Raw genomic sequence first — 72,089 nt, 5'->3', positions numbered from 1 at the left:
TCAAGCTTACATGTTGAGTCTTTTACTCCATATTGCTCTCATGTCTATTACTTACTGATTTTTATTCCTTACATACTCAGTACATTATTTGTACTGACATTCCTTTTGCCTGGGAAAGCTGCGTTTCATGCCCGCAGGTCCCGTTACATAGGTTGAGAGTCCTCCCTGTAGGCTATCAGCTCAGCGGAAGGTGTTGGTGCACTCCTTTTGCTCCGGAGTTACTATTTGGTCAGTATGATTAGGACATGTGTTGATTGGTATGGCGGGGTTCTGTCCCGGCCTTTATGATATTTATGTACTCTTAGAGGCTTGTAGACATATGTCATGTATATGAAAAATTGTATGGCCTTATCGGCCTATGTTCAGTGTACGAGTAATCATTTTGGCCTTATAGGCCCGTATGTCACATGTATAAGTTTTTATATCAGATTGGGTCGTATTATATTGTGTATTCTCTTATGTTTATTCTGGTTAGCCCTTGACGACCCGTTTGGCCTGTTTGCCAATGATAGTATGATAAGAAGGATATGTAACATTGGTACTTGGTTGAGTAAGGCATCAGGTGCCCGTCGTGGCCCATCGGTTTGGGTGGTGACTCCCCTATTGTTTATTTCCGCACGTTGTACTATTATTTCATTATGTTTTCTTTTGTTGAACTACAGTCTCTTATTTTACTATTATATTCCCCTGCTTTATATATTATTTACCAGTGGGCTTGACCTGACCTCGTCACTACTCGACAGAGGTTAGGCTTGACACTTACTAGGTACCAATTGTGGTGTACTCATGCTACTCTTCTGCACATGTTTTGTGTGCAGATTCAGGTGCTCGTTATCAGGCACATTATCAGTGAGTCGAGATAGCTTTGGAGACTTCAAGGTATATCTGTCGCATCCGCAGACCTCGGAGTCCCCGTCTACTCTTCCCCATGTAAAACACTTCATGTATTTCCTTTTATTAGACTCTAGAGTTTAGAGATACTATTTTCTTTTTGTAGTTTGTGACTCATGACGTTCCGGGTTTTGGGAAAGCTGTGTACGTCTAGTATTTTGGTTATTGTACATGCCGAGTGACATTGTTATTGGTTATTCAGTATCTATTGCAGTTAACTGTTAAGTTTTTCTTCCATTATTGATATTTCCACAATCTGTTAGGCTTACCTAGTCGTAGAGACTAGGTGCCGTCACGACATGTTTCGGAGGGATGTTTGGGTCGTGATATCATGATCAGATTTAAGAATATTAAATAAGCATAATAAACTGTTATAAGAACTTGAATTACATGATTAGCCATAATTTTCTCTTGTTCATGTAAACATTCATCCGTATTTTATTATTATGTACTAGTGCGCTTTGATCATATCATCTCATATGCATATGCATGAGTTGGAGAGTTGCATATTGAGAAAAGTTGAGAATTTTGACACGACGGACATTGCGAGTGGATATGGGTCATTGATTATTGATGGTATTATGATTGAATTGGGTTGCACACTGCAACGATATTATGATTGGATTGGTTATACGCTGTATTATGAATGGATCGGGTTGCACGCCACAATAACATTTGGATTTGGATTCATCCCTTCAGAGTGAGGTGATTACCTATGTTATTTTAGGCCTTATGAGCACATGCACCCAGATTAGGTATTAGTTTGGACACTTGACCAATGCCAGGTATGTGGATTGAGCTAAAAGGTATTGAGAGTAGATCAATATCATTCATTTTCACCTTAGTCTCATGCCATAGCTTTTATGTGATCGTTGAGAGTAGACCAGACCGGTCATTTTGATTATTTTCATTTTCATTCGGTGGTTCGAGGCCGCGAGTAGCTTCATATGATATATAATGACTTGCATGTATGGTCGGTTTCAATTTTTGAGTGGTTCAGGATTAATTTGGAAGATTGATTCTCACTTTAGAAGTTTTAAGTTGGAAGAGTTGATCAAGTTTGACTTTTGTGTATTTGATCTCGGATCAGAGTTTTGATGGCTCTGTTTGGTCCGTATGGTAATTTTGGACTTAGGCATTTGTTCGGATGTGTATTTGGAGGTTCCTAGGTTGTTTTAGCTTGAATTGGCGAAAGTTGGATAGTTGAAGATTTAGAAGGTTGATAGGTTTGACTGAGAGTTGAATTTGTGGGTATCATGTTCAGATTGCAGTTATGGGACTTGGTATACGTCCGTTCTATTGTTTGGGACCTATATGCAAAATTTGGGGTCATTCCGAATTGATTTGATATGGTTTGACATGAGTTTTGAAAGTTGAAAGTTCATTAGTTCATTAGGCTTGAATTGAGGTGTGATTCGTAGTTTTGATGTTGTTTGTTGTGATTTGAGGCCTTGAGTAGGTCCGCATTAAGTTCTAGGATTGGTTGGTATGATTGGACGGCGTCCTCGGGTGTGTTTCAGATGAGTTCCTGATCAATTTCACTCATGTGTTGGATTGCAGATTTTCTGGTGATCTGGTGCTCAACGTGATCGTGAAGTGTTATTTGGGAGGTTGATTTTTTGGTCATTACGTTCGCGATGAGATGGTCACGTTCGTGAAGCATTGATGAGTTGTGGTCATCGCGTTCGCGCCCATGCGGTCGCGTTCACGTAGAGTGAAGACTTGATGGGGCCGCCTGGTTGTTGGCCTTCGTGTTCGCGTGTGGTTTGACCGAGTTCGCGGGTGCAAGTCCGCGTTCAAGAAAGAGGATTTTTGTCGAGTTGATGATTTGTTCTTCACGATCGCGAAGTAGGTCCCACGATCGTGAAGAGGATCCCTTGGCAGACATATATAGTACTCTATTTCGAGGGCTTTTGTTAGTTTATCGCATTTTGAGTTATAGAGCTCAAATTTGGACGATTTTGGAGGGGATATTCATGATATGAATTTGAGTAAGTATTATTGACTCGGATTTGGTTATATTTCATGATTCCATCTTTGTTTTTGGCATTTATTTGATGAATATAAGTGTGGAAAATTGGGGTTTTTAGTAAAATCTTCTCTAAATGCAATTTTTGATGATTTGAAGGTCGATTTGAGGTCGGAATTGGATGAAATTGGTATGGTTGGACTCACATTTGAAAGGGTGTTTAGAATTGATGAATTTTATCGGGTTCCGGAGTGCGGGCCCTGGGTTGACTTTTTATTCTTGTTTAAGATCGAAGCTTTATTATTCAGAATCATTTCCTATGGCTTGCATTCATGATACTAAGTTACTTTGGCTAGATTCGAACCGTTCGGAGGTGGATTCACGCAAGAAGGGCTTACTAGTGGATTGATTTAGCTTGTTTGAGGTAAGTATCTTGCCTAACCTTATGTGGGAGAACTTTGCCATAGGATTTGGTATAATTGCATTATTTGTACTATGTGAATGACGTGTACATAAGGTGAGGAGTGTGTACATATGTGCGTGTTGGTTATGACTAGATTTGACACGAGGTTGCTCTTATACCTTTGTCTTGATTGAGAAATCTTTGTTTACGTGATTTCACTTTGGTTGTTTACTTGAGTTTATATTCCGTGATAAAGATCATGTTTTAGGATTGTGATTCCTTATTTGGCCAAGTTGGGCGTTTGTGAGATTCTTGCTAATTTGAGTTAGCTTTCATGCTTATATGTTGAACACTCCTCCACACTTCTATATTATTGACATGTCCTTGTGCACTTTGTTGATAAGTTGTAAGCGTATATCGTGATAAATCTCTGATACTACTGTCTTGTGAAATTGTGGCACATGTGAACATGTTGTGTGAATTGATTATTGATGTGCAGAGCATAAATGTGGCATTTCACTGTTGCTGACTGTGCGAAGAGATACGTGTGGCTATTGATATACTGTTTAGGTGGAGTGATACGAGTGGCTATTGTGTTACGGTCTAGACGGAGTGATATGGGTGGCAATTGTGTTATTGTTAGGGCGGAGTGATACATGTAGCTATTGATATATGTTGTCTGGGCAGAGCGATACGGTTGGTAATTATGATATTGTGGACATGGTGAGATAAGGGTTGCTATATAGGGATGTTATGTGATGGCCCGGGGGCGTGTTGTTGATGAAAAATGAGTATTCTGGTTGTTGCTTTTGACTTCCTTGTGTTTGTCATGCATATTACATGATTTGTTGTGTTGTTTCCAATGTGCTACTTGGTGTCTCTGGTATTACTTGATAATTTGAGCTGTGATAGTACACTTGCACATGCATACACTATAACATATCACTTATACAAGTTCGGGAGTATGAAACATGGTGTTTATTGATCATGTACGTGTATTCTTGTATATATGCTCTCTCTGTGATATGGTTTGAACTGGTAGCCTCTGACCACGCTAGGCGGATCGTGATATTGAGGTCGTAACGACACTAGGCGAACTGTGATATTGAACTTGTGCTCACGCTGGGCGGATTGTGATATTGAGCATGTGACTACGCCGGGTGGATTGTGATATTGAGCTCGTGACCACGCTGGGCAAATTGTGATATTGAGCCTGTGACCATGACATGCACTTTATGATATTGGCACGTGAGTTTTTCGTGCAGCACGTGAGTTGTCCGTGAGGTTGTGACTTATGTTGGGGAACGAGGTCTTTGTCGTGCAAGGATGATTGATAATGTGGGCACAAGGTGCCGTGTGTGTGTGATTCTATTTGATGGCTTATTATCGGAACGGGACCATAAATTGTTCTAAGTGGGTGCCACTTAATTGATGAGATTCCAGTTATTGTTTTTCGTTATTATTTCTTTTTGCCGATTCTTGATATTATTGCACAGGTTATTTGACTAGTGAGTGTCTTGACTTGAACCTTGTCACTACTCCACCGGCATTAGTCTTGATACTTATTGGGTACTGACCGTGGTGTACTCATACTACACTTCTACATATTTTTGTGCAGATCCCAGTATTGGAGGCAGCGGGCCCATGCAGAGTTAGCTTCTTGACCGAGAGGATTCAAGGTAGATATGCTCGATTGTCGCAGTCCCTTGGAGTCCTTTTCTTATGTTTATACTATCAATTCTCTATCAGCAGTTGTATTTTTGTTTTGAGATATTTCTATGTATTCAGTTAGAGTTCGTGACTCTATACTACCTAGTCTTGGGAATTTATTGTGATTATCGCCATGTTGGCTTGTATCATCTTTAGATTTCGCATTTACATTAAACTCTGCTTCATAATATCATGTTTTATTGGTTTGACTGTTGTAAGTGATCAGTTTACCTAGTCTTAGAGACTAGGTTCCATCACGATCCTTAAGGTAGAATTGTGGGTCGTGACAATTATAATTTGAAAGGAATTTAGATATGTGACATCGTATTTTATTTCCTTTGATTGGAAAGCACGCCTAAATTTTTAGTTTTTCTGCGCCTTTACCTTTATGCATATTTGATAATACCATGCCTTATTTCATGTTTTACTCATGCTCTCACATGCTTATTGGATTGTTAGTAAGTATTAGTGTCGACCCCTTTCCACAACTTCTTTGAGGTTAGACTTGATACTTACTGAGTACATGGTTTTGTACTCATACTACACTTCTGCATATTTTGTGCAGATTCTGAGGCAGGTGCTAGTGGTACCCCATCCAGATGCTTAGGAGATTTGCTTGGAGACTTCGTGGAGCTACTTGATTAGATACACAACACATGGAGTCTCCCTTCCTTATTTTTCCAGCCTTGTCTATTTACTTCCTTCCAGATAGATGTTATTGTATAGTTGAGACAAATTTACTCTTGTTAGATGTTCATGATATTGTGACACCGGATTTTGGGCGTTTGAAAGACATTTGTGATCTTGTTTAGACCTTGTCCTTGACTTATGCATTCATGATTTGATTTTTAGGCTTATTCTGCTTTCATATTTATATCATAACTCTGTTAATGACTTAAGAATTGACTTTATTATTGTTGTTAAGGGTTGGTTTGACTAGCAATCAGGTTAGGCGCCATCACGACATTTGGTGGAATTTTGGGTCGTGACAAATATTGAGTCAACTTGAAGGTTGGAAACTCATGAGGAGTTACCGATAATGTGTTCTACACCTAGAAACGTTATGTTCTCTAATTACGAGAAATGAGTCTCAAATAATCTACGAGACCCATTGAATAAAGCATAAACATTAGAAAGGAAAATAATGTTATCGTGGTATATATATATATATGACAAAGATATAAGTGTGTCAGTTTACTTATGCGAGAGTGAACCCCGAGGGGAAGGTTCAAGGAAAATGACACAGCTAAGGATAACAACTTCATGAAAGTTGATGCAAGAATATGAAAAGTAGAAATAATATGACCCCATGAGTTAGCGTAAGTACATTTTTAAGCATAAAGAGAAAATATGAAGGTGTTGTCCCATGAGTCATTGTGAGTTTACTCAACTAGCAGTCCTTATAGTTGAGCAATAATTGTTACAAGATAGAGTATAACTCCTTAGCAGAAAGTACTAGAAGAGGTTACCATATTTTGCATGTTGAGTTCTATAGTTAATATTGTTATGACCACAAAAAATCAGGTTCCATACGGAAGCTAGTAATGCAAAGCTTGAACGACAATAAATCAGACAACAAACGAGAAATATACCAAAAGAGACACAAACATTCAACGTGGTTCGGTCAATTGACCTACATCCACGGCGGAGATGAGCAATCCACTATATTAAAGAGAGTACAAAATATCGAGAGAACAACCTCATGAAAAGGCAAACACAAGTGACACACTAACACTTGTCCCGTAAAGTTCTCCCCCTAAACACGACTCTCAAACCCCATATGGCTACATTGAGGATGTTATTGAATGAGAAGGACAGATCTTCAATTTATAGAACTCCAAACATTTTCCTACAAGAAAAGGGACTAGCCAAATATGGAAGAATTATATTTTCCTTCTAGGAAAAGAAAAATCCAATTATGGTAAATATATTGTTCTTTCCTTCATGAGATAGGAAAACCAATTATGGTAAGAAAATCTGGACAAACACCTAACAATTCTCCCCCTTTGCCTGAATTTTCTGATAAAATAAATTTGATCCACCTTCTTCATATAGCCTTCAATAGGTCGCATCTCCAAGTCTCCACCACAAAGTTTGTCTCTACATGAGTAGCACTCCGGTCAAATTTCTCATATAAAAGGTGTTGTCCTAATTTTCTTACCATATTTGATTTTCCTATCTCTTGAAGGAAAGGGCAACATATTTACCATAATTGGTTTTTCCTTCTCGTAGAACGAAATTATAATTCTTCCATATTGGCTAGTCCTTTTTCTGGTAGGAAAAGGTTTGGACCTATAAATTGAGGATCCTTCCTTCTTATTCAATAGCATCCACAATGTAGCCATATGGGGTTTCAGAGTCGTGTTTAGGGGGAGAACTTTACGGGACAAGTATTAGTGTGTCACTTGTGTTTGACTCTTCGTGAGGTTGTTCTCTCAATATTTTTTACTCTTTTTTGTATAGTGGATTGCTCATCTCCGCCGTGAACGTAGGTCAATTGACCGAACCACGTTAAATATTTGTATCTTTTTTGGTATATTTCTCTTTTGTTATCTGATTTATAGTCGCTGAAGGTTTGCTTTGTAAGATTCCGCATGACACCTGAATTTTTCGGTATATTATTCCTCAGCTATTACTTATATAGTCTCCCAATTAGTGGTTCTACAGCTATCCAGTTTATCAGTATTTAGTTATGCAACAATGAGTTCTGTAATTTTCAAGTATATCACTATTCATATGGAAACAATTGATGGCTTTGCAATATGATGGTAGGATTAAAATATGAATTTTTGGCTACATTCTGCCTTCCATTTGCTATTCTGTAATTGTATTTGAGCTTAATTGTGACTGAATATACTTATTACGTAATTTGGGGTGCAGGACTTAATTCTGAGCAGAGGAGTATTTTGAAGCTAAAACAGACACGTTGAATCTTAAAGTCTGAGTAGAAGTCCATTTTATTCATTCCGGATCGAGTTTGAAGTTCAAGGACCGAGTCTGCGTGTAAAAGATTGAAGAAAAAAATTGGAAGTAGTGAATTTAGCCTAGCATGATGCAAGGGGCAATGCCCAGCGCAAGACAACAAGGCAGTTCGGTGGCAGACTGGAGTTTTGCAAGGCTTCTGATTTTCTCGCTTAACGCAACACCTCGGGCGTTGCCAGCCACGACGTAATAAGCAAAAAGGAGGTCAGGCAAAGTAAAAATGACCCCTCAAATTTTCCCTCTTAGTGCGACCCCTCAAAGCTATCTTTGATATTTTTTATGTCCTTGAACTTATTTGTGATGAATTCCTCAATTTTTATGGAGTAGTTTTTCCCTAGAGTTTAGACAGATAGGGTGTTTTGAGCATTATTGTCACCACCAAAATTGCATCTAGTTGAGATTTATAACACAATTCCACCAAAATGGCACCAAACCCGACCCATTGATAACACAATTCTAACAGAGATTTATAAATAATCATTAAAGGAAATAACTAAACGTACATATAATACCCCAAGGATTAGTAGTACAAGTCATGAGCCTCTAAAACTTAGATTTACAAAGCTGGTATGATAATAAATACAACATCTATTTAGAATATACAGAAATAGAATACGAATCTAAAATAACCAAGTACAAGTGGTAGCTATATCCGGAAAACAGGTACATCTTCAATGCCAGCTTCCTCCATTCACAGCAACTCAGCTCCAAAATCTATACGCAAAGTGCATAAGTATAGTATGAGTACAGCACGACTCTATGAATTGCGGTGTGCAATCCGATCCAAATATCAATCAATTGCGGTGTGCAATCCGATCCAAATATAACTCACAACACGACTCTATGACCCACATCAGTCATCAACTGCTCTAATCTCAATGGCTTACATCTCATTGATCTCAGCCCAAACAGCATCACATAACAACAGCATGTGATATGACAAACAAATAAAGTATAGAGACTGAAATATAACATGTGGGTAAAGAATTATGAATGAGAATATGAATACAATTAAGGCAAACAACTCAAAACAGTAAGAATAACCCTATCATGTATCAAACAAATAAATACATAGCTTAACATGATTTCTAACATGAATCATAGCGCAATTAACCATACAAGTAGAGAAAACATGGATATAAAGAGGCATGAAAGCAAACAAACCTTTTAGTAGCCTAAACTCTACATGTATCATGAATACCCTGGTGTACGCATACACGCCCGTCACCTAGCACGTGCGTCACCCACAATGCATCTCAAATATCATAGTTCTCAGGGATAATTATCCTTATATACAAGTTTAGATAAGTTACTTACCTCGAACAATCCAAAACAATACTCTAGAAATGCCATTCCGTGCGAATCAACCTCTGAAAGGATCAAATCTAGCCATAGAAACTAACTCAAACAATAAAGGTCGAATCTTTAATTATATGCGCAAAGTCAACCCAAGCCCTTACCTCAGAACCCGACAAAACTTACAAATTTTGACAACCATTCGAATTCCGACCATACTAATTTGATCCAATTCCGTCTCTAAATCGATGTTCAAACCCCAATTATTCATTTTAGAAAAGTTTTGAAAAACATTCCCAAATTCTCTTTTAGATTCACCAATCAAATGCCAAAATCAAATATAGAATCATGTAAAATAATCAAATCCGAGTAAAAAATACTTACCCCAATAGAAGTGGTGAAAATCTCCCTAAGAATCGCCCAAATCCGAGCTACAAATCTCAAAATGTGATAAAAATGACTCAACCCTTGAATAAATAAGATCTGTCCAGGCATCTCCACATTTGCGAACCAAATCTCGCACCTGCGCACCCATATTTGCGAGTAAAAGCTTGCATCTGTGACCTCAACTTACCCGACCTAAACTGCATCTGTGTAACAAAACCCGCATCTGCAACAACGTAGATGTGAACACTCACCTCGAGCCTCAATCTTGCATCTGCAGTCAAACTTTCGCAAACACGATCTCGCGCCGGCGATTCCTCACCTGCAGAAGTGTAAAACCTGACCATGCCACAACCTCGCAGAAACAACTCAAACCTCGCAAAAGTTCTGCGCTCCAACATGCGCAGATGTAAAACACAAGAACCAACTCTGCCTAAGACATGGAAATGATCTAAAACTCACCCTAGGCCCCCGTCCAATCACACCAACTAATATCAAAACACAACACAAACTTACTCGAGGCCTCAAACTACACAAAATAACATAAAACCACGAATCGTACCTCAATTCAAGCTTAATGAACTATTTCAAAATTTTAAACTTCAAACTTAAGCCGAGCACATCTAAACAACTTGGAATTACCTCAAATTTTGCAAACAAGTTCAAAATAACATAACGAACTTATTCCAAGTCTCAGAACAATAATCTGAACGCGATAACACCGAAGTCAACTTCCGGTCAAACTTATGAACTTTTCAAATCGTCAAATTGCCAACTTTTGCTAATTAGAGCCAAAACCCTCTAGCAACATCCAAATGCCAATCCAGACATACGCCCAAGTCCAAAATCACCATCCAACCCTAATAGAGCCATAAAAATCCCGATCTGAGGTCAAATACAAAAAAGTTAAACTTGGTAAATTCTTCCAACTTAAAGCTTCTAAAATAAGAATCATTCTTCCAAACCAGTCCCTAACCACTCGAAAACCAAAACCAACCATATACACAAGTCATAATGCATCATATGAAGCTACCCAAGAACTCACACCACCGAACGAAATGCAAACTTAAAATGACAGTTCGGATAAGTTATTTGTGGATTTAAATTATGTTCAATTGTTTGAATTTGTTTATGGAGTTTTGAAATAATATTTTTATTAAAAAATAATTAGTTTATTTAATCGAAAGAGGAATATTTTGGTGATTATCTTTGTATTATTTAATTTAATTTAATCTAATGATTCTTGTAAGTATCGAATGAGCTTCTTGAATTATTAGTTAAAGCAAGAGAGGAGAATACTCGCAAGATATTTTCTAGAGATTAATACATTAACGATTTTCTCGTATATCTTCATAATCCTTTATATTAATTAGTTAATCTTATAAAGTTTAGGTTCATTAGAGAGAAGAATCTTAACCTTATAATTAAACTAAGCTAGAGTTCTACACTACTCCCCAAGAGATTTACATTGTTTAACACCTTTTAATTCTGGAAACTTAGGCTTCTACCCAATAATCTGTCATGACACAAAATTCCTACCAATCGGGATCGTGATGATGCCTATCACCGCTTACTAGAAAAGCCAAAACATAACAGATAGAATACGAAAGGAATAGTAATTTACGACTAGCAGCAAGATAACTAAATAAAGTAGAAGAAACTCGAAAGGTACATATAATAAGTCTAGAACCAACAACTACACGAACCATCCTAAGAAGTGGGGTCACAAGTATATGAGCTTCTAAAGTTTACTACATACACTATTTTAAAAGGAAATACAACATTGTCCAAAAAAATGGGATCAGTACAAAAAAAATAGGAAAGTGACTCTAAGGCCTGCGAACGGAATACAACTCTACCTTGAATCACCGCATGTTGCTAAACACCTCTACGGAATCCGCTGGTACCAATATCCGGATCTGCACAAGAAGTACAGAAGTGTAGTACGAGTACAACTGACACTATATACTCAGTAAGTGTCGAGCCTAACCCTGACGAGTTAGTGACGAGGCTAAGACAAGACACCTACTATAAACCTGTGCAGTTATATCTTTCAAGAAGTAACAAAATAACAAATAAAGAATCAAATATAACATTAGGATAGGGACATGTAAAAAGGACAACAAATAGAAACAATAAGTAAAGAATTACTACGTGATACTCTTTCCAAAATAAATGACAAAGTCACAAGTCAAGTCCATATTTCAAATATCAAAGCAAAGAGCAAAGAAATAATCAAAATTGCACATTATCGCCCTTCGTGATTTTACTCTCATCCTCACATAATAATAATAAAGCAAGTGCGCGGCATAACCCTTTGTACTTTTACTCTCATCCTCACATGATAATAATATAAAAGCAAGTGCATGGCAACACCTTTCATGCTTTTACTCTCTTCCTTATATAATAATATAAAAGCAATTGTACTTCATCGCCTTTCATGCTTTATCCTCACGTTCACTCAAGAAATTTTATCATTATGCAAACAAGGTACGGCAATACCCTTCGTGCTTTTCACTCTTCCTCACCAAGAAATCACAACAACACAATACCAAGTAAGGTGGAAAGCAAATTCAACTTTAACAATGGCATTTGAACACAACTCGTCATATGAGAATCTTTCAATAGTTAGTGCCAATAACCAACCAACAAATTTCACGACCTCAACACCCAATATCATAACGGTCTCGACGTAAAATATAACATGAAAGCGAGTAATCAAAGAATTAGCAATCTATCTAAAGCATGGAAGATATAATACCCAAAATAACATGGTACAAGTAAGGATAATTCAACCCGCATGCTTATCCCATGGCCAACGCATATATACTTGTCACCTTTCATATATTTCGCCCACAATACATAATTGACATAGCAAATAGACTTTAATCGACATATTTTCCTTAAATTAAGGTTAACCAAGACACTTACCTCTTTCTGAAACATAATCAACAATCCAAAACATCTTTTCCTTTAGAACAAGCCTCAGAGCCAATCGAATCTAGCCAAATATCGTTCAAACAATTCAAAACAAGCTTTCGAAATAACCCACGAATGCAAAATGATCAATCTTTAACATAATTGAAAAGGTCAACAAAAATTAACCCGGGTCCACTTGATCAAAATTCGAGGTTAAGACCAAATCCCGATTACTAATTCTCCCTCAAGCACAGATATATGATTTATTTTGAAATCCGACCTTAATTCAAGGCCGATCATTTTACAAAATTCCTAAATTCTACCCAAAACCCCTAATTTCTATTTTGAAATTCATAGATTTGATGATAAAATTCATGAAAAAGTAATTGAAGTTGATTGAAAACAAGTTAAAGTTACTAATCAATAAATTTGGGAAGAAAATGCTCTCCAAAAATCACCTCTATGGAGTCTAGGGTTAAAAAATAGTATAAAAATGAGCTAAGTCCCAAAATCTCCACATTTTACCCAACTGCAGATATCGCAATTATGAACTACTATTTGCAATTGCGATATTCACAAAATCAAACAAATGTTCGAAAAAGCGAACAACCTCTAAGCCTTCAGTTGCCTCATTTGCGACACATACTTTGCATTTGTGAAAAGCCCACCAATCACAAAAGCGACATTGCCTTCGCATTTGCGAACATTGCCTAGTTTAGTCCTGAACTGCAATTGCAATAGTGCCATCACAAAAGCAATGCCTTCCAGCTTGCAAATGCAACAACCTCTTCACAAAAGCGAAGATCACAATCCCTTTCCCAGTCATCGCATTTGTGAGCCTGACTTCGCAAAAGCAGGACTCGCACTTGTGAACAGATCATTGCAATTTCAAGACCTGCAGGCCAACCACACCAGCTGATGCATCAGCTATCCAAAACCATGCGCAACCTATCCGAAACTCACTTGAGCCCCTCAAGCTAAATCCGAATATTTGTACAAGTGTAATAATAGCATACAAACTCACTCGTTACCTCAAATCATTAAAATAACATCAAATATCAAGAATCGATCATCAAAACTCAAGATTTTCAAGTTTAAAACTCAAATATTTCCAATTTTTCGTATAATGTGCCGAAACGATCTCGGGTCACCAGGGACCCCAACCAAATATGCGTAAAAGTCCAAAAATATCATATGAACCTACTAGAATTGTCAAACCACTAATCCAATGTCGTTTACCAAAACGTTTGACCTTGCTCAACTCTAGTTGTTTTTAATGTCAAAAATCATAATTTCTTTAAAATTTCATATTTAATCTTTCCAAAAATGATACGCACTACGCACACAAGTCATAAATCATCAAATAAAGCTATGATAGGTCTCGGAACACAAAAATGAAAGCTAGTACTCGAAACGACCTATCGGGTCATCACATTGTCCACCTCTTAAAGAAACGTTCATCCTCGAACAGATATAGAAATGTACCTGGTCTAGTAAAAAGGTACGTGTATCTACTCCTCTATCGGACTCAAACTACCACGTAGCCTCCTCAATCGGCTGACCTCTCCAATGCACTTTCATAGAAGGAAAAATCTTAGATCTCAACTTTCAAACCTGCTGGTCTAGAATAGCCACCGGCTCTTCCTCAAAGGTCAAATTCTCATCATGTTGTACCGTAATGAAGTCTAAACATGTGACCTATCTTCATGGTACCTCCGGAGAATTAAGACGTGAAATACTGGATGTACCCACGTTAGGCTAGGAGGCAATGCAAGCCTATATGAAACCTCCCCAACTCTCTCCAAAATCTCAAACAGGCCAATAAACCTCGGGCTCAACTTTTCCTTCTTCCCAAACTGCATAACGCCTTTCATAGGCGGCACTCGGATAAGAACCTTCCCACCTTCTATGTGACGAGCACAAAACACAATACGAAATTGATGCTCGCTAGCCAAAGATAGTATAGTTTAATTATTGTCTACACATGGATTAGATTTAAACAATGTTCAAGTAATTCTAGCTTAACGCTATTCAGGATGATTAACACTTTGGTTGGGATAATTAATATAACGACCCGACTGGTCGATTTGAGTATTTACATTTTGTTCGATCATTTGAAGTCTTAAGTAGCTTTGTATGATGTATTATGACTTGTGTGAATCATCGGTTTTAATTTTCAGGTGATTCAAAATTGATTTGGAAGAATGATTCTCAACTAGGAAGCTTTAAGTTTGAAGAGTTGACCAAGTTTGACTTTTGAGTATTTGACCTCGGATCGGAGTTTTGATGGTTCCGTTAGGTTTGAATTATGATTTAGGACTTAGGCGTATGCCCGCATTTACATTTGGATATTTCTAGAAGGTTACGACGCTAATTGGCGGAAGGTGGAAATTTTAAGGTTTGAAATATTCATAAGTTTGACCGAGAGTTGATGTTGATGATATCGGGTTCGAATTATTATTTCGGGAGTTAGAATAGGTTCATTATGTCATTTGGGACTTATGTGCAAAATTTGAGATCATTCCGGATTAATTTGATATGGTTCGACATGAGTTTTGGAAGTTGAAAGTTCATTAAGTTTGAGTTGAGGTATGATTCATCGTTTCGATGTTGTTATGTATGATTTGAGGCCTCGAGTAGGTCTGTATTATATTTGGGGACTTGTTGTTATATTCGAACGGGGTCTTGAGGTGCTCGGGTAAGTCTCGGACGGGATTCGGATCATTTTGGAACTATTTGGTTAAGGTTGGTTTGTGGCAGGATCTGGTGAGATCGCACCTGCGGAGGTCTAGGCACAGGTGCGGTGCCCGCAGGTGCGGACAATGGACACAGGTGCAAAAATGGGCTGAGTTTGGGAGCACCGCAGATGCATGTTTTTGTGGCGCACCTGCGAAGGCGCAGAAGCGGGACATGGCGCAGGAGCGGAACAAGTCTCGCACATGCGATGTCTCAGAAGCGGAAAATCTTTGCACAGGTGCGAGAGGTCGACTGGTAATTGGATTCCGCAGAAGCGTAATTTGTGTCACAGAAGCGACGCAGAAGCAGCTCATTTATCGCATATGCGAAAAGGTCTGGGCAGAATAGTATTAATTCGAGGGTTGGTTCATTTGTGTCATATTTTGAGTTGGGGAGCTCGGTTTTGGGCAATTTTGGAGGCGATTTTCACATCACGGATTGGGGTAAGTGTTCTCTACTCGATTTTAATTATATTTCATGAATCTATCTTCGTTTTTGGCATTTAGATTATGAATTTCAAAGAGAAATTTGGGGGTTTTGTCTAAAATTTCATAAAGTGAATTTTTGAGTTTTGAACATCGATTCAGAGTCGGATTTGAGTGAAACTAGTATGGTTGGACTCATAATTGAATGGGTTATCGGATTTTGTGAGTTTTGTCGGGTTCCGTGGTGCGTGCTCGGGTTTGACTTTTTGGTTGACTTTGGGCTTTTGATTAAAGATCCCACCTTTATCGATTGGGTTTGTTTCCTTTAGCATTATTTGATGTTGTTGAGTTACCTTTAGCTAGTTTCGATCCATTCGGAGATTAATACGCGCGGGATGGCATTTCTATAGTATTGTTTTGCTTGCGCAGCATTGGATGTTGCTTGTTTGAGGTAAGTAACATATCTAAACTTGGATTGGAGTGTGTTTAACCTTGGGAACTGTGTTATAAGAGGTGTATTAAGGTGACGCACATGCTAGGTGACGAGCATGTGGGCGTGCACCGAGGAAATAATGATTTTAGTTGACTATTAGACTATGACCAGATTTGTTTTGATGTTATACCCTGTTACCTCCATGTTCTCCCTACTTGTTCAATTATATGAGCTATGAATCATGTTAGAAATCATATTTCGGCTATATGTTTACTCCGTTGAGACCCACCGAGTTCATTTCTGTTGTCGAGTTATTGGCTTACATTGCAATTACACATTCAGTCACATTCATTCATTTGCATATAATATCTCAGTCTCTGTTATCAATTGTTGTCACATAATGTTATCATTGTTTGGGCTGAGTGGCATGAAATTTGTGAGCCCGAGAGACTGGAGAGATTGATGACTGAGTAAGGCCAAGGTCCTGATTGTGAGTGATGATTATAGGATCGGGTTGCACGCCGCAGCAGGCCATATTGGCTTTATATATATTATTATTATATGGATCTGCATGCCGCCGCATGCCTTATAGGATTTATTATTATGGGATCGGGCTGGACGTCGCAGCAGGCCAGATTGGCTGTATATTAGCGCTTAGGCAGGATCTGCCCCTCCAAAGTCTGACATACCAGCAGTGAGCGCAGGTACGTACAGTGCTGAGTGACTGCGTGTACTGAGTGATTGAGCGTGATGAGTGGGAGTGCGAGACAGTGAGATTGAGTACTCTGAGAGTGTGATTACATGAGTTCATCACTGTGATGCACTATATTTGACATGCATACTTGACATACATGCATAAAGATGTGTTTCCTCATGCTACACGGTTTGGTGACATTTATGATTTCACATGCACATTGACATGTAGGCATAGAGATGTACTTTCCTCATGCTATCTGAGAAAGAAATATCTTATCTTTTGTTGAATGTTTTTGGGAAAAATCACAGTTTTCTGGTTTACTCATACTTTGGTGATTTCGGTGAAAGATTTGGGTTTTACTGTTATATCTGAGAAGCATGCCTATTTTCCGTAACTGTGGACGAGATGAGCATTATATCTTTGAGTTATTTCTTGTACCATTTTTATTATATTGCTATGAGTTGTTGTTGGCTATTGGTGTTGGACCCTCACCGTTGTCCAAGCTCGCCACTGCTTTCAACCTAAGGTAAGGTTTGTTACTTATTGAGTACATGGGGTCGGTGTACTCATACTACACATTTGCACCTTGCGTGTAGATTTAAGAGCCGATATTGCTGTGTATGGCGGGAGCTGACTTTGAAGATGAACTTGCGTTTCGGTTGTAGCCGCCTCTTATTCATGGAAGGTTTATATTTATAAAAATCTTTTTATATACATTTCAAACATATTGTGTATTTATTTCATACTAGCTTTGTAAATGCTAAATCTTAGAAGCTCATGATTTGTATTATCAGTCCTTAGGGATCCTTTGTATAAAAGTTCAGTTATATTATCATTATTATTCTCAGTAGATCTCTTTTGAGTTGGATTATTGTTAAATTGGCTTACCTAGCGGGTTAAGTTAGGTGTAATCACGACTAGTTAGATTTTGGGTCGTGACAATTAATAACTAAAATTAACTATGAAAACTAAAAAAGTAGCAGTTGATCACAGAAAGACAAGAATTGAGCAACATCAAAATAATCAACTGGAGAAATAAGGGTCATGATAGGATAGGTGTAAGATAGCTATTTGGGATCTAATCCTAGTTCAATTCACTCTAAAGTTATAATGATTCTCACGAATTCACTCGGTGATTAGTTCAAACATGTAGCCAAGACTCCTCTCTCGATTAAATCTTAACTCTATGAAGTGAACTATATAAGCACTGTGAAAATATGCAAGCATGCATTAATGGATTAGTCTTCAGGAAAATGTCTCTCGAATATTCTCCTAACTTGATTTAATCAACAATTCAACAAGCTCTTTCGATTACTTAAAAGAATCACTGAATTAAACCAAACACTATAATGCAAAGATAATCACCAAAATATTCCTCTTTCGATTAAATAAAGTGGTGAATAAAGTTACAAATAATTCAAAGCTCCATAAACGAATTCAAGCAAAGAACTAGAGTTAAAATCCACAAATATCAATCAAAACACCATATCCGTCAAACCCTAAGGGAAAATAATCCATAATAGTGGAGAAAGTCATCACAATTAGAATTAAAGAGTAATAAAATATCAATCTAACGTTACAATCCAAACTTTTTTATTGAATTGATGAAAATTAAAGATGATGAAATCGTGTGTCTTGTAGTCTCCAATGCTTTGCAAAAGCTTCCAAGGTCAAAAGTCACTTCAAAAATATCTTTTTGGTGTATTTATACCATGTAGGAGCAGGTCTGGATGAAACTACCCTTTCCAAGACAAAACAGGAAAAATACTTTGTAAATACTTCATAGGCGCGGTGCACTGCCCCACGCGATATGCCAATGGAGAAGTTCAGAGAGTGAAGCCGCAGCTGTGGTAATTTTCCAGAGTAATTTGTTTTCTTCGCGTTTTGATATCCGGACTTGGTTCTCGACCCCCGAATGCGGTCCCGATTTAATTCCTTGGGCTTTTACTCAGACTCCAAAGCTCTAAATTATTTTTTTTAGCTCCAAATTATCTTTTCAACTCGGAATCAGTTCCTGCAAGGCATAAAACACGTAATAAGTGCAATTCACTATCATTTAAGCTCAAACACCCCTAAAATGCAGTAATTAGAGTGCAAACTATGGCTAAAACATGGGTTTCTAGCCTACCATCAACACCCTACACTTAAACCATTGCTCATCCTCGAGCAATCAAACTACACTTCACATAGAGACGACCTTTTCAAGCCATTCTCCTAACTCATCATGCCAAGAATATTTAAAGCAGATTAAGCACCATATCGTAACATCCTAGCCTCAAGACTTAACTCCAAAGCACCACGTATATTTCACAACCTGCTCACTTACTCTAACATAGAGGCCAAAGACATTACCTTTCCTTCACAAGTTGTGTGCCCTCAAACAAACAATAGAGAGTAGTTCCACACATAATAAAATTCATAACAATTAGGAACTCAAGATATAAAGAATTAACTCACTCTCAAAAATAAAATTCATGTGACATAGAAGACGTACCATAAGCTTGCCCGTAGTGTATCACTCTACTAATTGAGCTTATTCAGTCATGAATCAAGTAGGACTTAATTTGGTTGTAATGTAGGCTGCGGGACAGGTAGGATACATATAGATAATAGTGAATACACCTCCATGAGCACTTTAATACACATACATTAACAATTCAAATACCACACTTATGTTGAACCAAACCCCAACCTTCACAACATCAAAACATCAAGCTCCCAAATTCATTAAGCACAAACAAGATGAGAACTACCACTAGAATGGAATTAATATTTTTTCCTAATACATACACAAACTATATTTTTTTTTAAATATTATTCTAATTCCTTACACGTGGCTCTCACAATTTTTCTCAAACAACCTTTATCCTTTTTCAATAGTTCTAGTCAAAAACCCAACCATACCTCCATTTAGCTTTTAACAAACTTATAACTATTTCAAGTGCTCAAGAGAGGCAAAAAACAGTTAAAATAAATGGTCAATTCAACAAACGGGTCCAACTTGTAATGTGGTTGCCAAAGAAGTAGGATTACAGGCTCATAGGGGCTAACTAAGATACACAACAATCAGGCGAGTCACAAAGATATAATTGGTTCAACAAAGAAATGCCTATATCACTTCCTAGGCTGAACAAGACTACCATTTTGCGTTGCAAATACACTGGGCAAGTTCCAGACATCAACTGACATGCACAGAATATCAACTAAATCCTCACACACACATTGGCACATAACTCACTTAGGACCGGATCTATCCCGACTCTCTAGTCAAAGCAGTTAAGCAACAACAAAATCAAACATTTTAAGACCCTTATACATGAGTCAAGAACTGAGCCTACGCATCATAACTAAGACACTCACTACTCTCAAGGCACAACAAAGTCAAGAAAAGTCATCTCCATTTAATACCATAGCACAAGACTTCTAATTTCCTAATAAAAGAAAAACTAACTACACCCGGTTCAAAAGAAGTATCCTTGGAAAAGAACAGTGGCACAAAGAAAAACCAAGGGGGAATTGTTACACTACATAAGAAAAAAAAAATTATCGACTTTGATCCCTCAAGAAGACAGTCGAGGAAATCCATCGTCGGGAAAAGTCAAAATATTTTTTTTCAAACAAAACAAACAAACAAACGCATATATACATATTTACATCCCCCGACCCACACTTTTGTCAAGCCCCAAACTCAAGGAGCGCGACCGGCGCTCAACCGAGAGAACCCGGTTGAGCAAGCCTATTAGACTTCCTTCTACCCAAACTCATCCATGAATAAAGAGGAGATGTACTCCATTAATCAATCACTGAAAAGATTTTATTAACAACTTCCTTTTCATTTTTATTAGTAGCTTCATTCATAATTTCCAAGTACCAACATTTCTAGTTCAATTCCCAACATCAACCATAACCCACAACCTGTCTACGGAGCCTCTAAGTACAATTGAAGAGTAATATGGAAATACCTGCAATAAGGCCCCGGCTATACCTCAATCACAAAGTACATGAGAAACAAAAGATACATGACCCCGAAATGAATTGGGGCTCACCAAATCTGCTGAAAGGAGTGTACTGCTATCACTGATAAATGCCACCTGCTGTAGAACCACCTGCATCCATTAATGATGCAGCGCCCCCGGCAAAAGGGACGTTAATACTGTTGAATAGCACTAGTATGTATAGCTAGAAATCCTCTTTCAAAATAGAATGCTCATATGATCTATACGTGGAACACATAATATAATGTAATTGAAACAACCTGTACAAACAAGGACAACAAAAGGGGCACCTATTATCTGCATTAATAATGTGTCTCATTAGACCGTCCTTAGTGTTCACATATCATGTTATACACTTATGCATTTCATAGACTGTCCATAGTGTCTATTCATATCGTACAGCCACACCTCTTATACACAATGCACCTATGTGTTTCATAGACCGTCCAAAGGATATCATAACATAATGTACCTTTGCGTTTCATAGACCGTCCACAGGATTTCATAACACAATGCACCCATGCATTTCATAGACCGTCCACAGGATTTCATAACATAATGTACCTATGCGTTTTATAGACCGTCCACAGGATTTCATAACATAATGTACCTATGCGTTTCATAGACCGTCCATAGGATTTCATAACACAATGTACCTATGCGTTTCATAGACCGTCCACAGGATTTCATAACACAATGCACCCATGCGTTTCATAGACCGTCCACGGGATTTCATAACACAGTGTACCTATGCGTATCATAGACCGTCCACAGGATTTCATAACACAATGCACCCATGTGTTTCATAGACCGTCCACAGGATTTCATAACACAATGTACCTATGCGTTTCATAGACCGTCCACAGGATTTCATAACACATTGGAAACAAAAGTATAAATACGTACATCTCATAACCTTTCACATCACATATCACCTAATTCGTACTTTCAACCACTTACAACATTATTATTTCATTGGCTCTCTTGTCCATACATATGATTCTTTATTCATGGCGCAATGGCCGTATTTTATATTCCACACTTTCATTTCTTCCCTTTCATAGATCATCATCATAATTATCAACAAGTAGAATATTCTGAAAATCACAACTTTAAGTTCATTAGTAATGAAGGCTTTAAACATAATCGATTTCTTTCCAATAAATGGAGTAAAATGATTGGCAATCGAAGCACACATTAAAATCATAAAACAATTTCCACTCACGAATACGTAAGAATGCAAAGCACATTGAAAATTACTTACAAAGCATAACATTAGCTAAAACAGCCACATATGGGCATCACTTGAATTCATAAACTGTTAGCCGATTATATTGTCGAAGTCAATTTTGGAATAGTTGAGTCAAAACTCATTTCATAATCTTTCTCACATTATTTTATTACATCGGCACCATTGGCCACAAGTATACCTTTCACTATTGGCACGTTGGCCACACTTTATATCCCCAATTCACTGATTTCACTTCCAACCATCTTTATAGGTTATTAATAATAGGACATTCCCAATCAAGACTTTAGGTACATATATGAGCAATTAAGAGTCTTAAGAATATTGAGATTTTCTCACACAATTTGGCATACTAGCTTTCTTTTGAAATACGATTCAAGCCACAACATTTTAATACTCAACCTATACTTTGAAACTCACGGAAACATTATGGAATTCAATTTCAAGAGAGAAATTTTAGCCAACATACCTCAATTGAGCTTTCCTTAAATTACTACAACGTTCCGGAAATTCTAGCAATCCCAATCTCTTAGATGAAGAACTTGTGGGTTTTCCTTATTAATCTTCCAAGATTTGAGCAAGACTTGATGAATAATTAGCCTAGGGTTTTCCTCTCTCTAAAACACTCTCCCTTCTCTCTAAAACATCAGATTATTGCTCAAAACTAACCCAAAGCGTGTATTTAACGAAGTAGGGTCGGGTTTGAAAAACCCAAAAATGGAGCTCCGGAATAGGTTTTGTTGTCGCATATGCGACCGCCTAATGGATATGCGGACCGCATATCGGTCGCATAATTACAGACCAAAATGATCAAAAATCTGCCCGTGTATGCGGTCCGCATAACTGTTATGCGATCGCATAATGCACCGCATAACAGTTATGCGGTCGCATAGCCGACCGCATAATTGCCCCCAGACTGGCCCTTCTCCTGCTCACTTCTGCGGCCATTATGCAGCCTACAGAGTGATTAGGCGGTCGCATAATGGACCGCATAAACGCGCTTTTCTACCAAAAAATTTTCTTTACTTTTCGGTGCATTGTTCAACCTAAAAAGTCCGAACCGTGGCTCGCAAGCTCACCGCGAAGATTTTATACCATCCTCAAACACGTAAGCCTACTCCGGCACCACGAAACCTTGAATTCACTTGCGAAATTTATGAGGCTTTACACTGAAATACTTCAAAATTTTCCGGGGTGTTACATTCTCCCCCGCTTAGGATCATTCGTCCTCGAATGAGGGTCAAAATCCGTCATTAGCATTCAATGTGGTTCAACTATTGGTTCACACACACCAGTAGTTTCAAAATTTGGCTAACTCCCTAAATTTCCAAAAATTTTGCCAGTGTCTCCCCTGTAACTGTGTCTATCCACCTGCCAGAGTAACACCAAAACAATTCCTAACAACACATCCACAACTTGACAAAACATCACCATGTATAACAACATCACTAATCTCATCATTACAGGCATTATACTATCAAGAGTGGTATGTGGATATGAGCTGCACATATTTAAATCATAACACACAGAAGTACTTTTCAAATCACAATCAATTAATTATACACTCAAGTGGAAACATTTTAATTCCTTAACACTTTTGCCCCTCCATGTGGTCTCCTCGACTTACAGACTTCGCCATAACACGTTAACGGAGACAATCTCAACTCCCAGACTTTTCTAACAAGGATAGCAAATAGTTTCTCCTCACAATCCCATTATCCCTTATCTTCACCTTATTAGACATAGACTCATGAAACATCGGGTACACGGAGAACAATAATAGGGAAATATCGTATTCATAGTTTAGCCTATTTCATTTCAAAATTCCATAAGGCCTAATGTGACTTCACATACTTTACCTTTATTAATAATTCACATAGCATCCTCATGCAAAAAATATTGAGAATAACCCATTCACTTTCTTTAACTCTAAATCTCCACGCCGAACACCCAAACTAAACCTTTGGCAACCTCCAACAATTTATCTAAGATGTGCTAGCTTGACTATGACCATAAAATTTTCTATCCCATATATTTGATCACAGGATGATGCTTCTTGTTTGATATGCCTGAACCTACAATACTCGATAGATTTGCTACAACCAGGAACAACGATGTTCGAGATTTCGCTGGAAATATTCAAGAATCCATCAACGTGCTGAGCACGGAATTTCAGGAGGTTATATCCTAAGAGACATGAAGGTTACTACCAAATAGTGCTGACATTGTTAATCATTGTGATGACATCATTTATTCGACACATGCGGCATAGATTTGCCTAGTAGGCATTGATAATGCATGGACCATGTTCATGATTCTGAGATTTAAATAAATGAGTCATTTTAGAAATGTGGCATATGGGAGGTGTAATCAGAAGGATAAAGACATTAGTGTCAGTTATTCTTGGAAAGCTATGAGCCATGAAGAGGACAACAACAATTGTTTCATTCCATACGTGCCTTGTTTGGCAATAGTAGGCCTCAAAGAGAGATAACACTTATGTGATACCAGCCGCCTCCTGGAGTGTAGGGAAAAATCAGTTTAACTCGAAATGAGAATATTCTAACACCCTGAATGTGATATGGGTTTTAAAATACATGAAGTTGCATTATGCTCTTAACAGTAACTAGCAAAAAGGAATCTCTGCCACAAACCTACGAGGATGCAAAAGAAGTTGAGCACTTGGGATATTATTATCATTTTGACAGCTTAACCCTTCACAATAGTTGATCCTATATGAGAGGACTAGAGATACAACGAATCTGCCTTTCAATTCAACATGCTCATGATATGTGTTAGAATCTGAAACATTCACGAGTGAAACCACATAGCTATGATATCCTAATATTAGGGTTGAGGGACTTGCTTGCTGTCCCTTGACTGTTGGGGCAGTGCCTTAGCTGGTGGCCCTTGACTCCACACCCGAAACATTCATCCGTGCCATGTCGGCACACCCCCAAATGACGCCTCCCACACTTGGGACATGGGGGCCTTTGCTGCAGCTGAGATTCCCTATTTGACTGGACCTGCTGATTAGACCCATGGTTGCCTTGCTTACCATGGCCCCACCACTACTGATCATTCCCTGATGGTAGTGCTCTAGCTGAAGACTGAGCAATTGGCTGCACGGGTCTGGATGACACTCTCCTATGTAATGCATTTCCACCATTATCCCCACTGTATGAGCCACTAAGGTTGCCCGTGGATCGGGTCTTTTTGTTATTATCTAGCTCTCTCTTTCTTTTTAACTTTCAATCCTCTGTAGCTTGAGCAAACGCCACCATTTTTCCATAATTCATATCAGAATTCAAGGCAGCCGTAGCGGCCTCATTAATTACCAAGGGACTAAGTCCTTGCACAAACCGGCGCACTCTAGCCTCCATAGTGGGCAACATGTAAATAGCATACTTGGACAGGTGCGCGAATTTCATATGGTACTCCCATACATTCAGGCTACCTTGCCTCAGGCTCTCAAACTCAGCGGCACGGGCCACCTTAGTTTCAGCAGGCAAGAAGTGGTCAATGAAAGCATCGATAAACTCACTCCACCTTGCCGGAGGGCTCCCTTCTTCACGGGACTCCTCCCATAGTTCAAACCAAGAATACTCTACCTCTTTTAGGAGGTAGGAGGCCAATTCCACTGCCTCTATTTCAGTAGCACGCATAACTCTGAGAGTCTTGTGCATCTCATCAATGAAATCCTAGGGATCTTCCTCTAGGTTAGTACCCGTGAACACCGGAGGATCCAACTGGAGAAACCCGTTCACCCTGGAATTAGTAGAATCCCCTGGCTGACTGGAAGAAGTGGGGGCAACATTTGACCTCTGGTTCTGGGAAGCCACTATTTGTGCCAACATCAGTATGGCTCCCCTAACATCAACATCAGAAACACCAGAATCGAAAGCTGGAGCTGGAGGTGGAACTGGAATACCAGTTGGAGGAACTGCTGCACCTTTAGTAGGTTGAGGGACAGGTGCAGTCTGATCAGTTGTAGTAGAATCGGGTAGTGTAGTAACTGGAGGAATATCCTCACTTCTTGGGTGCTCACCCCACATCATCAATTATATGATCAACTGCCACTCCTGGGGTGACATTGGCCCTTTGGCCAGTTCTTGCATTCTTTTTAGGCGCCATATACTGAAAGTTAGAGTAAGGCACCAGTTAATGGAGGAACAATCTTACAATCAGCTTTATCGCACTATCAAGAACATGAAAGAAGGGTATTATTCCTAAATGCCCATGTAGCATCCTAATTATAGATGTGGTCGACAACACACAGATAATAAGGACTCTACTAGACACGGCTCCGAGACATCCTAGGACATTTTAAAACCTTAGGCTCTGATACCAAGTTGGTCAAGCCCCAAACTCAGGGAGCGCGATCGGCACTCAACCGAGAGAACCCGGCCGAGCAAGCCTATTAGACTTCCTTCTACCCAAACTCATCCATGAATAAAGAGGAGATGTACTCCATTAATCAATCACTGAAAAGATTTTATTAACAACTTCCTTTTCATTCCCATTAGTAGCTTCATTCATAATTTCCAAGTACCAACATTTCTAGTTCAATTCCCAACATCAACCATAACCCACAACCTATCTATGGAGCCTCTAAGTACAATTGAAGAGTAATATGGAAATACCGGCAACAAGGCCCCGGCTATACCTCAACCACAAAGTACATGAGAAACAAAAAATACATGAACCCAAAATGAAGTGGGGCTCACCAAATCGGCTGAAAGGAGTGTACTGCTATCACTGATCAATGCCACCTGCTGTAGAACCACCTGCATCCATTAAAGATGCAGCACCCCCGGCAAAAGGGACGTTAATACTGTCGAATAGCACTAGTATGTATAGCTAGAAATCCTCTTTCAAAATAGAATGCCCATATGATCTATACATGGAACACATAATATTATGTAATTGAAACAACCTGTACAAACAAGGACAACAAAAGGGGCACCTATTATCTGCATTAATAATGTATCTCATTAGACCGTCCTTAGTGTTCACATATCATGTTATACACTTATGCATTTCATAGACCGTCCATAGTATCTATTCATATCGTACATCCACACCTCTTATACACAATGCACCTATGCATTTCATAGACCGTCCACAAGATTTTATAAAACAATATACCTATGCGTTTCATAGACCGTCCACAGGATTTCATAACACAATGCACCCATGCATTTCATAGACCGTCCACAGGATTTCATAACACAATGTACCTATGCGTTTCATAGACCGTCCACAGGATTTCATAACACAATGTACCTATGCGTTTCATAGACCGTCCACAGGATTTCATAACACAATGCACCCATGCGTTTCATAGACCGTCCACAGGATTTCATAACACAGTGTACCTATGCGTTTCATAGACCGTCCACAGGATTTCATAACACAATGCACCCATGTGTTTCATAGACCGTCCACAGGATTTCATAACACAATGAACCTATGCGTTTCATAGACCGTCCACAGGATTTCATAACACAATGTACCTATGTGTTTCATAGACCGTCCATATGATTTCATAACACATTGGAAACAATTTACAAATACGTACATCTCATAACCTTTCACGTCACATATCACCTAATCCGTACTTTCAACCACTTACAACATTATTATTTCATTGGCTCTCTTGGCCATACATATGATTCTTTATTCATGGCGCAATAGCCGTATTTTATATTCCACACTTTCATTTCTTCCCTTTCATAGATCATCATCATAATTATCAACAAGTAGAATATTCTGAAAATCATAACTTTAAGTTTATTAGTAATGAAGGCTTTAAACATAATCGATTTCTTTCCAATAAATGGAGTAAAATGATTGGCAATCGAAGCACACATTAAAATCATACACAATTTCCACTCACGAATACGTAAAAATGCAAAGCATATTGAAAATTACTTACAAAGCATAGCATTAGCTAAAACAACCACATATGGGCATCACTTGAGTTCATAAACTGTTAGCCGATTATATTGTCGAAGTCAATTTTGGAATAGTTGAGTCAAAGCTCATTTCATAATCTATCTCACATTATTTTATTACATCGGCACCATTGGCCACAAGTATACCTTTTACTATTGGCACGTTGGCCACACTTTATATCCCCAATTCACTGATTTCACTTCCAACCATCTTTATAGGTTATTAACAATAAGACATTCCCAATCAAGACTTTAGGTATACATATGAGCAATTAAGAGTCTTAAGAATATTGAGATTTTCTCACACAATTTGGCATACTAGCTTTCTTTTGAAATACGATTCAAGCCACAACATTTTAATACTCAACCCATCAATTGAGCCAACATACATCAATTGAGCTTTCCTTAAATTACTACAATGTTCCGGAAATTCTAGCAATCCCAATCTCTTAGATGAATAACTTGAGGGTTGTCCTTATTAATCTTCCAAGATTTGAGCAAGACTTGATGAATAATTAGCCTACGGTTGTCCTATCTCTAAAACACTCTCCCTTCTCTCTAAAACATCAGATTTTTGCTCAAAAATGACCCAAAGCGTGTATTTAACGAAGTAGGGTCGGGTTTTAAAAACTCAAAAATGGAGCTCCGGAATAGGTTCTGCGGTCGCATATGCGACAGCATAATGGATATGCGGACCGCATATCGGTCGCATAATTACAAACCAAAACGATCAAAAATTTTCCCGTGTATGCGGTCCGCATAACTGTTATGCAATCGCATAATGCAACGCATAACAGTTATGCGGTCGCTATGCGACCGCATAACTGCCCCCGGACTGGTCCTTCTCCTGCTCACTTCTGCGGCTATTATGCGGCCCGCAGAGTGATTATGCGGTCGCATAAACGCGCTTTTCTGTCAAAAATTTTCCTTTACTTTCCAGTGCATTGTTCAACCTAAAAAGTCCGAACCGTGGCTCGCAAGCTCGCCGCGAAGATTTTATACCATCCTCAAACACGTAAGCCTACTCCGGCACCACGAAACCTTGAATTCACTTGCAAAATTTACGGGGCTTTACACTGAAATACTTCAAAATTTTTCGGGGTGTTACAACTTTAAATTGTGGCATGTCCCCATGATGCCTAAATATAAAGCAAGAAGTAAAGGAAACTCCCCTGAATCATCTAGTTTGGGTCTGATAGAAGTCGGGATCTACTTTGCACGCCCGACCTAGTGCACACATCCATGCTGAAAGTTTTTTCTCTGCCTTCTTTGAGTACACCCTACACTTATCATGCTTACTCTCTCCATCTCGTTCTTTTAGGGCCCCTATTGCTCCTTCCATCTTGAAGACGACCCTTTCTTTTCCCACTTTGAGCATGAGTTGCCTTTCTTGAATGTCCAGAATAGCTCTGCCAGTAGCCAAGAAGGGTTTTCCTAAATCCAGAGGGAACTCCCTATTCTCTTCCATATTTACCATGATAAAATCTAGGGAACAAAACTTTATCCACCCGAACTAGCACATCTTCCACTATTTCTTCAGGTATGATTGTGGTCTGATCCGCAAGCTACAAGAACACATGTATATATCTAATTTCTCCAATCTCTCCCTCCAATTTCCTGAAAAAAGACAAAGGCATAAGAGTAATAGAAGCACCTGAACCGCACAAGGATATTTCAAACTTAGTACTTCCTAAAGAGCAAGGTATAGTAAAACTACTTGGATCTCCACACTTTCGAGGGAGCCTATTTTGCAGAATGGCATTACAATGCTTTGTGATCTTGACAATCGATGTCTCTTCCACTTTCCACTTGTTGGACAATATCTTCTTCAAGAACTTAACATAAGTTAGCATTTGAGAGAGCACCTTTGTAAGTGGTAGATTAACGTGCACCTGCTTGAGCACATCTAGGAAATGCCCAAATTATTTGTCCAACTTATCTCTTCTTTGATTTTGGGGAAAAGGTAGAGCATGTATGTATTTTCTTTTCTCAGTCTCCTCATTCATTAAATTCCCATCCTTCTTCTTTTTCTGAGCCCTAGTCTTCCCCTTCTTCTTCAAACCATCATCTACCCTCACTTCACTTTCTTGAATGTTGTTATTTTTCTGCTCCTCCACAGTCTCTACATGTCCTTCAATCAACTCATCCTTTTGTTTTGCCATGGGATCCTTTAATACATACTCACTCCTCAAAGACACCGCATTTATTGTCTCTTTTGGATTTCTTTTAGTATTAGCATGGAGAGTTCTCGGAACCCTCTCATATAATAGATTCGTAAGTTGCCCCACCTGTCTTTCCAAGTTTTGGATAGTTGTGCCATGTTCACGATTAGCTTTGCCATGCGTTTCAAGCCTTTTGTGAATCCTCTTTATTTTCTCAGTTGTCATAGGTGTTTCTCAAACTTCGGTTCGTAGCGTATAACTTCCTTTGAAGAAGATCGAGTCATACACCAGAGAAGTTAGACTTGTATCCTGCACACGGAAGAGAAAAATCCTGAAGAATAAAATAAAATTGGTTCCTGAATTAGCACCAAAAAACTATTTTGAACACTATTGATTGCCAATCCCTGGCAACGGTGCCAAAATTTGACGAGCGCAAAACACAATACAAATTTGTTGCTCGCTAGCCAAAGATAGTACAGTTTAATTATCGTCTCCACAATGTTTGGATTTAAACAATGTTCAAATAATTTCGCGCTTAACACTATTAAGGATGATTAACACTTTGGTTGGGATGATTAATAACTAATAAAACTAAAACAAGTAACAGTTGATCACAGAAAGACAAGAGTTGAGCAACACCGAAATAATCAATGGGAGAAATAAGGGTCATGATAGGATAGGTGCAAGATAGCTATTTGGGATCCAACCCTAGTTCAATTCACTCTAATGTTCTAATGATTCTCACGAATTTACTCGATGATTAGTTCAAACATATAGTCAAGACTCCTCTCTCGAATAAATCTTAACTCTACGAAGTGAACTAATATAAGCACTATGAAAATACGCAAGCATGCGTTAATGGATTAGTCTTCATGAAATATCTCTCGAATATTCTCCTAACTTGATTTTATCAACAATTCAATAAGCTCTTTCGATTACTTAAAAGAATCAATGAATTAAACCAAACACAATAATTCAAAGATATCACCAAAATATCCCTCTTTCGATTGAATTAACTGGTTAATAATGTTGCAAATAACCCAAAGCTCCATAAATGAATTCAAGCAAAGAACTAGAGTTATCCACAAATATCAATCAAAACACCATATCCGTCAAACCCTAAGGGAAACTACTCCATAATCATGGAGAATGTCATCACAATTAGAATTAAAGAGTAAGAAAACATCAATCTAACATTACAATCCAAACTTCCATATTGAATTGATAGAAAAATGATGAAATCGTGTGCCTTGTAGCCTCCAATGCTCTCCAAAAGCTTCCAAGGTCAAAAGTCCCTTCAAAAAAATCTTTTTGGTGTATTTATACCATGTAGGAGTGGGCCCAGACGAAACTACCCTTTCCAAGCCGAAACAGAAAAAATGCTCTGTAAAACTTGCATAGGTGCAGCGCACCATGCGCCGCCCCACGCGGTGTGCCAGTGGAGAAGTTCAGAGAGGGATTTCTAACGGACAGCAGCACAAATGCACTGACGCGCCGCCCCATGCGCATCCCCACCGACACGGCTGTGCTAATTTTCCAGAGTAATTCATTTTATTTATGTTTTGATAACCGGACATGGTTCTCGACCCCCAAACGCGATCCCAGTTTAATTCCTCGGACTTTTACTCAGACTTCAAAGCTCCAAATTATTCGATTTAGCTCCAGATTATCTTCTTAACTTGGAATCTCTTCCTGCAAGGCATAAAATACATAATAAGTGCAATTCACTATCATTTAAGCTCAAACACCTGTAAAATGCAGTAATTAGAGTGCAAAATATGGCTAAAACACGGGTTTCTAGCCTACCATCACCATGTAAGCCACATCTCGAACCTTTTGGTCCGCATAACCCTTTTGCTTGGACTGAGCTGTAAGAAGACACTCCTGAATCACTTTAACCTTTTCCAAATCATCACGAATCAAATCAATTCCCAACAATCTAGCCTCACCTCGATCAAACAAACCAATCGTAGAACGACATCGCCTCCCATATAAGGCCTAGTACGGAGCCATCTGGATGCTTTACTGATAGCTATTGTTATAGGCAAACTCTGCTAGAGGTAAAAATTTGTCCTAGTGACCCCCGAGATCGATAGAGCATGCCCGCAATAAGTCCTCTAACATCTGAATAGTGCGCTCGGAATGTCCGTCTATCTGAGGATGAAATGCGGTACTCAGACGTGCCAAACTCACGCTTCACAGCTCTTCAAAAGTATGAAATGAATTGCATACACCAGTCCAAAATAATACAAATGGGTATGTCGTGCAAGCGGATAATCTCCCAATTATATATCTGAGCCAACCGCTCTGAATAATAGGATGTCATCACCGGAATGAAGTGTGCGGACTGAGTCAACGGGTCCAAAATAACCCAAACAGTGTCATATTTCCTCAAGGTCCTTGGTCAGCCTACCACAAAGTCTATAGTGATACAATCCCATTTCTACTATGGTATCTCCAATCTCTGAGTCAGCCCACCCGATTTCTGATATTCATACTTCATTTGTTGATAATTAAAACACCGAGAGACATGTCCAATAATGTCTTTCTTCATCTTCTGCCACCAATAGTGCTATTTCAAGTCATGATACATCTTCGTGACACCTAGGTGAATGGAATACAGTAAATTGTGAGCCTCTTCAAGGATCACCTCTCTCAACCTATCAACATTCGGAATACAAATTTAGCCTTGAAGCCGCATAACACCATCATCCCTAATCACGACCTCCTTAGCACTACCCCATTGCATTGTGTCATTCAACACCAACAAGTGAGGATCATCAAACTGGCGAGCCTTGATGCACTCCAACAATGATGAATGGGCCACAACACAAGCAAGAACCCGACTAGGCTCTAAAACATCCAACCTCATGAACCAGTTGGCCAAAGCCTGAACATCCATGGCTAATGGCCTCTCTACTGCCGGTAAAAATGCCAAACTACCCATGCTCTCCACCTTCCTACTCAAGGCATCGACCACTACATTGGACTTTCCTAGATGATATAATATGGTGATATCATAGTCATTCAATAACTCTAACCATATCTGTTGTCGCAAATTAAGATCCTTCAGTTTGAACAAATGTTGGAGACTTCGGAGGTCGGTATAGACCTCACTTGGAATGTCATAGAGATACTGCCTCCAAATATTGAACGCGTGAATAATGGATGCCAACTCCAAATCATGCACGGGGTAATTCTTTTCATGAACCTTCAATAGACGAGATGCATAGGGAATCACCCTATCGTCCTTCATCAATACCGTGCCAAGTCCAATACCCGATGCATCACAATACACGGTATAAGATCCTGAACATGTGGGCAACACCAACACTGAAACTGTAGTAAATACAGCCTTGAGCTTCTGAAAGCTTGACTCACACTCACTAGACCATCTAAAAAGAGTACCTTTCTGGGTCAACTTGGCCAATGGGGCTGAGATAGATGAAAACTCCTTCGGGAACCAGCGATAATAACTTGCCAAACCCAAGAAGCTCTGAATATTTGTAGCTAAAGTAGGTCTAGGTTAGTTTTGAACTGCCTCAATTTTCTTAAGATATGCCTTGATACACTCGGAAGACACAACATGACCCAAGAAGGCAACTGAGCTAACCAGAACTCACATTTCTAAAACTTGCATATAGCTGAAAATCCTTCAAAGTGTGAAGTACAATCCATAGGTGTTTCTCGTGCTCCTCTCTACTGCGGGTGTAAACCATAATATCATCAATGAAGACATCATGAAGGAATCCAAATAAGACTCGAACATTTGGTTCATCATCAATCCTGGGTAACCGATACTTGTTCTTGATAGTGACCTTGTTCAACTATCGATAATCTATGCACATCCTCATCAATCATTCCTTTTTCTTAGCAAACAACACTGGCACATCCCAAGGTGAAACACCGAGTCTAATGAATCCCTTGTCAAGCAAATCCTGTAACTGATCCTTCAATTCTTCCAACTCAGCTGCAGCCATATGATACGGTGGAATAGAAATAAGCTGAGTGCCCGAAACCAAACCGATGCAAAAGTTGATATCCCTGTTTGGTGCTATACCTGGAAAATCTGTAGGAAACTCACACCTCAGGAAACTAGCAACTAGTATTGAATCCATAAAAGGAACCTCCACACTATAATTACAGATATAAGCCCAATATGCCAGACACCCCTTCTCGACCATACACCGAGCCTTCAAATATGAAACCACTCTACTAGTGGAGTAACCAAGAGTCCCTCTCCACTCTAATCTAGGCAACCACGGCATGGCTAAATTCACAGTCTTGGCATGACAATCCAAGATAGCGTGATACGAGGAAAACCAATCCATACATAGAATAACCTCAAAATCTACCATATCCAACAAGCTCCTCTATTCTTCTTACTTGAACCGGGCCTTTTTCCTTCATTTTCTGAAGTTGGGTTTCGGACGATGATAACTGGGCTCGAGCAGTTTCTTTCTCTGCAGCAAAGCGGTCCATACATTCTTTCCACCGCAAAGACACCATTTTTATCACGTCGACCTCCTCACGAAGCTTCCCGATCATCACGATTTTTTGCTGCAGCTGTGAGACCAAAATATTAGCTATCGTTCCGGTATCAAGCCCATAGGCTTTCAAAAGCATCATTATCTGCTCAGATAAATTGATCTGATCTCGATAAGCCTTGGCCAGCTCAGCTCGGAGGTCTTTTATTTCCTCTTCTCTCTGCCCTAAGGAAAGTCTAAGGGAGTTCCTCTCATCAGTAGCCCGTTTTAGGTCGGCCTTGTATCGATGCAGCTCATTTTGGGATTGAGAACATGCTTCTCGATGAACTGCCGCTGACTACAAAGAAACAAGAAGCGAAGTTAACGAAAAGTGAACATAAAGGTAGTACCGGAAAAATAATTTTAAAAGCTCACCTGATTCAAAGCCTGCCACAATCCATGAAAAAGATCCGATTCATCACTAGCACCGGCAATGTCCTCAATGCCGGTAAACAGGTCATGAAAGGGATCATCTTCATCGTGAGGCCTGTCTAGATCGAGGGCTCCCAGAGCTTGGGCTTCCCGAATCACCCCTGCAGTAAAAGCGGGAAAGGTAGGCGAATCCTCGATTGTTGCTGCCCCAAATGAATTGCCTGGAGCATTCTCCTCAGTTCGAAGGGGTTCGAGGGCCCCTTCGGTCATATCCCCTGCCCGTTGAATCTGATGAGATACATATTCGATATCCGATAGTTTGGGGACTCTACCAGAATCCTTCTCCGGTATATCCTCAGTTCGAGGCGGAGCCTCATGAAGCACGATCCAGCCGCCGATGAGGCATCGGTGGTTCTCTTCATTCAGACCGCCAGCGCGGACTCATCATTTTCTTCTTCTTCTTCATCTTCATCCCTTAGGCGCATAACGGATTCCACGGTCAAAGGAATGGCATTCTTGTTCGGCTTATGAGCCATCCTCTTCTTCGGTTTTGGATCTTCGGGAACGGAGGCTCTTTTCCTTTTATTTTACTTCACCGGCTTTGGGACAGAGGCCGAAATTTCTTCCTCGTTAGACAAGGGCCTCAAAGCCGCGTCTTTACCCAAACCTGCATATGGAAAACCTTAATAAAATGTTTTGAAAACCACCTCGTTCGAATCATCAAAAAGTATGAGAAATGGGCCTACCATGATTTTTGGCCTCCCACCGATCCTTTGACAAATCACGCCATGAGCGCTCGGCGTATGTGGAGGTCGAAACAAGAGCTCGTACCCAGTTCTTGAGATCGGGAACTGCTCCGGGCATCCAGGGAACCGCTACATCACAAAAGGAGGAGTGTCGATGAGAGAAGAAATGAAAGAACAAAGTAGAAGTAACAGCAGGATCACACTTACGTTTCATATTCCACTCCTCGGGAAAGCGCATCTTTTCAGTCAGAATCAGGTCCGAAGTCCTTACTCGAACGAACCTGCCCATCCAACCCCGGTCCCTGTCCTCGTCAATACTCGAGAACAGAGCCTTGGTAGCCTGATGCTGAAGTTTTATTAACCCTCCTCGAAAACATCGAGGACGGTATAATCAGATAAGATGGTCGAGGGTGAACGGCATCCCCTCGATTTTGCTCACGAAATATCGAATCAGAATAACGATCCACCAAAAGGAAGGGTGGACCTGGCCTAGGGTTATTTGGTATTGACGACAAAAATCAATGATAATGAAATCGAGGGGACCCAACGTGAAAGGATAAGAATACACATTCAAAAACCCTCTCACGTGCGAAGTGATATCTTCGTCAGAAGAAGGAATCATTATTTCTTTTTTATCCCAATTGCAATCTTTCTTTAGTTGTTGGAGGTACTTCTCGGTTATCGAACATATATACCTCGATACCGATTCACATCGACCAGAGACCAATGAGCCTTTATCGACCTTGAAATCAGAAGTAAGGACGCACGCCCCGGGAACGCACTCCTCAGGCCGTGGTTCTGCCGGCGTATCATCGGTGGCACACTGTGAAGATGAAACTTTCTCTTTCTTAGGGATGGTTTGTGACGTTTTCTCCATTTTCGAGTTCAGAAGTAAGGAATAGAGAAAAGTGACAAAGATTTGGTAGAAGTGAAGAGGGGCTTTTGCAGAAAGAAATCACAGATTTACTGGTAAGTTGGAGAGTACAAAGAAGGACTTGGGAAATTTTGAAGATAGAAGATGTGAAAGTAGTAAAGGATAAAATAAAGGGTTATTTATAGGTTCAAGCGATGGCGGTTCAGTATCAGCGGTGGCCGACCACCGCCTTACATGCATTAAATGCCTTGAAAGACTAAACCGACAGGACAGCTACCAGATACGTCATGGTCGAACCCGATGGAAACGTCAGGTTATAATCCGATCGAGCCGTTAAAAAATCATATCGTTTCTCACCACATTCTTTCTGAGAAATGAGGGGACTATCTGTCTACGGTCGAAATAGATTTTGGCCTTCGCTCATCCGATCGAGTTCGAACGATGATCTATCGAAGTAAGATCCCGAAGGTGGAACAAACTAACCTCGAACTCGGGGAGGCCGATCTGTATCGGGGATCCATGTCGAGTTCGATATCATTATCAAGCTCGAATCCAAAACGAACCATGATGCAGAGTAGATCTATCATGCTTATAATCCAGAGACCAACCAACATTGACCTCGAATCAATTCGAGAGCTCGAGCCAGGATTGGGCTTGAACCAAGATCAAGAGCTCGAGTCGAGATCGAGCTCAAACCAAAATCGAGGGCTCTAAGAAAAATCGAGCTCGCAGACAAAAGGCGTTGCAATCCTACTAGAGAGAATCTTGGCAGAAATTGTGGAAAAACTGACTTATCATGGGTCTCCCACTGAATGTTTATTTTATTATGCTTAAAGCCAAATCCCTCCACTATAAAAGGGCTTGGTTACCATTTCTGTAGGACAAGTTTTTCCTCAGGCTTACATTGTAATAAAAACGTTATATTCTTCTACAGTAAAGAATCGTTCTTTCAGATTTCTTAAATCGATTCTATTTGTTGAGTCCTAAGATTCATTTTTCCTTACAACCTTATCTACTTCGCATTCTCTGCAATCCATATTTACATTTTTATTTATCCTTACAATTTGTATTAAGTTACGCCACATATCCTCGGAACTACGTATAAATTCAACTTTATCCAATTTTTCGGGTAAACAACATCAAAAGGAGAAAATGTTGTCAAGGTTTTTAACGAACATTATAACCTGAATCGCGCAGATGAACATTATTTATTTTGAAGATGCAAGTCAAAAAACGGTAGATGAAATTCACAATGAATTAAACTCGGATTCTTTATAATTATGTGTGTTTTATAACAATGCTCAAAGACAACAAGTCATTACAATATGCTTCTTTGGATTCTTTTTAGGTTTTCTGGTTTTTATTTTTTTATTTTTTTATTATACTAGTCGTGAGCAGTGGCGGAGCCACATTCAATTAAGGGATGTCAATCGACACCCCTTCGCCAGAAAATTACATTGTATTACTAAATAAATTTTTCTGTTTTATGTATATTTACAGTACGTTGACTCTCCTAAACTTTTCGGTGTATCTATTTTTTTTAAATATTTTGACACTATTTGATGAAAATTCTGGTTCCGCCACTATTCGCGAGTAGTCTCTAAATTCAAAAGTTCCGACTTGTTTTCTACCTGACTTATATACGGTAAAAGGCTAATCGCAACCAGTGTTAATTTATACCAAATCGATGTACTTTACCAATGGTCTATCATATACTATATTTTCTACTTTGTGCCTAAATTGTTTGGAAATTCGCGAACAGGTCCCATACCATATGGGTCGTTAAATTGAAGATGGGAGGACAGGGCCATACTTAGCAGTTAGCAGGCCTCTTTTGAAACCCAATCCAAAATGAGTTTGTTTAGACGCATTTTCTTACAAAAGAAACATTTCAATCTATGTAAAGTAGAAAAGAGATTTTTGAAACTTGTATTTTAAATATACTATAATATTTTTGTGGTAACTTGTATTTTAAATATACTATAATATTTTTATAGTCATAAGACTTCTAAAATTTTAGTGTTACAGATTTCATAACACTTGTATGGCGTTTGTGTGTCTATAAAGCTTTTCATTAAATGTAAAATAATTTTTTTTAAGTTAAATTACTTTTAATATAATAGAAACGTATCATTCTTTTCTAAACGAACTAATAATGAAATAGTGTCACATAAATGGAGGGGATAATACTTAAAAAAGGTTTTCTTTAGTCTTTTATAGCTTAGTGATAATTCTTTAAAACTTATTACATAAATTGGGACCGAGGGGTACCATTCAAATACATTTTTATTGGTCAAAGCTTTTCAAAAGGATTGTTCCTGGAATTTGTTTTTAAACAAAAGCTCAAACACCACTTTACTCTTCTACCATGTGATCAGTAAATGCACATCTTAAAATAAAAATCTCGAAATTCATAGACCAAGATTGTTGGATCTTCAATGTGCATGTATACTCAGTTATATATGCACGTGTTTGACGAGTCATTGACAGTGGGCTGAATCTATGATTTTGTAATTTGCTAGCTAAGCATATGATTAAAACATACAAATCATTTAGTTTTCGAGAGATATGATACCTGTAAGATTTTCTTACGTTTATTGGTAGCCCAATAAGTTTAAGGCTCATAATTAATATTTAATTAATGAGCAAATTTCATCCGTTCGATCGGTTACTTGATGGACGTACCAGATTAAATGAGAACCTCTATAAATTTGTCTTCTCTCCACCCATTAGGGTTACCGTATTTTATTTTCTCTCTTCCCTCACTAAAGTTGGCGGTAACGAAAGCTAGGAAAATGGGCGAGAAACCAATTTGAATTAACGCTTCCGCTTCACGATGATGGCTTACGATTCAGGTATGTTTTCTGTACGATTTTGTGTAAGATTATCATGTTCAAGATCCTGGCATCAATTAAAGTTTAAACATGTGGTATCACGAGCCTGGATTGTTTGAACTGATAATCTTCGATTATAAAGATATTAATTCATGACGTATGTGATGCACCATTAAACTGGATAAAGTTTTATGCTTATAGTATATATAAATTCTCTAATAAGGAATGTTATTTTCTAGAACCAGATTCTATAAAATTACATGGTCGTTGTGTCTTTGAGATTGCTCTTAACAGAGCAAGTGACAATAGGGACACTTGTGCCTATGTAGTCAGTTTACTGACTTTGATCAACCCAAATAGATAGTATTAGCAAAAAGTCCTCGGCGGCTTGATTCTGTTAGGGTTGTTTATGATTATTTATTTAATAAATTAAATAAATAAACAATCAATGAAGAATGAATACATTGAATATACGTCGCTTTATGTTCCTGTTTTATAAACGCCGCTGCATCTGGGATTGAAATATTAGGTATTGATGTTGTTACTAAGTTATCCCATTATGTCCCTGTTTTATAATTGCGGTCATGGAATTATGTTTGTTTCTTTAGGCTATTTTTTTTTAATATTCGGGCCATTGATTATTTATGTGTGTGTTTAAAGTTACATAGTTTGTTAGTCACCAAAGTGATCAAACTAGATTGTTTAAAGTATTCACATGCATAAAATCTTATGATCTCTATTTTGTGTGTGCACTTATGTTATATAGTTTGTTAGTCACCAAAGTGGCCAAACTAGTTTGTTTATGAAAATATGCATACATAAAATTATAGTTTATCCATGAAATTAATGAAATGCTTATAATTAAAAATTAGTGGATAAATTAATTTTCACTATTGCTAGAACTTAAGGATTTACCCAAAGGTGAATCAATTATTCTATGAATAGTGAATATGATGAGGTAAATTAATATTCTTAGTCAAATATATATTGTCTGTCCAAAGATGGCATATATATTTGGTTAAAAATATTTAATTACTTATTAAAAACTAAATGGCATTTAAATTATGATAGTGTGTCGTAGTATTTACTCAAAGGAGAATTGCGATATGCTTTAACTGTTTTGTTGAATCCATATTGATTTGTGAGCATGTATTATCTATTTTGCAGTTATTCCTTTTCATTCGCTTGCTTCGTCTGTTACTGTGTTCAACGGATTGAACTTTTCTGAATGGCGTGAACAAGTTTAGTTCCACTTAGGTGTGATGGATCTTGACTTGGCTCTGCTGAATGATAAGCCCGCTGCCATTACTGATTCGAGCAGTGCGGATGAGAAGTCTTTCCATAAAGCATGGGAACGCTCTAACAGGCTAAGCCTTATGTTTATGCGAATGAATATTTCCAACAACATTAAGAGTACTATTCCATAAACAGAAAGTGCCAGGGAATACCTGAAGTGTGTGGAAGAACGTTTTCGTTCTGCAGATAAGTCTCTCGCTGGTACACTAATGGCTGAACTCACGACCATGAAGTTTGATGGGTCACGTAGTATGCAAAATAATATCATCGAGATGACTAACATTGCAGCAAGACTTCAGACCTTGAGGATGAAGGTGGATGACTACTTCTTGGTTCAGTTTATTCTGAACTCGTTGCCTCCTGAGTATGGACCTTTTCAAATTAACTATAACACTATTAAGGATAAGTGAAATGTTAGTGAATTGTCTAGTATGTTTACTCAGGAGGAGTCAAGACTTAAGAAACAAGGGAGTCATTCAATTAACCTCATGGGTCAAGGAGTTGGTAAAGGATTTAAATTGAAGCCCAACAAGTTCAAGAAGAAGAAAGCACCTGCTAAAGCTCCACAGGATGCTAAGAAGGAACATAAGGCAGATACGTGTCGTTTCTGTAACAAGGAAGGACACTATCAGAAATATTGCCTGAAACGTAAAGCTTGGTTCGAAAAGAAAGGTACAATTAGTGCTTTTGTATGTTTCGAATCAAATTTAATAGAAGTTTCTAATAATACTTGGTGGCTTGATTCTGGTGCAACTGCTCATGTATCTACTACGTTGCAGGGATTCCTTACGATCCAAACTACAAATCCAAATAAGGATTTCTTGTTCATGGGAAATCGTATGAAGGATCCAATTGAAGGCATAGGGACTTATCGTTTGATCATGGAGACTGGACGTCACCTTGATCTATTACAGACTCTTTATGTACCTTCAGTTTCTAGGAATTTGATTTCTCTTTCAAGACTTAATATTTCTGGATTTGATTTAAAGTTTGGAAATGGATGTTTTAATTTAAATAAGAATGCTATTTGTTATGGTTCTGATTTTTTTAGTGATGGCTTATATAAATTGAAACTCGATATTAATTTTTCTAAATCCCTTCTTAATGTTCAATATAATATTGGAATTAAACGTAGTTCACTAGATGAAAGTTCTGCTTACTTGTGGCATAGACGTTTGGGTCATATATCCAAAGAAAGGTTAGAAAGATTAGTAAAGAATGAGATTCTTCTGAATCTAAATTTTACTGATCTTACTATATGTTTGGATTGCATTAAGGGAAAGCAAACCAAGCATTGTAAGAAAGGTGCCACAAGAAGCACCCAACTTCTTGAAATTATACACACCGATATTTGTGGACCCTTTGATGTTCCATCTTTTGGTGGAGAGAAATATTTTATTACTTTTATCGATGATTTTTCACGTTATGGATACATTTATTTGTTGAAAGAAAAATCTCAAGCAACAGATGCTCTCAAGGTGTTTGTTAATGAGGTTGAAAGGAAATTAGATAAAAAGGTGAAAATTATTAGGTCAGATAGAGGTGGTGAATATTATAGAAAATATTATAAATCGGGACAATGTCCGAGTCCATTTGTAAAGTTCCTCGAGGAACATGACATATGTGCACAGTATATTATGCCAGGAACACTTCAACAAAATGGTGTTGTAAAAAGGCGTAATCGAGCATTTATGGATATGGTTAGGAGCATGATGAGTAATTCCTCATTACTCAAATCATTGTGGATGTATGCTCTTAAAACCGCTGTATATTTATTAAACAGGGTTCCTAGTAAGGCAGTTCCAAAGATCTCTTTTGAACTGTGGACAGGAAGGAAACCTAGTTTAAGGCACCTGCATGTTTGGGGTTGCCCAGCCGAAGCTAGAGTTTATAATCCACAAGAAAAGAAATTAGATTCTCAAGCAGTAAGTGGTTACTTTATTGGTTACCCAGAGAAATTTAAAGGGTATGTGTTTTACTGTCCAAATCATAGTTCGAGAATTATTGAAACCGGTAATGCAAGATTCATTGAGAATAGTCAAGTTAGTGGGAGTGTTGAAAAGCAAAGTGTGAAAATAAAAGAGGTGAGGGTCAATATTCTACTACCCACGAATGTGCCTACGTCCACACAAATACTAAATATTGTTTCAGTTGTTGAAGAACACTTTGACAACACCGAGCAACATTTGGATGAAACACTTCGTAAAGAAAGCGACTCACAAATACCTGACACAAATGAACCACAAGAAATGCCATTAAGAAAATCTCAAAGGGTTAGAAAATCGGCTATTTCGGATGATTACGTGGTTATTTGCAAGAGTCAGATTATAATAAGGATCCAGTTTTATTTTCACAGGCGATAGAAAGTAATGAGTGTGACAAATGGATTGATGCCATTAAAGAAAGAGCTAAAATCCATGGAATACAATAAAGTCTGGGATCTCGTTGAGTTGCCAGAAAGTTCTAAAAGAATCGGGGTGTAGATGGGTCTTTAAGACCAAACGCGATTCAAATGGCAATGTTGAACGATACAAAGTTAGACTTGTTGCCAAGGGTTATACTCATAAAGGAGGCATTGATTATAAAGAGACCTTTTCACCGGTCTCAAAGAAAGACTCGTTAAGAATTATTATGGCTTTGGTGGCTCATTATGATTTAGAGTTATACCAAATGGATGTGAAAACTGTCTTTCTTAATGGAGACCTCGAGGAAGAAGTTTATATGGACCAACCAGAGGGTTTCGAAACTAAAGGAAAAGGTCAAATAGTGTGTAAACTGAAGAAGTCAATATATGGACTTAAACAAGCCTCACGACAATGGTATATAAAGTTTAATGATACCATAACATCTTTTGGATTTGTGAAAAATACCGTTGATCGGTGTATATACCAAAAGATCAGTGGGAGCAAGTTTATATTTTTAGTCCTATATGTTGATGATATTCTACTTGCTGCTAATGATTTAGGCATATTGCGTGAGACTAAAGATTTTCTCTCTAAGAATTTTGAAATGAAAGATATGGGTGAGGCATCCTATGTGATAGGAATAGAAATATTTCGTGATAGATCACAAGGATTATTGGGGTTGTCTCAGAAAGGCTATATCGAAAGAATTCTAGAGAGATTTAATTGAACAATTGTTCAGCAGGAATTGTTCCAATTCAAAAAGGGGACAAATTTAGTCTCATGCAATGCCCTAAGAATGATGTTGAACGAAAGGAAATGGAATCAATTCCTTACTCTTCAATTGTTGGTGGTCTGATGTATACTCAAACTTGCACAAGACCGGATATTGGTTTTACGGTCGGACTGCTGGGAAGATATCAGAGTAACCTAGGAATTGATCACTGAAAAGCTGCAAAGAAAGTTTTGAGGTACCTGAAAGGAACGAAGGATTACATGCTCATGTATATGAGATCCAAGCATTTGGAAGTTGTTGGATACTCGGATTCAGATTTCGCTGGATGTATTGACACTAGAAAATCCACGTTTGATTATTTGTTCCAATTAGCTGAAGGAGCAATATCGTGGAAGAGTGCCAAAAAGTCTGTCATTGCTACATCCACGATGGAAGCAGAATTTGTGGCATGTTTTGAAGCCACAATTCATGCATTATTGCTGCAAAACTTTATTTCAAGACTTGGGGTTGTCGACACCATTACCAAGCCGCTGAAAATTTACTGTAATAATTTTGCAGCAGTACTCTTCTCCAAGAATGATAAGTACTCCAAAGGTGCCAAGCATATGGAATTAAAGTACTTTACCATCAAGGAGGAAGTTCAGAAACAAAGAGTGTCACTTGAGCATATTAGAACTGATCTCATGATTGCAGATCCGTTAACGAAAGGTTTACAGCCAAAGACATTTAAAAAACATGTACATAGAATGGGTCTTGGCTGTATTTATGATTGATGTATTTATGATTTTTGACACTCTGAACTCATTTATATGTTTCTGATATACATTAATGATTTTCTGTTTCTCATAATGGTGTACACATTATTGTTTTGAGATACTACAGGATAAGTCTCAATGAGACATTATTGTGGACCATAAAATTTTATAGCTTATGGACCTGATACAATAAATTACTAATATTGTAGTATATGGCAGGGAGTATGTAGACAAATTATATATAACTGCCATAACTCACATTTACTAGTTTATCGTAGTGTGGTATTTATGATGGACATTATAGAAGAGATTTGTTTATGCGCAACTAATGTTCCTATATTAAATATTAATATTATGTGATTATTGGACCAAGTGGGAGAATGTAAGATTTTCTTACGTTTATTGGTGGCCCAATAAGTTTAAGGCCCATAATTAATATTTAATTAATGAGTAAATCTCATCCGTCCGAACGGTTACTTGATGGACGTACCAGATTAAATGAGAACCTCTATAAATTGGTCCTCTCCCCACCCATTAGGGTTACCTTTTTTTTATTTTCTCTCTTCCATCACTAAAGTTAATTGGCGGTAACGAAAGGTATGGCAAGGGGCGAGAAACCAATTTGTATTAACGCTTCCGCTTCATGATGATGACTTACAATTCAGGTATGTTTTCAGTACGATTTTGTGTAAAATTATCATGATCAAGATCCTAGCATCAATTAAAGTTTATGTTAACAATACCCTCATTCACATTACCAAATCCAAAGTGATAATCCATCTAACACTACACTCAGCATCATGGTTTTTGCCTTGTTTGGTTGGGATTAGCTGATTTAATCCATTCTTATAATAATATACTCTATCAATTGTATATCCATATATATATCTGTTTGTCTCGTACAGTAGATCAATTAACTGTGCTTCAATCCTAAATTAATCGACTTTCACTATCATAATTAAATTATATTGACAATGTGGTTCTTCTTCTGTATCTGGATGAGTATACTTTGTCAAACTCGCTTTAATACTATATTTATCCGTAAAACGTTACAGTTGAATTTATACGTGGTTTCTAGACAAATGAACTAATTTGATCCTGAAAAATTACAATAATTGAAGAGTAAAATTGTACTAAGCTTTGTATAGAATATGGTGTAAGTTTTGCCAGAAAATTTCGTGTACTTTACAATGATAACTAGGCTCACTATTTATAGTTGTGTCTAGGGAAGGAGGTCCTAGGATCGTGCCCTCCTTTAATGTCAATTATGAGGGTCATTGATGAAGATGTAACGGTGAACATAAATGCCAAATTCTCTGTAACGGGTCGTCGCTCTTAATTCTGCGGAATATTCTTTATTAAATGCTACCGGGCGCAGAGCATTTAATACACCTTTATGAACGTTATCCCTCCCGGTGACAAGCGAAATGGCTGCGTTCGATTTTCGGCCATCCCCGTCTAGGGTTCTACGTGTCTTTCCTTTAGATGACCACGTGTCATATCATATTTTACCATATACATACTACCAAAATATTGAGGCGCAATAGATATATAGGATCCCTCCATCCTTAATAAGATGTCTCAGGTTCTAGATATGATAATGAAAAATAATTCTGAGCGCTCCCCCTAATGAATCTTACGCATCACATGTCTGAATTAAGGAGATACCGAATACCAGGCGGCGAGAAACCATTAAAAAAAATTCACATGAATGGAGTTTTGCCATCTACATATCAATCTCTTTCAGCAAAAAATTTCTTGTTTCCCCTTTTTCCAAGAAAGTTTACCACACTCACCCTTTAAATGGCCCATCTTTTCGTTTCTAAGATAGAATTCCATATACGAACAAAACCTCAAATCAATCATTGAAAGCTTCCAATACGTTTCTATGGTCTATATTTGTTAAACGTGCACGAAACCAAAAGTAGAGAAGTAGGAATTATTTCGTTTATTTGATAATGAAGTAGATAGAAGAGATAACAAAAATGGATGGATATCTTTTCCGAATAAAGTATTACAATCAACTATACCTTAATATATAAACTAATTAGGACAATAAACATCTTTTTTAGATCGTGGAAAAATGAACGAACGAAAAATGCATATTTTATTTTGCTTTCTTTCTAATTGTACAAAAGAAATAAAAGTTGAGTACCTTATATGAAGATATCAGCCACTTTCACTCTTCTTCATCCTCCTAAAAATTCATTTTAGCTAATTTATGACAAGTATCGGCAGATTTCCATTAAGATATTTTCACATGCTTAAAATTAGAAAAGACATTGGATTCATACTTGGAGATATTCTTTACAAAAAAAATAAGTTATAAAAATAAAACGTCTTGCAAATTTGATGTTAGAAAACTTAAAAGTAAAGTGAGTTAAAATATTTTGCTTTCTCTATATCTGAAATTCTGAATCAAAGGCGAGTCAGTGAGTTTCTGAGTTAACCAAGAGCTTTTCTTAATGTGATGTCAGGTGGAGCATATAAAGGTGGAATTTAGTTCAGATCGTTTCCATTAATTAATCCCATTGAATTTTTTACTAACTTGGCATTGCTTGATGCTTCTGTATTTGATAACGCAATAAATAAGGTGCGAAAAGTGGAAAACAGATTAGATGCGGAAATAAAAAATCATTTTCTCATGTTTATAATTCACAAATGTCACGCTCCGAAATTGGAGCGGGACGTAGCACTCAACTTACCTACTCATCAAGCGAATCCTGTTCTAACTAATTCAATATGTTGTTAGGCTTATTAAAACAAGTATAATACGAACAAGTCTCATATCATAAGTATCAGAAAAACTGCTAACGAAAGTGTAGAAAATAATATTTGAAAGCTAATCTGCCAATGACAGACTAAAACTAAAAGCAATGTCTTTGTGGCATCTCCCCTAGAATGATATAAATATCTAAATAAGTGAAGGTCTGTAAATAGTCAACTGCCACCGGAAGGAATCAACCGAGTCTATCTTATACTAGAACCACAAGAAGTCTGGAATTTAGCCACTAGCTTCGTCATCTCTGCACACTCAAAACCCCCATCACACGATGTGGCTGGTCCAAATGGGCTAAGTATATCCAAGGGTACCTAATAAGTTTTTTTTATCACCCCTAAGCAAAGAACAACACACTTTATAGGTTATTTCAGCCCTAGACTTACCAAACACGTATAAAAGCAAGACTAAGCTTATTTTTAGGGGGGACGCCATTTTGGAGGGAGAATACACACGAGCAACATCTGGGAGCGAGGAGATCTCAGTTTTCTTCATCTTTTCTTAGTATTTTCAATAATCCAACACTTATGAATTTGTTTAATACCATCATGAGTGGCTAAAACCCATAGTTTTGGGGTTGTGATTTAGCCATGAATATTGTTGTTTATACGTTGACTTAACCTTGATTATAATTCATCAATATATGGTTGTTTCTCTAATTCTGTGATTAATTGCTTAATTGTCTGGCCAACAGTTAGATTCTATTTACTATCTATGCTATGCTTGGGAAAGCCATGTTTAGATTAGAGAAGAATTGAAGAGAGCACGATCTTAACTTTGAGGGGGTGGATGAGAGGGAGGGAGAAGGGAGGGAATTTGTTGTTAGGATATGAATATACCTAGTCACCGTGCTTAATTAAATATCGTAATCTTAATGCGTTCTTAATAGATTGATTTCATAGGAATATATGCATTAATCTATTTTGAAGAGGTGAGTAGTACTTCGGGAGAAGCTACGAGAGCAATTGTTCGATTAATTAGCAACCATGAGTGAATTGTATGAAAGGGATAGTTAACTAAAACACAATAAGATTGGTGAATCGATCACAACCCTGGAATATTTGTCTCTACTAAATACACAATACCCATTTTGTTGTTTGATAATTTAGTTACTAGTTATAATTATTGTTTAGTATAATCACACCTTTGAACTCGAATTGACTCGACTGAATAACAATCTTGGTGAATTTAGTGGGTAGTTAATATAAGTCTTTGTGGGTTCGACATCCGACTTATCATTTTATTACTTGTATGACCGCGTATACTTGCGTGTGCGTTAGGGAGCAACGGAAAAGTTATTTAGACTTTCAGTTATTTAGAACAACACACTTTATAGACTAAACAATTATAATAAGGACATAATAAATATAACTTAAGCAATTTAATAAATTAACATTGAAATCTAAAAGACTAATTGTAACATGAAATCTAAGTTAAATTCTAATAACGGATATAACTGAGTTTCTTTATTCTGAAAACTTTATCTAACAAACAATAGCGTCTATGAGTATGAGGATGGTTGGCCCATTTCCGTCTCCTACAATTTTTACACTCGAGAAGGTTGGCTACTTCTTCCAAACACATAAATATGAACAAATCATGGCACCTTCAAGTGCGAAGATAATTGTCTCATTCATTAGCCCTGTCGGCATTTACACTTGGGTAGGTTAACCACATCTTCAATCTAAATCTAAACATGAAGCACCTGTAAGTGTGGTGTAGCTAGTGCGGGCCACTGTGACAATCATATCCGAGGAGGTTAGCTACTTCTCCATATCGTATATAATCATGTATATCTAATATGAGCTAGATCGAAATGAATGCAAGTAATATCATAATAATAATAATAAAATCAAACAAGAGATGTAATTACTTCTGATATTTTAAGCTAGTTGAATTATCATGCAAGGCAATTTAATTTTTGTAAGATAATATGTACCATCAACTATTTGATTTATACCACTTAAGCAGTCGAGAGTCGAGAGTCGAGATTTTTCAAATAGCAATACGAACTTTTACATTTAAGAGCAATCGGTCACTTTCTTGTAAAGCAATTTTCTTTTTAAGCATTTTTGTTACAGTCATCTTCTTGTCAAGCCCATGACTTAGAGAGTGTAAATTCAACTTACCTCTAACCGGAATTTCAACTTTCTCCTTCAACAATCCTCGTAGACCACACTCCAAAAATTAATATTTATGGAGTTTAAAACTATTAACTTAATCAATCTTATTCAATTCACCTTCTCCCTCAAGTTCATATTCAGCCATTAATTGTCTCCCATCACTTTTCACCCATAATTCTCATATGTTTCATAATCTCTAGTCATAATCCGTCGTAAAGTTGCTAACTTTAATACTAGGAAGTAACGAAGCTTACCTTGAACAATGGCCTCCACAATTCCTAGGTTTTGGATATTGAAATCTCTTTGATTATGTGACGACCCGAAAGATCGTTTTGAGTGCTAGCTTCCTTTTGTGTGTTCTGAGACCGCTCATAGCTTTGTTTGATAATTTATGACTTGCGTGCGTAGTCCGTGACATTTTTCAGAAATATTATATGTGAAATTCTAAAGAAAATGTGATTTTTGCCTTTAAAACGACTAGAGTTGACCAAGGTCAACGTTTTTTGTAAACGACCTTGGATCGGTATTTTGACGATTCCGATATGTTCGTATAGTATTTTTGAACTTGTATGCATGTTTGGTTGGGGTCCCGGATGACCCGAGGCCATTTCAACGCATTATGTGAAAAATTGAGTTTTAAACTTAAAAATCTAGAGTTTTGATGATCGATTCTTGATATTTGGTGTTATTTTATTAATTTGAGGTAGCGAGCGAGTTTGTATGATGTTATTACACTTGTGCGAATGTTCGGATTGGATCCTGAGGGACTTGGATGAGTTTTAGATGGGTTGCACATGGTTTTGGATAGTTGATGCATTAACTAGCGTGGTTGTCCTGCAGGTCTCGCAATTGCGATGACCTGTTCGTAATGCGAGCCCCGCTTTTGTGAAACCAGGCTCGCAAATGCAATGACTGTGAAGGGGACTGTGATCTTCTCTTTTGCAAAGAAGTTGTCGCATTTGCGAGCTGGAGACATCACTTTTGTGATGTCATTGTTGCAATTGTGAATGGGGACTTGGCTGGCCAGCCTTTGCAAATGCGAAGGCAGTATCGCTTTTACGATTGGTGGGAGTTTTGCAAATGCGAAGTATGTGTCGCAAATGTGACAACTAAAGGCTCTGAGGCTGTTCGCTTTTGCGAACAATTTTTCACTTTTGTGAGCAATAGTTCGCAATTGCGATATCTGCAGCTGGGTAAAATTTAGAAATTTCGGGACGTAGATCATTTTACACCATTTTTGAACCCTAGACTCCATAGAGGCAATTTTTGGAGATTAGTTTCTTTCCAAATTCATTAGTTAGTAACTTTAATTTATTTTCAATCAATTTTAATTACTTTTTCATGAATGTTTATTACCAAATCTATTGATTTCAAAGTAAAACTTGGGATTTTTGGGTAAAATTTAGGAATTTTATAAAATGGAGATTTAGACCTCGAATTGAGGTCGGATTTCGAAACTAATTATATATCTAGACTCGGGGGTGAATGAGTAATCGGGATTTGGTCTTAATCTCAGATTTCGACCACGTGGGTCGAGTTGAAGTTTTATTGACTTTTTTAATTATGTTAAAGATTGATCCTTTTTCATTCGTGGATAGTTTTGAAATCTTGTTTTGATTTGTTTAGGCGATATTTGGCTAGATTCGATTGGTTTGGAGTCTTGTTCAAAAGAAAAAGTCGTGTTGGATTATTTATTGTGTTTCGGAAAGAGGCAAGTATCTTGGTTAACCTTGATTTGAGAGAAATAAGGTAGAATCGAGTCTATTTGCTTTGTGAATTATGTGTTGGGGATTCGTATATGCAATGTAACGAGTGTATATGCATTGTCCATAGAATAAGTATGGGGGTGGAATTAGCCTTATTTGTATAATATTATTTTGAGTATTATATCTTCCATGCTTTAGTTAGAGTGCTAATTCTTTGATTACTCGCTTCATGTTATTTCTTACGTTGAGATCGTTATGATATTGGGTGTTGAGGTCGTGGAATTTGTTGGTTGGTTGTTGGCACTAACTATTATAAGATTCTCATATGACGAGTTGTATTCAAATGCTATTGTCGAAGTTGAATTTGCTTCTCACCTTGCTTGGTATTATGTTATCATGATTGCTTGGTGAGGAAGAGTGGAAAGCACGAAGAGTCTTGGCGTGCTTTGTATGCATATTGATATTTGAGGATAAAGTATGAAGGATAATACTGTGCAATTGCTTTTATATTATTATGTGAGGAAGAGAGTAAAAGCACGAAGGGTGATGCCGTGCACTTGATTTTTTATTATTATTATTATTATTATTATTATTATTATTATTATTATTATTATGTGAGTATGAGAGTAAACGCATGAAAGGTTATGCTGTGCAATTTTGATTATTTCGTTGTACTTTGATTTGATATTTGAAATATGGACTTGACTTGTGACTTTGCCATTTACTTTGGAAAGATGATTACTTAGTGATTCATTACTTATTGTTTTCATTTGTTGTCCCTTTTATATGCCCCTATCCTGTTATTATATTTAATTCTTTATTTGTTATTTTGTTACTTCTTGATATATATATATATAACTGCAAAGGTTTATAGTAGGTGTCTTGTCTTACCCTCGTCACTACCTCGTCGGGGTTAGGCTCAACACTTAGTGAGTACATTGGGTCGGTGGTACTCATACTACACTTATGTACTTCTTGTGCAGATCCGAATATTTGTACCAGCCAGTGTTTTAAAAGGCGTGGGCATAAGGCGAGGCATTTTACATATACCTCAGCGAGGCATAAGCCCCGATGCATGGGGCGTAAGCCCCATAGGTATTTAATTTTTAATTTTTTATAAAATAATAAATATGTAAAATATATATATATATATAAATAGATGTATTTTATCCCAACAAAAAACTAGTCAAAACAATCTATTGTACGCTACTTAGAAGCTCAAGTAACTTGAGTCGAAAAGAATAAAGTTTTCTACATGAAAGAACAAAAAGGATGACTAACCTGCAATTTAAACTTTGAACTTGCTGTTATGAAGAAGAGTGGAGTTCTCTTTGTATTTGTAAAAAAAATAAATATTCGTTGCTTTTGGGAGATATTAGCAGACTAGCAGACAAGATAAAGAATTGGGAAAGACCATGAATTGAGGCTTTAATTAATTAAAAAGGTCTTAACTTTTAAATTTAATACATTTCAGTTCCTTTTTACAACTTTTGAGTAATTACCAACCTGAATTTTGAGAATTTGGGTATTATATGAATGACTTATTCAATAAATTTTGTTTTAATTTGAAACAATCTTTGGGGCTTACGCCTCACTAAAAAAATGCGTCCCGAATGCCCGGGCGTACGCTCTGAATTGCTGGGTGTACGCCTCTTGAGACTTTCGTCCCACACCATCGCCCCGAGGCATTTTTGGTACGCCTCACCCCAGGGCTCGCCCCGAAAATGCCTTTTAAAATACTGGTACCAGCAGAGTTCCGAGAGGTACTTAGCAGATACCAGGCGGTGGTTCAATGTAGAGCTACATTCCGTTTGCAAGTCTTAGAGTCACTTTCTTATTTCAATTGTACTGATCTCATTTTGTTTCGGACAATATTGTATTTCCTTTCAAAACAGTGCATGCAGTAAATATTTGAAGCTCATATACTTGTGACTCCATATCTTGGGATAGTTCATGTTATTGTTGGTTCTAGACTTATTAAATGTACCTTTCGAGTTGCTACTACTTTATATAGTTATCTTGCTACTAGTCATAAATTATTGTTTCTTTCATATTCAATCTGTTATGCGTTGGCTTGTCTAGCAAGAGGTATCAGGTGCCATGACGATCCCGGTTAGTGAAATTTTGGGTTGTGATAAATTTTTGGGTAGAAAACTAAGTTTCAAGAATTAAAAGGTGTTAAACGATGTAAATCTCTTTCCTATAGCGCTAATTCATAAAAAAGATCTTACCTAGCGGAGTAGTGTAGAACTCTAGCTTGTTTCTCCTGAAAAGCTCTTAAAAAGTAATGAGAAATAATGATTTTTCTCTCTCATGCTGCCCCTTTTGTAGCATTTCATTTTTGGGCAGCCTGGCTACCGCTCACAACACCTACAATGTTCAAAGACTAGACTTTCTGGTTTGGGCACTACATCCATTGCCCCACGGTCCCCTGGGTGCTCATTGTCTAGGGTTTCTTTTCTAACAAGATAGATTTCAGTAAACACTCATAACCTTTTATAGGTATGTCAGAATGACAAACAAATTTTATTTGATATATAGTTTATAGCTCAATTCATTATACGTTGTTAAATCGATATGATCATTTGAAATTAGGGCATGCGACTAAAATTATATTTTTTCCTTAAACAATTATAACTTGTTCCATACTACTTTTTCCCTCTTCTAAGCATCCTTATAACCGTTGAAACATAAGATGTAGTATTATATATCTCCAAAACTTCTCGAGCACCTCTATGTCCAACTTGGAGTGTGAACGAGGACGTAATAAATAGTGAAAAAATTTTCAAGGCATCAAATCCCTCCCCCCCCCCCATATGACATTCATACTCAAATGTAGAACTTGCACCTTGTTTGAACTAAGAGTGAAGGTTAGGCCTTCTTCCAATTATTTATATCTTTTGAATCCCAAAATTTGACAAACTCTCCTATTTTTCTAAAACTTTTGGCAGAGTTTCCTCTATAACTAGAGCTACATCAAAGGACTTTCCACCAATCCAAATATCCTCCTACAATATCTCGTGCATCCAATTATTTGATCCCAAAATATACAACATCACGAGACATCATTTAAAGCATAAACTAAGTCATATACCTGAATTCTTTAATTCGAGAATGATTTTTTTGTGACGACCTCGAGCCATTTCCATAAATTTATGTGGTAGATTCTGTAACACCCCGGAAAATTTTTCTAACGATTTAATATTTTAAAGTACGCCAACGGTATTTGGGAATGACGTGTTAGAGTATTAAAGGAGACCCATGGGATAGAACCAAATTATTTTGAAATAAAACGTATATATTTAAGGTGTGTTAAAACATACTAAGGAGTTTTGTGAATGGAAAGAATTCGTGTGGAACAAGTAGGATACATTAAGTGGAAAGGATGTCTCAATTCGCACAAGATCCTACTTCAAACGTATGCTGCTACCAAAGTATAATAACTTATGAGGTGATCTACCTATAAAATTAAAGCCCTTTGAGTCTAGTTTCTAACGCTTTAAATTCGGACATTCCTACAAGAAGTTATGATTAAATTACCAAAGGCTGGCGGAGGAGCCTACGGATGCGAAGCGTCCGAAGCCGCGTCCGAAAGAGAGGCTGGCAGTGAAGTGCTGCCATAGCATCCAGGTCCACATCCGAGCTTCAAAGAGGAGTGAAGTGGGGATGCGAAGCATCCAGGGCCGCATCCGAAACCCAAAAATCTGGGCCTATAAATACAAGGTCGGGGAAGGGACGATTTTGAGCTCAAATCAAGTTCAATCAACCAAGGTAAGCTGTTAATGATGTTTTGGGTTGATTATTACTCAATATATATGATTTCTAATATCATTCTTACATCCAAATACAAGATTTCATTATCAAATCCCCAAGAACACAAAAATCACCAAAGTTGTGATTTTTCAAGATTGATCTACTAGAGGTAATTCCAATGCTTCAAACTCATTTAATATGAGTAGTTAGAAGTATTTGAAGCATTTGTTGCAAGTTTTAATGGTTGAAATATTGGATTATAAAAATCTAGTTCATGGCATGATTAGTACTTTTGAGAAAATAAGGGAGAAGGTGAATGGTAATCTTGGCGATGAAATTTATGAATACATTGAACTTATGAGATTTGTTACTAATATTGGTCTCATTGAATATTGTTATTGTAGATTGAAGTTGATTAGTGTAGTGCATCATTGTAGTATCATTAAGGGAAGAATTTGAGGTATGTTTGGCTAAACTTTCTCTCTTGAAATTGAATTCCATAATATTTTCGTAAGATCAAGTATGATTGGCTCAAGATTCCTAACTCTTACATTCTGGGTTATTCCCTATAAATTTGATTATCATGAATGAGCCTTATGTCGAAATATAGATGTTCCAAGTATGGGTTGTGTATTAATATGTTATGGCTTTGAGTCATGTTTCAATAAAAGATAGTATGCCAAAATGTGTATGAAATTTCAATATTCTTAAGACTCTTAATTGCTCATATGTGGTACCCAAAGTCTTGATTGGGAATGTCTTATTGTTGATAACCTATAAAGATGGTTGGAAGTGAAATCAGGGAATTGGGGATATAAAGTGTGGCCAACGTGCCAATAGTGAAAGTTATACTTGTGACTAATGGTGCCAATGAAATGAAATAATGTGAGAAAGATTATAAAATGAGCTTTGACTCAACTATTCTAAAATTGACTTCGACAATATAATCGGCTAAAAGTTTATGAACTCAAGTGATGCCCATATGTGGCTGTTTTAGCTAATGTTATGCTTTGTAAGTAATTTTCAATGTGCTTTGCATTCTTACATATTAATGAGTGGAAATTGTATATGATTTTAATTTGTGCTTTGATTGCCAATCATTTTACTCCATTTATTGGAAAGGAATCGATTATGTTTAAAGCCTTCATTACTAATGAACTTAAAGTTATGATTTCCGGAATATTCTACTTGTTGATAAGTATGATGATGATCTATGAAAGGGAAGAAATAAAAGTGTGGAATATAAAATACGGCCATTGCACCATGAATAAAGAATCATATGTTTGGCCAAGAGAGCCAATGAAATAATGATGTTGTAAGTGGTTGAAAGTACGGATTAGGTGCTATGTGATGTGAAAGGTTATGAGACGTACGTATTTATACTTTTGTTTCCGATGTGTTATGAAATCCTATGGACGGTCTTTGAAACACATAGGTATATTGTGTCATGAAACCCTATGGACGGTCTATGAAACGCATAGGTATATCGTGTTATGAAACCCTATGGACGGTCTATGAAATGCATAGGTATATCGTGTTATGAAATGCATAGGTATATCGTGTTATGAACGCATAGGTATATTGTGTTATGAAATCCTGTGGACGGTCTATGAAATGCATAGGTACATTGTGCTATGAAATCCATTGTGATATGAAATCCTATGGACGGTCTATGAAACGCATAGGTGCATTGTGTATAAGAGGTATAGATGTACGGTATGAATAAACACTATGGACGGTCTATGAAACGCATAAGTGTATAATATGATATGTGAACACTATGGATGGTCTATGAGACGCATACGTGTATAATATGATATGTGAACACTATGGATGGTCTATGAGACACATAAGTGTATAATATGATATGTGAACACTAAGGACGGTCTAATGAGACACATTATTAATGCAGACAATAGGTGCCCCCTTTTGTTGTCCTTGTTTGTACAGGTTGTTTCAATTACATTATATTATGTGTTCCACGTATAGATTATATGGGCATTCTATTTTGAAAGAGGATTTATAGCTATACATACTAGTGCTATTCGACAGTACTAACGTCCCTTTTGCCGGGGCGCTGCATCTTTAATGGATGCAGGAGGTTCTACAGCAGGTGGCATTGATCAGTGATAGCAGTACACTCTTTTCAGCTGCTTTGGTGAGCCCCACTTCATTCCGGGGTCATGAATCCTTTGTTCTTTGTGTATTTTGTTTGGGGTATAGCCGGGGCCTTGTTGCCGGCATTTCCATATTACTCTTCAGTTGTACTTAGAGGCTCCGTAGATAGATTGTGGGTGGTATTTGATGTTGGGAATTGGCTTAGAACTGTTGGTATTTGGCAACATGTTTTTCATTAAATCTTTAAACTCGTACTATTTTGGAAATATTGAATGATGCTGTTAATGGGAATGCAATGGAAATGGTTAATGAAATCTCTTCAGTATTTAATTAACGGAGTACATCTCCTCTTTATTCACAGATGAATTTGGGTAGAATGAAATCTAACAGGCTTGCTCAGTCGGGTTCACTCGGTTGAGCGCCGGTCGCGCTCCTCGATTTTGGGGCGTGACAGATTCACTTTCTCTAAAGCTTCTTATACTAACTTTTATTGAGCTACTATATCTTGATGACCTTGAACCAACCGAGTAATGATCTACACCTTCTACCATAAAGTGTTTCAATTGGTGCAATCCGTAATTTAACCCAGTAACTACAACTATATAGTAACGTTCTAACTTCCTTTAAAATTAATACAATCACCTCAGACATATTTATCTAAGTCTAAACATTCCTCTTGAACTTCTCATCGGTCAGAGAGTGAAGGTGTAATTGACTAAGTTACAGAGTGAACTTTAATTTATTGCAAATTAAGTATCTCCATTCAAGAGGGTGAGTTTGGTGCCTCTTGTCGTGACATGTTGGTATCAAAGCACTAGGTTGTCTAGTTCTCACAAGTTATGAGCAAGCTTAGTAGAGTCTTGAGGATCGGTATAGAGACATTTGTACTTATCTTCTAAAGGCTATAAAGCTTTAGGAAATTTCACTTTTTTTCCTTCTCTATCTGTGACTTTTCTATATCGGTAAGTTTGAATCATTCTTTTCTTATTCTCTCACAGATGGTGAAGACACGTACGACATCCACAACCGATCAGGACTCAAAGCCCCAGGTTGCAACCACTACCAGGGGTATGGGCCGGGGCCGAGGTAGAGCCAGAGGTAGAGGTAGAGCTCAACCCAGAGCACGCTCAGCAACACTTGCTGCTAAGCCTCATATAGAGCAAGATGATGAGATCCCTGTTCTGGCCGAGCCAGTAGGATCAGCTCAGGTCCCAGTAGGGTTCATTGAAACCCCAATGCTTCAGGGCACCTTAGTCTGCATGGTTGCCTTGATGGAGAGTATGGCTCAGACTGGTGAAGTTTCTGTGGCATAAGCCGTTTCTTAGGCTGGGAGAGGAGCCCAAACTCCCGCTACTCACACTCCATAGCAGATGGCTTAGAGGTATCAGACCTCAGCAGTTCTACTAATTAGGACAGTTCAGCCTATTGATGCTACACATCCCAGGGAGAGACCCGTGATGTCAGCTGAGGGGCTGAAGCGGTTGGACAAGTTCACCAAGTTGTTTCCCCCTCACTTTAGTGGTGCACCTTCTAAGGATCCCTAGGATTTTTTGGATCGTTGCCATGATATATTGCATAACATGGGGATAGTGGAGTCCACCAAAGTTAATTTCATAGTATTTCAGATGCATGGTTCTACCAAGCAGTGGTGGCAGGTATGTACAGGGAAGGCTAGCAGGTTCGCCTCCTCTCATACGTGCTCAGTTCTTGTAGTTATTCTTAGAGAAGTTCATTCCCTTCACTTAGATCGAGGAGTTACGCAGTAATTTTGAGCGCCTTCAGTAGGATAGCATGACCGTTAATCAATATGAGACTAGGTTTATAGATCTATCACGCCATTCAACTATCATGATCCCTACTAAGAGGGAGAAGGTGTGGAGGTTTATAGATGGTATTACCTATGAAATCAGACTTCAGATGTCCAGAGAGACCAAGGATGAGATTACTGTTACTCGGTTTATTGAGATTGCCAGGAGGTCGATCGCATTAGGGGCCATGCTAAGGAGACAACCTCTCACAAGAGGCCCTATCATTTTTGAGGATGCAGTGGTGCCTCGTCTGGAGGCAGGGGTTCTTTTGATAGAGGCCATCCCATCAGGACGGTTCAATCAGCTCTACAGGTCACCTAGTGATTTAGGCAGTCACATCGATTATGAATCTCATCCCAAGAAGCTAACATAAAGTACACCTACACCTCCGGTTAGTGCACCTCCAATTTAGAGTTATCAGGGTGGTTATTCAGGTAGACAGGGACAGTTTTAGGGTTCGCAGTCACGTCAGTTGAGGGCTTGTTATACATGTGGGGATCTGAGGCAAGTCACAAAGTTTCTTCCCAGGTCACAGAGCAGTATGCCATAGTAGGGTACACGTGCCATGGTTCCTACACCGACGGCTCCACTGCCCGCACAACTAGCTAGAGGTGGGAGTCAGGCAGCCCGAGGTATGGGCCAGTCAGTTAGAGGTAGAGGTCAATCAGTGAGAGGTCGTCCCAGAGATGGAGGACAGATTGGTGGGGCTCAACCCCGTTGTTATGCATTTTCAGCTAGACTTGAGATGGAGTCATCTGATACAGTCATTAGAGGTATTATCTCAGTCTATCATAGAGATGTATCGTGTTGTTTGATCTCGGTTCTACATATTCTTATGTGTCTTCATATTTTGTTTCGTATTTGAGTATATCTTGTGATTCTCTTGATGTTCCTGCCAAGGCCGAATCTGATGCCGAAAAGGCAAAGGCCGATGCGGATGCACTCGTGGCCGTCTATCGGGCCGATGCTGAAGCTGCCCAAGTCCAAGCAAGAGAGGCAGCCGATACTCGAGCACATTGGGTCGCCGAACTTGCTAAGTGCCGATCCCGAAGGGAAACCCTCGAGGAGATCCATGCTCGTGGTTTCGATCTCGCTGAAGAGATAAAAAGGGCCAAAGAACTCGAAGCCGATGCTGAAGCTCTGGTTTCTGATGGCGATGATGATGACAATGTTGATGATGATGGGAGCAAGAGCGGATCCGAGAACGGGGGGGAGCCTAATAAAAAAGAGACCGCTCCTGACCGAGAAGTTTAGTTCTTGGTTTTTACGTTGTAATCAACCATGCAGATAAATTTGTATATAGATATATCCCCTTTTTTGCCGACTTGCTTCTGTTTTTGTTTCCTATCTTGTGAGGACTTTATTCATTCCTTATGAATATTTTCACAAGGATTTAAACAACTTAATCAAATTTGGACTTCGTAGACTCTGTAACTGAGCGAGCACTTACTCAAACTTGGAGCGATGTAGCCCTTAGGCTTATTAGTTGAGTCAATGATTCGAGCTCGAAGAAATATAGCCAGTAGGCATAATGGTCGAGTGAGTGCTTGCTCGAACTCGGAATAAAAGTAGCCCGTAGGCTTAGTAGTCGAGTGAATGATTCGAACTCGAAGTAATGTAGCCCGTAGGCGTAATGGTCGAGTGAGCGTTTGCTCGAACTTGAAATAAAAGTAGCCCGTAGGCTTAGTTGAGTGAATGATTTGAACTCGAAGTAATGTAGCCCGTAGGCGTAATGGTCGAGTGAGTGTTTGCTCGAACTCGAAATAAAAGTAGCCCATAGGATTAGTCGAGTGAATGATTCGAACTCGAAGTAATGTAGCCCGTAGGCATAATGGTCGAGTGAGTGTTTGCTCAGACTCGAAATAAAAGTAGCCCGTAGGCTTAGTCGAGTGAATGATTCAAACTCGAAGTAATGTAGCCTGTAGGCATAATGGTCGAGTGAGTGTTTGTTCGAATTCGAAATAAAAATAGCCCGTAGGTTTAGTCGAGTGAATGATTCAAACTCGAAGTAATGTAGCCCGTAGGCATAATGGTCGAGTGAGTGTTTGCTTGAACTCGAAATAAAAGTAGCCCGTAGGCTTAGTCGAGTGAATGATTCAAACTCGAAGTAATGCAGCCCGTAGGCATAATGGTCGAGTGAATGTTTGCTCGAACTCGAAATAAAAGTAGCCCGTAGGCTTAGTCGAGTGAATGATTCGAACTCGAAGTAATGTAGCTCGTAGGAGTAATGGTCGAGTGAGTGTTTGCTCGAACTCGAAATAAAAGTAGCCCGCAGGCTTAGTCGAGTGAATGATTCAAACTCGAAGTAATGCAGCCCATAGGCGTAATGGTCGAGTGAGTGTTTGCTCGAACTCGAAATAAAAGTAGCTCGTAGGCTTAGTCGAGTGAATGATTCGAACTCGAAGTAATGTCGCCCGTAGGAGTAATGGTCGAGTGAGTGTTTGCTCGAACTCGAAATAAAAGTAGCCCCTAGGCTTAGTGGCCGAGTTTATCTTAATTCTGATTGCATAATAAATCTCCAAATTGAGGAATTTTTCTTGGATATAAGATATCGGTAAAGAGGAGGACTTTCTTTGCAAGTCATTATACATGTGTTCATGTTTCGCGTCTGGGTTCGGGCCAACTACATGAGCATGGTTCGTTTTGACCATTTTGGCTCTTACAACTTTTCCTATTGGAACCCCGTTGTTGCGAAATAACTTTCTTGCATCAGAACTTGATATATTTGAGGGCTAATGCCCCCCCAGTATTCGAGGTCCATTGTACAGAGGCCTCAGATACTGTTGTAAGTGCAGCATGATCATTGGTTTCCTCATTAAAAACCTTGCCGAAAAAACCATTTGGGATACAACCGGTCTAAGGGAAAAAGAGTGCAACGCGTGCTTTCAGGCGAAGGATCCATCTTAGCTCTTGTTCGGACTTCTGTAGGGGTCAGTTTTGTAAATGAATATGAAAGGGTCGTACCTTAGCAGTAGTATTGTTTTAGATGTAACACATTCCAACTGCTTGATAGCTGTTTGCCGTTTGTAATGCCGAGCCTATATGATCCCTTTCCGACATTCTCGAGAACCTGATATGGTCCTTCCCAATTTGGTCCTAGTTTTCCTTCGTTCGAATTTCGGGTATTGATGGTGACTTTCCTTAATACTAAGTCCTCGGGCTTGAAATGGCAGAGCTTGGTTCTTCGATTATAATATCTTTCGATTTGTTGCTTTTGGGCGGCCAATTGGACTAGAGTAGCTTCTCGTCTTTCGTCTGATAATTCGAGGCTGGTATTCATAGCCTCGTTATTTGATTCTTCCATCGTGAATCGAAATCTGGTACTGGGTTTGCCGACTTCGACTGGTATTAATGCTTCGGACCCATATACTAAGGAGAATGGGGTCGCCCCGTATTGGATTTTAACGTTGTCCGATATGCCCAAAGGACTTCGGGCAGGATTTCTCTCCACTTTCCTTTAGCATCGTTCAACCTCTTCTTTAGGTTTTGAATGATAGTTTTGTTCGTTGATTCGGCCTGTCCGTTCCCACTGGGGTGGTATGGTGTTGATAATATCCTTCTTATTTTGTGATCTTTGAAGAATTTTGTTACTTTGCTGCCAACAAATTGTTTCCCATTGTCACATACTATTTCGGCGGGTATCCCGAATCGGCATACGATATGATCCCAGATAAAGTCTATAACTTCTTTCTCTCTTATTTTCTCGAACTCCTGTGCTTCAACCCATTTAGAAAAATAGTCAGTCATAAATAAAATAAATTTGGCTTTACCTGGGGTCGATGGCAGAGGGCCAACGATATCCATTCCCCATTTCATGAACGGCCATGGAGATAGGACTGAGTGAAGTTGCTCTCCGGGTTGATGGATCATTGGAGCAAACCTTTGACATTTGTCACATTTTCGAATAAATTCCTTCGCATCTTTGCCCATATCGATCCAATAATACTCTACTCTGATTATTTTTCGAACTAATGTATCGGCACCGGAGTGATTCCCACAAGTGCCCTCGTGCACTTCCCGTAGGATGTAATCGGTATCTCCCGGACCCAAGCACACTGCCAACAGTCCGTCGAATGTCCTTCGATATAGCGTTCCATCCGAAGCCAACATGAATCGAGCAGCATTAGTCCGTAGGGCCCTAGAATCTTTAGGGTCCGATGGGAGCTTTCTGCTCTTTAAGTATTCAATATACTTATTTCTCCAATCCCAGGTTAAGCTTGTAGAATTTATCTCGGCGTGACCTTCTTCGATTACTGATCTTAAGAGTTGAACGACAGTCCCCGAGCTCAAGTCACCTTCCTCGACCGACGATCCCAAATTTGCAAGTGCATCAGCCTCACTGTTTTGCTCTCGTGGAATATGCTGTAACGTCCATTGTTTGAAATGGTGCAAAGTGACATGTAGTTTATCCAAATACCATTGCATTCTATCCTCTCGAACTTCGAAGGTTTTGTTTACTTGACTTACCACCAGCAAGGAGTCACATTTGGCTTCAATGACTTCTACTCCCAAGTTTTTAGCTAACTCGAGACTAATAGTGGCCTCATATTCAGCCTCGTTATTGGTCAACCTGGTAGTTTTAATAGATTGCCTAATAGTGCTACCCGTGGGTGGTTTCAAAACTATGCCTAGCCCGAACCCCTTCACGTTTGAAGCCCCGTCTGTAAAATGGATCCATACTCCCGATGATGTACCCGATTTCAACAAGAGTTCTTTTTCGACTTCGGGTATGAGGGGGGCGTGAAATCGGCCACGAAGTTTGCTAAAATTTGAGACTTGATGGCTGTACGGGGTTGATATTCGATATTGTACCCGTTGAGTTCGACAGCCCATTTGGCCAATCGGCCTGATAGTTTGGGCTTGTGCAAAATATTACGAAGCGGGTAAGTGGTTAATACGCATATGGGGTGACATTGAAAGTACGGTCTTAACTTTCTAGGGGCACTTATCAGTGCAACTATCAATTTTTCTAGGTGCGGATATCTAGTTTCTGCTTCTCCTAAGGTTTGACTTATATAATAAACGGGAAATTGCGTACCTTTCTCTTCTCGAACTAGGACACCGCTTACGGCGATTTCCGATACTGCCAAGTACAAGCAAAGTTTTTCGTCTATTTTTGGAGTGTGAAGTAGTGGTGGGCTCGATAGATATTGTTTTAGTTCCTCTAATGCTTGTTGGCATTTCGGGGTCCAAGCAAAATCGTTCTTCTTTTTGAGTAGAGAGAAAAATTTGTGTTTTCGATCTGATAATCTCGAAATGAATCGGCCTAAGACTACAATCCGTCCCGTTAGCCTTTGTATAGCTTTCACGCTGTCCACGATAGTGATGTCTTCGATGGCCTTGATTTTATCGGGGTTAATCTCGATTCCCCGATTTGACACCATGAAGCCGAGGAACTTGCCCGAACCGACCCCGAAAGCACATTTTTCGGGGTTGAGCTTCATGTTGTATTTTTTCAAAATCTCGAACGTTTCCTGCAAATGGATCAAATGGTCCTCTAAGCGCAGGGACTTAACTAGCATGTCATCAATATAAACTTCCATTGATTTACCTATTTGTTCTTCGAACATTTTATTTACTAGGCGTTGGTACGTAGCCCCTGCATTGTTTAGCCCGAAGGGCATCACATTATAACAATATATTCCATATTTGGTGACAAATGAAGTCCTTTCCTGGTCCTCCGGGTTCATCTGGATTTGATTATACCCAGAATAGGCATCGAGAAATGTGAGGATCTCGTGGCCGGCTGTGGCATCAATCATGCGATCGGTATTGGGAAGCGGAAAGGAATATTTTGGGGCACGCTTTGTTCAAATCCTTATAGTCCACACACATTCTAAGTTTGTTCCCTTTTTAGGCATTACAACTACATTGGCTAACCATTCGGGATATTTCACCTCCCGAATGGACCCTATCTTGAGAAGTTTGGTTACCTCGTCCTTTATGAATGCATGCTTTTCCTCGGACTGGGGTCTTCTCTTTTGCTTCACCGGTCTAAACTTAGGGTCCAAGCTCAGCTGATGCGTCGTTATGTCCGGTGGGATCCCTATTATATCTAAATAGACCAGGCAAAACAATCAATGTTATCGATAAGAAATTGAACAAGTTTCTTCCTGAGTTCGGGGCTCAACCCCATTCCCAAGTATACCTTTCGCTCGAGCCAGTGCTCTATGAGTGTGACTTGCTCTAGTTCCTCAATTGTTGATTTGGTGGCGTCGGAGTCATCGGGAATCATGAAAGATCGAGGGACCATTTGATCATCATCTTCTTTGATCTCTGGTTATCTGTCTGGGTCAAAGCCGACATCTGTGATTGTTATTTGGCGTCCCGTTCTCCTTCTGATCCTGATCCCTTTATTGGCGAAGGCGAGGATATTGATTTTACTTCCTCGACGGCGAACATTTCTTTTGCGGCTGGTTGTTCTCCGTACACTGTTTTGACACCTCTCGATGTTGGGAATTTGAGGACCCGGTGTAGGGTCGAAGGTACAACTCTCATGTTGTGGATCCATGGCCTTCCGAAAAGGGCGTTGTATCTCATGTCGCCTTCGATCACGTGAAACTTCATTTCCTTAATGGTTTCGACCACGTTTATTGGTAGGATTATCTCGCCTTTGGTGGTTTCATATGCCATATTGAATCCGTTTAGAACCAGAGTTGTGGGTACGATCTGGTCCTGCAGGCCGAGCTGTTCTACGACCTTCAATCTGATGATATTGGCCGAGCTACCTGGATCGATCAACACACGCTTAACTTTAGTTTTATTCATGAGTACGGATATTACCAGTGCATCGTTATAAGGTTGAATGACTCCTTCTGCATCTTCATCATCGAAGGACAAAGTCCCTATGGGTGCGTAATCTTGAGTTCGAGATCGCTTTTCCCTCACAATCGATGTTTTAGTGCATTTAAGCACTGGTCCCTAAGGGGTATCGGCGCCGCCGATGATCATGTGAATGACATGCTGCGGTTCTTCTTGCTCGTTTTGCTTGCCAAAATCCCTATTTTTAAAATGGTTCTTCGCCCTATCACTCAGAAATTCCCGAAGGTGCCCTTTGTTAAATAAGCTGGCTACTTCCTCTCTTAGTTGCCTGCAATCTTCCGTTCTGTGGCCATGGGTGCCATGATATTCGCACATTTGATTGGGATTCCTTTGGGCAGCATCGGTCTGCATGGGTCGAAGCCATTTAGTGTCTTTGATGCGTCCGATAGCCGACACAATGGCGGATGCATCAACACTGAAGTTATACTCTGATAACCAAGGTGCTTCTATAGGATCGGCACATTTATCAAAGCCGCTCTTTCTCATAAGTCCCCGAGAATTTTGCCCTCGATCAATCCTTCGATTGTTCCGAACTGTATTGCATGTTGAACTGTTGTTCATCCGATCTGCGATGTACAGTTGATATCGGTCTCTGTTCGACCTTTGTTCTCTGTCGATCTCCCTTTGTTTTTAGTAGTTGTCCTGTTCTGATGCACGGGTCCATGCAGAGCTCCCAACTAGTCATCTTCGACCCTAATTTTCGATTGATATCGGTTGTGTATATCTGCCCAAGTTATTGCAGGATACTCGATCAAATTTTGCTTCAGCCGTCGTGATGCTGTTGAACTTTGCTCGTTCAACCCTTGGGTGAAAGCTTGACAATCATTGTTCCGATTGAGTCTATTGAGATAAATGAGAAATTAACTTACGAAGAGATTCTAGTTTCTATTATTGATCGGCAAGTTCGAAAGTTAAGAAATAAGGAAATTGCATCCGTGAAAGTGCTATGGCGAAACCAACAGGTTGAAAAGGCTACTTGGGAGGCCGAGGAAGAAAGAAAGAAAAAGTATCCTTATTTGTTTGAATGACCATGTATTTATAAAGTTGTGATCTAGGAAAATTATAAGACTTACTTTTTATGAATTTTGTATCATGTGAACAATTGGCGTTCAGGGTGTTCCTTTATGGAAATATATTGCTTATGAGGCCACAACTGGTGTTGTTTTGTATCATGTTACGTCGTTGAATTATGTATATGTTGTTAGGATGCATTTCTGAAGCTCTCTGACAGGTGGATAGGCCTAGTTACAAGGGAAACTCTGGTGAAATTTTTGAAAATTTAGGGAGTTAGTCAAATTTGGGAGTTTGAGATGTGCGAAAAAAAGAAGAAGAGATGTCTTATGTTAAGTGTTTGGGGACAGACTCTACTCCTCATTCGAGGAAGAATGATCCTAAGCGGGGGAGAATGTAAGGCCCCGTTAACTTTTTTTTAATGATTTAATATTTTACAGTACGCCAACAGTATTTGGGAATAACGTGTAGAGTATTAAAGGAGACCCATGGGATAGAACCACATTATTTCGAAATGAAAAGTATATGTTTAAGGTGTGTTGAAATATACTAATGAGTTTTGTGAATGGAAAGAATTTGTGTGGAACAAGTAGGATACATTAAGTGGAAAGGATGTCTTAATTCGCACAAGATCCTACTTCAAATGCATGCTGCTACGAAACTATAACGACTTATAAGGTGATCTACCTATCAAATTAAAGCCCTTTGAGTCTAGTTTCTAACTCTTCAAACCGTTTCTCATTTGGACATTCCTACAAGAAGTTATGTTCAAATACCCAAAGGCAGGCCTGTAGCTCGCTACAGAGCTCGTGAGGCCAGGTATGTAGCACGCTAGACCAGGCTATATCCCTCGCGAGGCCATGTCTGTAGCATGCTAAACGAGGCTATATCCCTTGCGAGGCTAGGTATGTAGCTCGCTACAGAGCTCGCGAGACCAGGTCTGTAGCCAGATCCAGAATTTTGGAGTATCCATTTTCCTATGTTTTAAACCTGACCTTATTCCGTTAAAACACCTACCTTGGATCATTTTGAACATATTTTCTGATATTTTGAGAGTGAGAGAGAGAGGGTCCTAGAGGGAGAAGTAAATATTCATCAAAATTGCTCTTCAACTCTCACTTAAAACCTTGAAGATTTATCAAGATAGGCACCTAGGTCTTCTTCCTAAGAGGTAAGATTCTACACCCTCACCCTCAATTTCGGATTTTATCTAGAATTGGGTAATTAGCAAGATAATATTTGGGCATGAGAGTTGTTTATTTTACATGCATGTGTTATCAAAGGGTATAGGAAGATTGTTGAGCTAAAAATGGTAAAGATTGGGTTGTGGGATGATGGAATCCTCCATAAAAGGACCTTGAAACTTTAATGCACACCTAGTGTTTGATAAAATGCCCAAATGAGCTAGAACAATAATCATCTTCCTAATTTTGATTCAATTTATTATATTTCTATAATAGATTGATATTGCTAAGAATTTCGGAACATTTTAGAGTTAAAGGAAGCTCAATTGAGGTATGTTGGCTAAACTCTTCTCTTAAAATTGGATCCCACGATATTCATGTGAATTATGTAAGTCCCGAGTGGTTCATTATAAAATTGGCTATTCCAAGTAAGATTGGCTTGAAAGATTTATGCTCAACAAGTATTCCAAATGCTTTATTTATGTTATGTTATTAATTGAGTATGTGTTAAAAATATGGGTTGTGCATTAGAAATGTTCAACTTCAAGTTAAATTCAAACGAAGGCTATTATGCCAAATCTTTGTGAAGAATCTCTATGTGCCTTAGACTTTTAATTACTCACATGTGTACTACATGCCTTGATTTGAATTGTTGTTGTTGTTGATGATGATGTTTATATTACAAAGTGAAAATGTGAGCATGAAATACTAAATATGGTCAACATGCTAAGAATGATCTTATAATTATGGCCATTAGTGCCAATGAAATGAAAAGATGTGAAAGTAATATGAAATACGATGATTGATATAAAAAGGTTGATGTCTCGAATAAGACAGCCTAGCCGATCGGGTCGTGATCGGACACCATGCCACGCACATGGTGGTGATTGTGCTGAGAATTGTAATTGAAATGGTAATTGTGGTTGATGTTCTTAATGGATAGCCTAGCTGATCGGGTCGTGATCGGACTTCGTGTTAAAGACGGTGGTATCGACATTGAGAAAAATTGTGGTTGATGTCTCTAATGAGATAGCCTAGCCGACCGGGTCGTGATCGGATTCTGTGCTGAGAGTACGGTGGTACTGGTATTGTGAATAATAGTATTGTGAATAATGGTATTGTGGACAATGGTATATCTATACTAAAAATCTCCCAATGTGAGATATGGAAATTAATTGAAACACTGTCTTGATCCTAAATTGAGGTTTGATGTTGATTAAGGCTTCCATTGATATTATGATATTCTTGTTTGTATTATTTGTTCTATTTAGAGGGTGTTTAGTTATACATACTAGTGTTATTCGACGGTACTAACGTTCCTTTTGCCGGGGGCGCTGCATCTTTATATGGATGCAGGTGGTTCCACAGCAGGAGATATTAATCAGTGATAGCAGTACAACTTCTTCCCAGCTGACTTGGTAAGCCCTACCTCATCCCGGGGTCATGAATCTTTTGTACTTTGTGTATTCTGTTTGAGGTATAGCCAGGGCCTTGTTACCGAAATTATCATTGTACTCTTCTTTATCTATAGAGGTTCCATAGACATAGTGTGGGATGTGTATTGGTGCGGGGAAAGTCAAAATATGTTATGTTGTGGTTGTATTATTTGTCTATTTGAGACTTTAGAAATGATTAAACTATTGGTAATGAATTGGTATTTTAGACATGAACACCCTTTTGCCTAATTAATGAAAATTTGTATTATCTCCATTCGTGGATGCGTTTGGGTAGAATTAAATCTAACAGGCTTGCTCGGTCGGGTTCACTCGGTTGAGCGCCGGTCGCACTCCTCGGTTTTGGGGCGTGACAAAGCTTTAATCCATGATTTTAATTGAAAACCCATTTAATTCTTTAAATCAAGACCTATGGTTATGTCCTAAATTTTAGAAATTGAAAATGAGTTAGATGCGTTTATTTCCCGATTCCTTTTGGGGTTTTCTCCTAATATAGGAGAACAACATACACAAATTTGGTGAGTTTTTGAGGAGTATTTCAGGAGTTATGGTACCCAACTAGTGGGGATTGGACTCTTGGGTTATGAACATCCAAGAGCGATGTTTTGGCGAATTGGTTGAGCTATCAGACTTTGATTGAGTCGGTTTTCATTCGTGTGAGCTTGTATTAGTACGGGCTTCGCTTCGGCATTGACTTTTGTTGACTTTTTGGGGAAAATATAAAGATCATAGCTTTATTTATTGTAATTGGTTTCTATTGCATTGTTTGATATTTTAAGTCATTTTTGATTAGATTTGAGCCGTGTGGAGGCGAATTTATAGGGAAAAGCTATTTCGGAGGGTTGTATTGGCCTTGTTGAGGTAAGTGTTTTGCCCAACTTTGTGTGGGAGAACTACCCCTTTGGATTAGTATTAATTGATTCATTTGTGCTATGTGAAAGCCGTGTACGCAAGGTGACGAGTGGGTACACAGGTTGTACGTGGTATTTGGACGGTTTTGACTACTTAGATTATTTTCCATGCTTTAGTTGAAATGCCATATCACGTTCTAAATTCTCTTAGTTAATCTATTCTTGTTTGTGTTAGTCTATCCGTACATGCCTTAATTGACTTGTTTAAAACTTGTTCTACATCCTACTTGATAAATTGCCCTCATGCCTTAGTTGAACTTGATGCCGCTTTTATTGTTACATGATGTCTCTTCATTGTTAATTATCATTATTTGAAGTTATTGTTCGTGTTATCCCCTTCATTCTTGCTTATCATTACTTGAAGTTATTGTTCATGTTATCTCTTTCTTTGTTGATTTCCACTATTTGAAGTCATTGTTATACGTTATCTCTTCCATTGTGAGTCATTCTTATTTAATATCGTGGTTATACATTATCTCATTGTTGAGTTGTTGGTGTTGAGACTGTGAAGGTCGTTATCATGTTGAGGCGAAATTGTTATTGTTGAAACATCTTCCATGTTGGGCATTTTACATTCATTGTTGTTGTTGATATTCTTGTACCAATTGTGGTGGAGCCATGTGCTAATGTTACGAAAACATTAACATTATTGATTGTTGGCGAATTATGATATATGGGCACTTATGGTACGAGTTGTTATTGTAATGTGATCTAGACGTGCATGTGGCGGTATAAGGCTTGGGGTTAATGTGCATGCAACGGTATAATGTTGGACTTATATGCGTGTTGCTTGTAGGGGAACTAAGTGAAGCAATGCAGCGTCATAAGATTGGCTAAAGTGCATGTAGCTATTTCAAGAAAACTGTTTTCTTAACCTATTTTAAATGTAAGGCTCACGCAGCGGTATAAAAAAAAATTGTGATTGAAATTGTGAAATCTGAATACGAGGCGGTACCTTGGTTGTGATATTCATTGTACATTGCATGTTAGGACAACTTGTTGATTTGAACTGTCATTGTTCTTACTTCAATCATCTATCTACATTTTGATTGTGTTTGGTTATTCGTTATTATCTTGGTGTTGTAACGATTGTTGTTTCTTGTGTGAGTCATGCATTTTACGTGATTTGTTGTGTTGCTTTAACATGCCAATTTGTGCCTCCGTTATAACTCGGTTTGTCAATGTGAATTTAATTACGTGGAGTCACTATATCATATTCTGTTGAGTTGTTAGTAACATAGTGGTTTAACTAAAAGAATTATTAACATGCTTTATTCTATGTGCCTCTTAAGATAGAACTCGTTATCTCACTCGGTGCCTTATTATTCTAAATGGTTGTCGTACTTTCACTATAATCGGGTTCTCAAATTATACTCATCACTCTGTTAGATGTTTACCTTACTTAAAATTGTTATCATGTTTTCTTTAACAAATTCTATATTTAATTTGTTAATTTAACTTATATTTTGCTTTGTTTAAAAATCATACTTTTACTCAATTTTATTGATTTCTAAACTAAAACAATCTTTTACTTTGTTTCGTACAAATTGTAGATTATATTACTTTACTTGATTTCTAAAATAAACTCATTATTTCATTTGGCACCTTACCTTATTCAAGATTATTTTTATGTTTTATGATGTCTAAATATATCTTTCATTCATCTAAAAT

General features: G+C 38.3%; 1 protein-coding gene across 1 annotated transcript; it reads right to left on the bottom strand.

Annotated features, from left to right (window-relative positions):
• Positions 1-34,065: 34,065 nt before the first annotated feature.
• On the bottom strand, positions 34,066-34,476 carry LOC138896017 (uncharacterized). Its single transcript, XM_070180791.1, has one exon. It carries the CDS (start codon positions 34,474-34,476, stop codon positions 34,066-34,068), a length of 411 nt encoding a protein of 136 aa, XP_070036892.1.
• Positions 34,477-72,089: the final 37,613 nt, after the last annotated feature.

Source organism: Nicotiana tomentosiformis, chromosome 7 (assembly GCF_000390325.3).
Source record: "Nicotiana tomentosiformis chromosome 7, ASM39032v3, whole genome shotgun sequence".
Classification (NCBI taxonomy): domain Eukaryota; kingdom Viridiplantae; phylum Streptophyta; class Magnoliopsida; order Solanales; family Solanaceae; genus Nicotiana; species Nicotiana tomentosiformis.
The sequence above is the reverse complement of the archived record's forward strand: the minus strand, read 5'-3'. Positions and strand labels throughout refer to the sequence as shown.

Bases quoted from the DNA above. Each gene is read 5' to 3' on its own strand.
- LOC138896017 (XM_070180791.1), bottom strand. From the start codon at position 34,476: ATGCCGTGGTTGCCTAGATTAGAGTGGAGAGGGACTCTTGGTTACTCC.